General features: G+C 44.3%; 1 non-coding gene and 1 pseudogene across 1 annotated transcript; one reads left to right on the top strand and one right to left on the bottom strand.

Moving 5' to 3' along the window:
* Window positions 1–7072: 7072 nt before the first annotated feature.
* Window positions 7073–7180, bottom strand: LOC121475043. Its single transcript, XR_005983603.1, has one exon. It is a non-coding gene; the product is annotated as a U6 spliceosomal RNA (small nuclear RNA).
* Window positions 7181–54203: 47023 nt separating this feature from the next.
* LOC121485093 lies at window positions 54204–55437 on the top strand (annotated as a pseudogene).
* The last annotated feature ends 16652 nt before the right edge of the window (window positions 55438–72089 follow it).

Here is a 72089-nt window from a genome sequence, read left to right as displayed (position 1 = left end):
TGAACTTTCCCTGAAGCAGGTCATCAGACCCTTGCGTGGGAAATACCTTCCCTACTCCTGAAAGAACGTAACATCCTATCTCCAAGACTGAGTGACTCCAAGAAAGTCCAAAGAAAGAGGCCCTGTATCATGTGTCCCTGTTTGCTACACTTAGCTCATATTCCTGTGCATGCCTCATTTTCCCACCATTGTCCACCCTTCACCAAACCTACTATAAAAATACTAAATTGATGGTGGCTGGACGGAAAGTAGGTGGGGGGTGAAATAAGTGAAGGTAAGAGTACGCTTATAGTGATGACGAGCACTGAGTAATTTTTAAATGAATGGATGAATAACAAAAAATAATAAAATTTCATGTTTTCAAACTTTTTTCTTTTTAAAGATCTTAAGTAATCTGTACACCTAATGTGGGGCTCAAACTCACCACCCTGAGATCAAGAGTCCCATGCTCTATGGATGGCACCCCTCAGTCCTTATTTCCTTGGAAAGCTCTTTTAGCACATAAAACTTAAATTAAATAAATGTGTATGCATGTCTCTTGTTAGTCTGTCTTTTGTTACAGAGCTCCAAGCCTAGAACCTAGAAGGGTAAGAAGAAAATATTTGTTTTCCTCCTCTACAGCAAGCAAAAAAAAGAAATAAGGAAAAAGCCATGCCTCTTCTATTGTCCGGGAGCAAGACTATCCTGACCCCTTCAAGATCCTTCTAGCTTGAATAAAAATCAAATTGACATGAAATAGATTAACAGGAGAAAATCAAATTTAATAGCGTACATATCGGGGATCCAGACAGATGTGGAAATTCCTGAGACAATCAGGTGACATGAGATCGAGATGTCATCCTGAACTAAGGAGAAGGGGGTGGGGGTCTGGGATTGCAACCAGAAGGAATGCCATCCTCAGGGAGAAAGAGAAAGGGTCAAAAATAACTGTTTGCTGGGCTACTCAGAAACAGTAGGACAAAGAGAGGACTTCTCTGGTTTCTTCCCTGTCCACCACACCTAGTTCACACCATCATGTCATTATCCATGGTGACAGCTCTCTTCCTGGAGCGGGCCCTCTATCTAAATTCTTTTGGGCCATTGTGGGGTAAACGAAGAGCTCTTCCTGAATCTGCTGGGTTTTGATCACCTTTTTAACTCAAAATCACCTCCATACTAGAGGGTCCCATCCTAGGGCACCCTGCCCTGGGCCCCCAAACGACACAAACTCCAGCATTTTGCAAAAAAAGGCATTCTCCAAATGGTAGCCACCTATCGAGGTGGGTGCACTTGGGAGGAAGCTTGGGTGTTGCCACTCACATCATCTGTGCGCTTAGGTTAGCACACAGCAGGTGGTCTCTCTTCAGGCAATTTTCAAGTTGTCTTTTCCGATTTCTTACACTGTAAATGCACACACAACAAAGACGAGAAATGTCACACCGCAGGGGGAGGAAAAGAAGAGAGGGAGAGTCCCCTGTAACCCCATGGGGACAAAGTCTTCTTTCTGGTGGCCCTTCCCCTCCAATTACGCCTTCCAGCCCAGGCAAATTCCCCAGAGCATTTGCCCACAAGATCAGGGCCATCCTGCTCGGTTCCCCCTTCAGAGGCGAGGAGCCAGCCAGGCCATATTTAGCTCCTGTTGTTATTTCTTTCCCAGCCAACCCCATCATTCCCTGAAGCACTTGTGATGTGGTTCTTGGAACAGTCTTCAGCAGCTAGCACTGATCTGCCCCGAGCAAAATGCTTTGCCCATCTGTGCCAGGAGGATGTTTGCATTGTTTTCCATCAATCTTTCTCTCTGCAAGGAAATTGGAGAAGAAAGCATGTCTTATTACATTGTTGCCACTGTCCCACAACAAGAATCCTTTGGGGTGGTTCTTATTAAAGGAAAATCAAGCCTGAGTTAGAAAAGTCAAATTGCATTGCTTCTGGAGCCAGCCCAGATGGGCATAAGACCGTGAAGTGTGTGAGATGGATCTTGAGTTCTTTCTCCTTTCCCCCTGCAGAGCATCCCCAGGTCCTAGTCCTGTCCCCACGGACCCCCACAAGCAACCCCTACCTTTTGTCGCTGCCTCTGATTCTAGCACTTTTTTTCCCTTGCTTCCTCCTCCATTAAAATTAAAATTTGTCTATGCAATGTCCAGTTTTTAAATTACGCTAATGTAGCTCACATAGCAGTTATCTCATTGTCCCAAGTGATGTGACAACAAACTTGAATCCAAAAGAATGACTCAGATAATTTGGAGGTTCCTGTAGGCCACTCCTGAAGTACATATTTTGAAGGAGCAACTATACCGGGTCATCTCTTCCCAGCAAGAAAGAGACGGTAACTCTCCTTTCCTGATTCAAGAAATACTGAAAACTGATTCAAGAACTATCTGCTGATTTCATTTTATTAATACGAGACGATCCCTTCACACTGATTTGCATTATCTAAGGTTGAACTGTACCTAAAGATACCATGATTCATTTGAAAATGAAACAACTCCGGAGCAAGCATCTGGCCACATTTTCAGAGCGGTCTCTCAACCTTGACTGTGCTTGGCAGTCACCTCAGAATCTTGTAAAAATGCAGAGTTTTCATTGTTTAGGTCTGGGGAGGGGTCTGAGATCCCACTCTGGGGTGATGCCTATGCCACTTTTCCTGACCTGCACCCTGATTAATAACTGACTTAAACTATAAATGTGGCAGACTTTTCAGATTCTCCCAGGAAAGGCCTGTTCCACTGGTTTCTTCCTTCATTCATCTATCCTTCTTTCAACCTATATTTGTAATTCATTTATTTATTCAACGAATATCCACCCCACACATTCTGCTGCCATGGACTGTATAAGTCATTAAGGAAGAAAACAGTGGTCAAGGTTGGCATTATCCTCACAAGCACAAAGCTGTGAAAAATACAGAAAAAAAAACTAAGTGGGGGAAGAATAAGTGTTGTATTTACATCTAGCAATCAGAAATACATATAACAGCCATCAGATTAAGTATACTCAAAGAAAATTCCTGATTTTTAAATTCAGCTGCTTTTCTTTCACCTCTCAAGCCAATCTGCATGATCAGAAGATAGGATTTCATCGCTAGTACTTAGAGCAAACCTACTATGTGTGGTATATTTGCTGCTCCAGAGCCTGACCTCACACCTCTCAGAGCTCAGAACTATAGAAGAGGTCCCCCCAAAGAGGCAAAGCTGTTTTTAATTTTTTTTCCTGTGTGGGCAAATTAATCCATTCAAAAATCACCAGTCGCATGCCTACTATACACCAGACTGTGTCCAGCACTTGGACCTAGAGATAACATTACATAGTCATGGTGCTCAAAAAGGTCAGGTAGAGGTATTTAATTTGAACACAATCCAGCTGTTGAAGTCAGGTTATTTTCATATTTAATAACAGGGTAAAACAAATGGCTTCAGTGTCCCTAAATGGCATTTCGTGTCCAATATGGCATAGAGTCCATGGTCTGGGGAGACCTGAAGAGTAACTCAAGGATTATACACCATGACCAAATGGGATTTATCCCAGAAATGCAAAGTTAGTTCAACATATGAAAATCAATCACTGTAATACACTATTAGTAGAATCAAGAGGGGGAAAACACGATTATCACAATAATTGCAGAAAAAGCATTTGACAAAGCCCAACACCCTTTCATGATAAATATGCTCAACCATCTTAGAAGAGAATTTCTTCAACCTAATAATGGGCATCTAAGAAAACATCACAAGTGATATCACAATTAATGGTGAGACTGTGCTTTCCATCTAAGATCAAGAACAGGACAAGGTGTCTGCTCTTACTACTTCTATTTGACATTCTACGGGAGGTGCTAACCAGAGAAATTAGGCAATGAAAAGGAATAAAATTTATTTAGATTGTCTATAGAAAATATCAAAAAATACACACACACGGTTCTTATAGTTCTCATAAATAACTTCAGCAAGGTTGTAGGACACAAGATCAATATACAAAAATCAATCATACAATGTATACACTTACAATGAATAATCTAAAAATGAAATTAAGAAAAATGATTATTTTTACACTAGCATCAGAAAGAATAAGATACTTAGGAATAAATTTTGCAATAGAAATACAAGTTTCATGCAATGGAACCTACAAAACATCATTGAAAGACATTAAAGAAGACCTAAGTAAATTGAAAGACAGTCAATGTTCATGGATTGAAGACTTAATATTATCATTGTGGTAATACACCCTTAGGTGTTCTACAAATTCAGTGTAATCCTTACAAAAATCCTGGCTTTCTTGAAGAAATGGACAAACAGGTCCCAGAATTTTTCAAGAGACCCAGAAAAACCAGAACGATCTTGAAAAAGATACTGGTATAAGTACCACATATAGATCAATGGAATAAGATTGGCAGTTCAGAAATAAAATCATACATTTATAGTAAACTCACTTTTGACAAGGATGCCCTGAGGACTGAATGAGGGGAAAAAAATAGTCTTTTTAACAAATGGTGCTAGACAACTGGATATTCACGTGCAAAAATTGGATCCCTAGCCTCACATGAGTGAAGTAAGAGCTTTACCTCACACCAGAGACACGAATTAATTCAAAATGGATCAAAGACCTAAATTTAAAAGCTAAAATTATAAAACTCTTCAAGGAGAATCATAAGCATAAACCTTCATGGCCTTGGATTAAGCAGTGGTTTCTGAAATATGACACTAGAACATAAGCAACAAATTTTTAAAAATAGGTAAATTGGATTGCATTAAAATTCTAAACTTTTATGTTTCAAAAACTACCAAGAAAGTGAAAAGACATCCCATAAATTGAAAGAAAGTATTTCTAAATCACATATCTCGGATTTGTATCCAGAATATATAGAGAACTCTGACAACTCAACAATAAAAGGTAAACTGTCCAATATTAAAAAGGGCAAAGGATCTAAATAGACATTTAGATATATCCAAAGATATACAAATGACTGATAAGTATTTTAAAATATGCTTAATACCATGTGGGAGGCCTAGGTGGCTCCGTTGAGTCAACTGAGTCTGACTCTTTGATTTCAGTTCAGGTCATGATCTCAGAGTCATGAGATGGAGCTTTGTATAGGGCTCCACACTGGGTGTGAAGCTGGCTTAGGTTTCTCTCTCTCCCTCTCCCTCTGCGCCCCCCCTCTCCGGCCCCACACCACCCCTGCTCACATATGTGCACAAACTCTCTCTCTCAAAAAATTAAAATAAAATAAAATAAACATTGAACACCATGATTCATTAGGAAAATAGAATCAAGACTACAATGAGAGGGTGTGACCTTAGCAAAACAGCAGCAGCATAGAAATTTCTGTGTTCCTCTCCCCAGAGATGTCAATTTGAACAACTATCTGCACGGGAAAATACCTTCTAAAGATCTGTGGGTTCCAGGTGAGGGATTCTAGCACCTGGGTGAAGCATGAAGCACAGAAATAAAAGACACAATGAGGAGATAGGAAAGATAAATTTACATGACCCCCATCCCTTCTCCCGAGTCCAGGTAGCCGAGTGCAGAGACACCCATCCCCCATGAAAGGAGAGTGAATTGAGGACTCCAGAACCAGCTTGCCCCAGGCTGACCCCTCAGCCCTAGATGCTCCCCTACAGGCCCCCATAACCTCAGGCCCCCAGCTGACCCTGGCACTTGAGGAAGGGGGAATGGGAACTGACTGCTAATGGGTACAGGTTTTTTTTCTGGAGTGATGAAAATGTTCTGGAAATAGTAGTGGTGATGATTGTACTAAAACCTACTGAATGGTACACGGGAAAGGGGTACATTTACGGTGAGTGAATTTTGTCTTTAAAAAAAGTACCACTGGGAATCCCTGGGTGGCTCAGTGGTTTAAGGCCTGCCTTTGGCCCCGGGTGTGATCCTGGAGTCCCGGGATTGAGTCCCACATTGGGATCCCTATATAGAGCCTGCTTCTCCCTCTGCCTGTGTCTCTGCCTCTCTCTCTTTCTGTGTCTTTCATGAATAAATTAAAAAAAAAATCTTTAAAAAAATTTTTAAAAAATTTAAAAAGTACCACTAAAATAATTTTTTAAGATAAGCTTATTGCTGTAAGATGAATAAGTTTGGGGGGGGGGTGTCTAATGGACAGCATGGCGACCACAGTTAACAGCACTGTATTACAGACTGCTTGAAAGATGCTAGGAGAGTAGATCTTAAATGTTTTTACTACAAAACAAAAAATGGTAATTATGTGAAGTGATGGAAGTGTTAACTAACCTCACTGCGGTTAATAATTTTGCAGTATATGCATGTATCGAATCATCACCTTGTACAGCTTAAATTTGCACAATGTTACATGCCAATTACATCTCAAAAAGGCTGGAAGATCGATCCATCAATCCATCGATTTTTAAAAGTAGCTCAATCTTGGCACCTTGTAAGTTAGCCTTGACCAGACCCAGAGATAAAGAAGAAAATGCAGATTGACCAGTGCTGGTAATTCAGCTATCCCAAGTGCACTCATGAGCATAAAGCCTGATGGGGACTAATCCTTCAACACCCCTCTGTGGGGCTTCTCCTAATAAGCTCCAGTGGGAGAGGCTAAGGAAGCACAGTTACAAACAAAAGTCAACAGCCTTGGGCTCTGCTCCCTTGTCTCACAATCCTTTGGATAAGCAGCAAAATTCAGTGCCATTTTGTCCATTAAAAAAAAAAAAAGCCTCTAATTCAAAAAAAAATTAAAAACACCTTTTCTGCTTTCATTTCTCATTAAAATGCCACTTTTGAGTCATTTGGAAAGGGTCAGGCTGGATGTTGGCTTTAAAACCTTTGACAGCTACTATAATTGCCTAGAGGTCCAATAACAGTGATTGCTCTCACAAGTTTAATTTTGAAGTTTCTGCCAAGCCATTAGCAGGTAGCCAGGGTATGGAAATGAAAGGAAATTAGAGGCGACGAGAAAAACTAATCTCACCTACCTCTGGACTGTCACCTCTTCCCTGGGCCAGGACACATTTCTCTTCCAAGTCGCTGTTTCCTGGTATAGCGAGAGGAGTCCCTGGATTGGATTCCTAGTTCTGCTACTGACTAATCACATGGTTTCAGGCAAGTTATTAAACATTTTGGTATTCTTTTTTTTAATAGGAAACGCTTCATGAATTTAGTTGTCCTCCTTACACGGGGGCCAGGCTGATGTTCTCTGTTATCATTCCAGTTTTAGTACATGTGCTGCAGAGGTGAGCGCGGCACATTTTGGTATCCTTAAAAATGGGTACGTTGTTGTTTCTGCTGCTCTGCCCTCGGCCCAAGTGCCATCTTGACAAGATTCTTCCACAGATCATGTCTGTGGAGGGAGGCAAGGCAAAGAGATGTGTGCACAGGACACTTGCAGGAGCACTCTGCATGGACAATCACTGAGTTTAGGATTGGGCTGGGAAAGCTTCCTGGGCAGAGGTAGAAATGCATTAAAATAAGACATTGTAGGGACACCTGGGTGCCTTGGTGGTTGGTTGAGCATCTGCCTTTGGCTTAGGGCATGAATCCAAGGTACTGGAATCGAGTCCCACATTGGGCTCCTTGCATAGAGCTTGCCTCTCCTTCGCCTGTGTCTCTGCCTCTCTGTGTGTCTCTCATGAATAAATAAATAAAATCTTAAAAAAAAAAGTTGTATCCCCTTGATCTGGTCACTTTCAGGCAATATAAGAGAACACATCTAAAGATATTCTAAAGGCTGCTCTAAATAAGGTGGTTCAACCATCATGGTTGCAATTTCAACTCTTCCATGGCCATTTAATCACCCTTAGTCCTTTCTTTCGATCCTCACAACAAGCAATCCCAAGGTTATTACACTCTCCATTGTATAGATGAGAATACTGGGCCTGCAAAGTTTACATAAGTTACTCAAATTTCACTTGACTGGTTAGTGGCAGAGATGGGCTTTGAACCATAGTTTTCTGACCATAACACCCATTTTCTCTCTGCCTGACCAGTGGCTCCCAGAGGTGGTGATCACTAAGAGAGCCTCAGGTATAATGAGGGTCAACAGGTACAGGATCCACTGCTAACCTCCTACTATCCATCTATTTTTCCCTTAAGGGACTTTCTGAAATATCATTTTTAATAAGGGCAGGCCTGCGGCTCTGGTGTCTGGAATATTTTCACGTGACAGCAGAAAACCAAAATTTGTTGTCAGTTTTTTGTTTTTTAAAGATTTATTTAGGGATCCCTGGGTGGCGCAGCGGCTTAGCGCCTGCCTTTGGCTCAGGGTGCGATCCTGGAGACCCGGGATCGAATCCCACATCAGGCTCCCGGTGCATGGAGCCTGCTTCTCCCTCTGCCTGTGTCTCTGCCTCTCTCTCTCTCTGTGACTATCATAAATAAATAAAAATTAAAAAAAAAAAAAGATTTATTTATTTATTTATGAAAGACAGAGAGAGAGAGGTGCAGAGACACAGGCAGAGGGAGAAGCAGGCTCCATGCACCGGGAGCCCGACGTGGGACTCGATCCCGGGACTCCAGGATCGCTCCCTGGGCCAAAGGCAGGCACGAAACCGCTGAGCCACCCAGGGATCCCCTGTTGTCAGTTTTTTTTTTAATTGTGAACTGTGTACAAAAACCTTACAGAAATGAAAAGGATATATGTGTTCCTTGGCTGTTCCTTCATCAGAATATCATCTGAATTGAGCCCAGAAGGCAGCATAGTTCAATAGGCAAGTGCCTGAGTTTGGAACCAAGATCTGAGCTGGGGTCTTAGTTAGCTATCTGACCCTGAGCAACTTGTTTAACTCTCTTATGCCTTTGTTTATTCAGCTACGCAATGAGAATAATGCCCCCTTCAAAGGATTCTTAGAAAAATTAAACCAGCTAATGATGTAAGGTGGTTAATAGGTGCCAGCCACAGACTCAGTGTATAGTAAATTCCACTTTGTATTGTTCTATCTCACTCTCTTTAGAGGAGAAGGAAAAGAGGTGAAAGAAGCCAAAATCCAAATCCATTTAAACAATCTGTTCTAACTAAGGATGACAGTCAGGAATAGCTCTCCCATGTGATGTTCCATTTAGCACTGGAATGTTGCTTCTGCAGATCTGGATGTTTCCCATGAATTTGCTTTCCAAATCAACTTAGGAATGGCAGGACAGGGGCTCCTGGTTGGCTCAGTTGGTTGGGTGTCTGCCTTCGACTCAGGTCATGATCCCGGGGTCCTAGGATCAAGTCCCAAGTAGGGCTCTCTGCTCCCTGCGGGCCTGCTTCTCCCTCCTTGTCTGCCTGCCACTCCCCCTGCTTGTACACACTCTCTCTCTGTCAAATAAATAAATAAAATCTTCTTTAAAAAAAAGAAAAGAAATGACAAGACAAGACAAAATTCGTGCTACTTCAACATTAGAGATCTGAATGCTAATGCAAATCCAATGGCATCACTAATGATCACCTACTACATGTCAGTCACTGAGAGATAGACAGATAAGAGACAGGACGCAGTCTCCACCTTTGAAGGACCCGTGGTTCAATAGAGAGGGTTGGATAAGACCATAAATAGTCATAAAAATACTATAGGAGAAACCTTCTAAGAGAGAAGAAAACTGCTCTGGGAGTCCCAGAGAGGGAGAAGTTAACTCAATATTGATAAGGATTTCATGGAGAAGAAAAATTCACATGACTTTGAAAGAAAGGTAGGATTTCAACAAGTGAATGGAGCAGGAGAAGAAGTCGAGAGAACATTCTAGGTGGAAGGAAAAACACCAAGCAAGATAGGAAAGCAGAACACTGACGTCCTGACCGGGGAAACACTAAAGCCAGAGATCCGTATGCATCAGTCGTGGGAGAAACAGCAGGAGAGGTGAGTGGTGGCCACACGGTGGAAGCTTTCAGTTCTGGGTGTGGATGAAGACCAGAGATTCACTCAGTTTTAATATAAAAAGCCTATGAAGCATTTTTTTAAACATTCTTTTTTTTAAATTTTTTATTTATTTATGTATTCATGAGAGACACATAGAGAGAGAGAGAGGCAGAGGGAGAAGCAGGCTCCATGCAGGGAGCCCGATGTAGGACTCGACCCCAGGATTCCAGGATCACACCCTGGGCTGAAGGCAGATGCTTTAACCACTGAGCCACCCAGGCATCCCTGATGAAGCGTTTTGAACAGAAGGCAGTTATGATAGGAGTTTGATCAGAGTCACCTCTCTCGGGAGGTGATGAGGATTAATTGGGTCAAGTCAGTGAAGCCTCTAACAAAAGTCAACAGGTGCAAAACTAATTCCAATTTTCTTCTCCTTCCTCTAAGCACCCAGAAAATCCATCGTTTCTGAATCTGAGTGCCACAACCTGCAAAAAATGGGCCTTCAGTCAAGACTCTCCGCTGGCTGTGAATTTCTTCTTCCTTCCCAGAATCCAGCTAAAGAAGGGGTGGCCCCCTGACCCAGATCTAGAAAATCCCTAGGCAGAGGCCAAAGGATAAGCTCCTGTGACCTCCAGCTATTTCCTGCAGCCGAGGAGCGTAGGATGGCACAGTTTAAGTGCAGCTAACCTGGCACTCCCCGCTAAAAGCCTGCCTGCAGGAAAGCTGGCCCCCTCTCATCTTCGTTAATACGTCTCTTTAGCGGCTCATTTGGACTGACCGGCCTGTGTCACTTGGCATTCAGGAAGTGTGCCTCCCCTCACTACCCTCTCCACTGCACGGAGCCTGGAGGATGATTTGGGAGTTTTGTGGCCTTTCATTTTTTTCCCCTCTCCCCTTCTCCTGCTGCTGGGAGTCTTTTCTTCCTGATAAGAACCTTCTAGCAGCTTCATCAGAGCCATTGTTAAGAGAAGGCGACTCTTCTCACAATGAATAACTTCTCCTTTCTGCGGAAAAAGCAGTCCTTGAGAAAGGTCTCATTATTGCTCTGGTGCCATTATTCTGAATGTGGAGGCTCAGAGCCCCTCCCTCCGTCCCCACAGGGGCAGGAGGAGAGGGGGAGTAGGGGGTGCAGAAGGAAAGAAAAATCCTGTTTCTTGCCATTCACTTCTTTAAAAGGTGGCTGTGAAAATCTTCTCTTTCGCCACTAATGGGATTTGAAGGAGACACAACTTCTGCACTTGGTACCCTCACGCATTCTGGAAGAGTCCTTCGCAGACTCAGAGGTTAACTGCGCCTTTTCTGGGGTGCCTCCTCTCCTGCCAACTCAGGATGTTTCATCTCCTCAGAGATCAAAATGCACTGACCTCTGCTTCCCCTCCCCAAGCATTTCACAGTGGCCTAAAATCAAAAAACCATTCTTTCTGCCCTCTGTCCCTCTACGGAGGTTCCCTTTCCTTCTGTTGGCACATCTGCAGGCTAGCTTCCATCTGCACACTCAGAAAATCACGAATTAAGGGACCATTACAGTTAAGGCACTGGGACAGGCCCAGCCTTCTGAGTCTCACACCCTGCAGTCCCAGGGATCAAGGGCAGGGGCTTTCATTATAAAGGCCTAGGAGCCTTTCACCTCTTGGATCTGCCTGGGATGCCCTCCAGGTAACAGACACTCATCCAAGTCACGATTTAATGAAAGCTACTCACTGGGGAGCATTTAAGTCTAGGTATCCTAACCCAACTTCCCCCAACTTTCAAGACTAAACCCTAAGGAATAAGTTTCCTACCCAATCCTGAGGTGCCTCTTGGAAAAGGGAAAATGAAGTAAAGCATTTCAAACCAAAACTATAGAGAAATGAACAGATAGATACTCACGGATAAGGGGGGGGGGGGGTAAAATGTATCGCCCAGCAAAAAAAAAAGGTAAGATAGGGTCTCCATTCATAGAGGAGGGAAGAATAAAAGAGAGAGAGAGAGAGAGAGCTTTAGATTTATAACTGAATCACTTGATGGGCGAAGCACAAATACAGTAGATTTTGCTAATGTTGACCTCTAAAGTCAGGAATCCAAAGGACATTTATTATTTTAAATGTTAAAGGCATTGATTTTGGTAAATAACATAGAAAGGCAACATGTTTTTTTGTTTTGGGGGGTTTCAAAAAATATTTTATGTATTTATTCATGAGAGATGCACAGAGAGGCAGACACATAGGCAGAGGGAGAACAGGCTCCACTAGGGGAGCCCGATGTGGGACTTGATCCCAGGACCCCGGGATCATGCTGAAGGCAGGAGCTCAACCACTGAACCACCCAGGCATCCTGAAAGGCAACCTGGTTTTAATCAGGGCACCAAATCTCTTTTCTCCCTGCCTCCTTCACCCTCCAGAAGTGAGCAGAGACAACTCTCAACTGCCTGTGACAAGGGAAGGGGCCCTGAACCTTCTTGAGACTACAAGGCCTCCTCTGTAGAAGTGGTGCTTCGCCTGTGTAATCTCTCCTTTCTAACTGTTGAATTCAGTTAGTGGCATCTCTTCTCATACTGAGGGCCCCCTTCACTTGCTTCCTTATTCTGGGCTACATTTTAATAAGCTGGGGTCACTGCGTAAGTGACACTTTGGTTCAGCCTGTTGAAGGTTAATATCCAAAAGCTAAAGGAAGAACAGGGACATTCCCTTAGGCAAATGGGCCATGTCACAGGGGCTTCACAGAGATTCACAAAGAAGTTCCTTACGGATTCACTAGATATAAGTCAAACAGGAACAAACCTTAATGTCACCCCCTACTCTTCTAGCCCCTCATATAGGTTGGGAATGAGAAACTAGCTATCAGGAAAGACGTCTCCATAGCTTAGAAAGGTGGCTAAGGGGATAAATTCTCTACCTTGTTAAGACAATCCACTTCAAGGCTCCACTTCCTGGAGAGCATTCTCTACTGTATGGTTGAGGTGGAGTGGGGTTTCCAGAGCAAGGTTATGGGCCTTCAAGCCTTCCTTTAAGAAGGCTGTTGATTTCTCTTTTCTGTAATACTGATCCTGCCCAGAATGACAATGCTGCCAGGGACCACATGTCTTTGCCCCAATTGTAGAACACCAACGACTGCTACTATGTCCCTGGCACACGTAGGGATGATTTTCTGGAAGACATCTGCTGTGCCCTTTGGTGGCAGCTTTGTTCTTGCGCAAACCTTTGAGGGAAAAAGGTAATTGTACTGAAGGTCTAACCTCTAGATGTTTTCTTTATTGGACTCCCAGATGCAGAGGGTACTCTCAGAGGTCACTGCAGGGTGAGCCCTTAATGCTCCATATTTCAACGTATATACCCAGGAATTCAGGGCACCTAATAAAGACCTCATATTCCTCTTCATTTATTTTCCAGTGAAGACCAAGAGCACACATACACAATAAATATTCTAGAAGCTATCCTGGACGTACAAGTCTCCAGGATAGAGAGGTAAAATAAATGCTAATGGCACAGGTGGCAGAAACTGGTCATGGCTCACAACACTGTTTCTTCTCCCTACCAGTCTTCGTGTGGGCTTGGCCAGCGACTGAGTTCTAGCTCCTAGAATGCACAAAGAAATGGTGGACATAGGACCCCAAAAACTCCCATACTTAATCTTTTATTGCATTTTCTGTTTTGCATTTCCTAGCTGAGTGGAGAAGCATGTGTGGAAGTGTAACGAGGAACACCATCCACAGGAGCATGTACATTGTATGTACATTGGAGCATGACATGAGTGAGAAGCAAACTCTTACTGTAAAGCCACCGAGTTTGGGGGTTGGTTTATTACTGTAACAAGTATTACTTGGTCTAACAAGCACAACGACCCTCGTGTTTTCAGGAGAAACAGTGGTGCATATAATAAAAAGAAAGATAATACAGAGGGAAAGTCACAAATCTTTTTCATTAAAAAACAAGAACAAAAAACAAAAAACCCAAAACCTTGTCCTTGCCTAATGGTACAAAACATAAGCTAACCACACCAGAAATGATTGTTAGGCAAATGGTATTTTCATGATAACCATTATAAAACCGGTACACATGGCCCCCAGCTTACAATGGCTCAACTTACAATATTTCCACTTTGCGATGGTACAAAAGTGATATGTATTCAGTAGACACCACACTTCAAATTTTGAATTTTGATCTTTACTCTGAGCTAGCGATACGTGGTATGATGCTCTCTCCTGATGCTGAGCAGCGGCAACTCCCAGTCAGCTGTGCAATCATGAGGATAGAAAACCACTACGCTTAGAACCATTTTGAACACAAACAACCGTTCTGTACCCACACAGCCATTCTGTTTTTCCCTTTCAGTACAGTAGTCGATAAATTACATAAAATATTCAACATTTTTTTTTTGCGAAACAGGCTTTGTGTTGGATAATGTTGCCCAATTGCTGGCTAGGCTAAGCCAAGGTATGATGTCCAGTAAGCTAGGTATATTAAGTGCATTTCCAACTTATGATATTTTCACTTTACAAGAGGTTTATTGGGATGTAACCCCATCATAAATTGAAAAAGATTTGTGTGTATTTTTCTGAAGGAAAAACCATCTCCTGTGTGATAAAATTACATGTGCAAGGACATAACAAATCTTTCATGAATCCAAACTTACAGAAGAAAAGTTGAACAACACATCACACACATAAGCCATAGAGAAATTAGCAATGACATTGACCATTATTCTAGATTGCAAAAGAAGTACCTGAATTATATCAAGGGATAAACATTATTCAGCTGTCAGAATTTCCCTGTAACCATCTCATCAGTAAGATTCTGCCCTTTGTCCAGTGGCGACAACAAGGAAAAGCTGCTTGACCATCTGGCAGGGATGCTCTGGTGGCCGTGCCTTCCCTGGGTGGGTACAGGCTGGAGGACATCTGAGGTCTCTTTAAACTCTGAAAGTTTGTGTCCTAGGAAAGGAGCCAAATCTCCAAATTCCTTAAGATTTACATAATTACCAAACCTTCAGTTTTACAAATACCATTTTGGGGCTTCCTGGAATGATTTTGTGACTTATTTTGTGAACATTCTCATCTAAATGAGTCAGGCGAAAACAACAACAACAGCAACACACATGTTCGCACGAGATGAGGTTCTTCTTAACTATTTCCTTGATGCTCCTCTGGAAAATAAAATTGTACTGACTTTGCATTACCTGGGCTATTATAAACTCAGGAATGAAAGAAAGGAGGCTGGGAGACCCGTAGACTCTTTCATCCTAAAAGAGCTATCAGCATTTCAAAAGCAGGAAGCTCTTTCTGCAACTTCCTGAGATGTATCTGGGAGGGGAAAATGCATCTGAAATAAAGTAAATGGTTAAGAACTAGTGTTAATTGAAGATCAATCAGAAGTTAACCTACATTACATCTGAAATTATAGTGCTAATTGATGGAAAGCTTGGATTCAATTTAAAAGCAGATGGTTCACATGCAAATTTTCACAACTCAAGTAATATAAAAGATTTAGATACCCTGCCTTATCTGCCTACCCCTTCAAGATCCAGGAATGGACACCCTTCAAGGACTCACATGTGAAAGAAGGAAATGTCCTCTTTCATTTTATTGGCTTAATCTCAATGGACACCTCTGTTGGGGCATGAAGGCCGGGTAGGGGCAGGGCCTGGGCAGGGAGTAGATACATACAAATCATCAAACGTAAATTGCCACCAAGCTTTCTGTTTAACTGCTGTAGCACACCAAATCTCTGCTCCCAGAGAGGGGACATTTGCAGGCTGGTCGCATTCATCACCAGGAAAAGCCCTGGATTTTATGCTGTTGTTGTGTTTGGTGGCTTGTTTTAATTAGGGACCGGGAAATTGATCAGTTTTAGCCTACAGAGCACGGATTCGGGCTTAGGTTCTTATTCCTTTCGCTGCCATTTTCAGAATTAATTTCTACAATTCTTCAGCTGCATCAGCACTGTGACCCTGAGCTTACAGGAACCCAAAACAGCCGGTTGAGTTGGTCAATGCAAACAAGCAAATTTATAAAATGAAGTCAAGAAAATCACCATTTCCACCAAAAAGTTTATCTAAATGTAATACAAGGGGCTTAAAGCCTACCCCTTTAATGAGAAGCAAACAGCTGTGAAGAGAATTCACTCCAGAGGCATCTTATCTATGGCAACATTTAAGATAAGACCAATGTTTTTAAAATGTCACTATCTCAAAAACCTAAAGAGCCTATGGCACCATTTCCACATGTGTCCTTTTACCAGCAAATGAATTTAGCATTTTGTAAACACTGGCCTGTATTTCTTTTTTTGTTGTTTTTCTTTTCTTTTTTTTTTTTCTTTTCCTTTTTTGCCTGTATTTCTGCTCACCACCCCAACACACAGACACACGGCACAGGACAAAGCCACTAGTTTCTAGAAGCAGAGATCGCACTCTTTCCTTAACAGATACATCCATCGTTTAATGGGATCCATCATTTTGGAAGCAAATAAATCCTTCAGTTCTTCAAATGGTATCAAGTGTAAACGCTGACTCGCATTTCAGAAAACACCCACACATCCGTGGCCTGGAATTGAAAGCAAGGAAAAGGAGAAGGAAAAGAAGGCTTTACAAGGAAAAGGTCTTACCAGAAGGAGAAAGGAGGGCTCCGTACTGATTGGCCAATAAGAAATAACACCCACACCACCATAAAGCACAGCCGAACACCTTGTTGCAAGGTCTCTCTAACTCCGAAACACTCGAATGAACCTGGAGTAAGTTAGCAGTGCCTCGGTCACCCCTGGCACACTAGGGAGAGCAGTGGACGAGGACTAAGGGATATGGGTGAGCATCGGCAGCCACATGGGCCATCGGCCAAGCTCATCTCCCGACCTGTTTCCTCATCTGCAGAATAAGGGCATTCATCTGGATCGGAGTTGCCCAAAACGACTTCATCAGAATTCGAGTTCCACGGGTGAGAGTCTAAGGTGAAAAAAACAAAAATGGTAAATTAAATGATTTTACAGTCAAGGAAATTAGGGCAACACTGAGTCAAACAAAGTCAAACAGGCGTCTTCACTGCAGGCCCTTTCTGCCTTCCTGGCACTGGCTGGTACACCACACTGCGATTTTCTTCCTGGCACAGGGTGGTGTCCCGTTTCTTTATTATGCATCCCCCACTCCCATCCTCCAGTGGGAATGTTCTGTTACAAGCACAAATTTTCCTTTTCAACAACTCCAATTCAGAGTCCACACCCGGGACCGTTTTGTTACGCGGCGTATCGGATCTCGTCGCGCTGGCTGTCCTGATCGACCTCTCATAAGTCCGCCTGACTCTCATGGAGGAGATCCTTTCTAACTCCCAGTTTACAGATGAGAAAGATGAAGTTCAGAGTGGCTAAGTGACGAGCCAGACAGTCAATACCGGGCAGAGCTAAGATGGAAGGCCAAGACCTTTTAGATTAGAATCCATTCGTTTAGCTTGTTTGCTGTGTTGCCCCCTCAAATATCCGTAAGAGCCACTGAGAGTTGAAATCGCCTTGATTCCCTGTGTCCTCACCGGTCCTAACATAGCGGGAGGCACACAGATGTTCGCTGGCTGAGGGACCACTCGCCTTTATTTCTCTCCCTCTCTCCCTCTCTCTCTCAATGCAGCTCTTACAGGTAGCTCGTGCGAACTTCCTTTCAGCCTCTTGTATTGATTTTTTAGGAAATCCACAAAGTCCCCAGATAAGACAGAATACACAGGAAGACAAACATCAGACACAAAATAGCTAAAGGACATTTGCTTTTAGAATAGTCTAGGGTGGCTTCATTTGGCCAGATAAATGTTTTCACTTTAATGGGAAGCAAAGACTCTAGCTACGTACAGACGCCCACGTCTTCAAACAATCGCCCGTCCACCTCTAGAAAACCAAAGGCCAAACAGGGAGCCAGAGCCAGTTGGCAGCCACAAGGAGGTGAGATCTGGGCACCACTGGGCTTCAGTGGCCACTCACGTTCCCTGGGAGTTGAGGACCTTCGGGCACAAGGCACCTGCGCCCTGGTCGCCACCTGTGGGACAGCAAGCAGGTGGGCCCCATGTGCACCTCACGGAGCCATCCCCGGGGTGGGCATTGCCCCCAGCTGCCTGCGTGTTTCTAACACTCTCTTCAAGAGGCAGCAGCAATTCACTGCACCCTGGAGATCAGCAACTGGGGACAGGGTGCCTGGAGAGCCCCCCGCGGAGAGCCACCGTTGCTCCCTGCCACCAATTACAAATGGAAGCAGGACACTCAGATCAGTTAGGGGTTTTTACTTAACGGTGCCCGTTTGCTTAGGCAGCGTGAGGGAGAAGGGCCAGGTGTGGGCTCCCAAAGCATCTCGCCTTGATATTTCATTTAAAAATGAACATGATGGTAATGTCCTTCACTCCCTAAAAAAAAAGGGCCTGGCAGCTCCTGAAAGCCAGTCTCATGTACAGCCTTACGCTCTCCTACCTTCCCTCCTCCACGAGCCTCTAGATGAATGAAGCCAGCTCCTGCCTCTGCCTGGCCCAAGCCATTTCTGACTCCTTCCTCCTCCTGGGGGCTGTAGAGGTGCTGCTGGGCACAGCTTTCCACTCTGGCTGGCGTCGAGAAACGCTTCAGAGGCCTTTGTATATGAATCTCCAGACCTCGGTGCAAAGCCTCGGAATCCGAAAGTGGAGGCAAGGAAAGGGGAGAGTGGTGGGGCAGAGACAGGGGGAGGGGGTGGTCCTCGAACTTGTCTTTTGGTTTTGTTGATTTGCTTTGGTTTGTTAATGATTTTAATATGACCCATCGAAATCTGCCAGCGTCTGTGCACCGCTGCTACAGAAGAAACTTGGGATCTGCAATTGGGATGAGCCTTGGGATGAGCAATCAAACTAGGTGACCTTTATTTTATTTTATTTTATTTTATTTTATTTTATTTAAGATTTTACTTATTTAGTCATGAGAGATGCACACAGAGAGGCAGAGACACAGGCAGAGGGAGAAGCAGGCCTCATGCAGGGAGCCCCATGTGGGACTCGATCCCAGGACCCTGGGATCATGCCCTGAGCCGAAGGCAGATGCTCAACCACTGAGCCACCCAGGCGTCCCAACTAGGAGACCTTTAAAGTTCTTTTCTACACTAAGGTTCTGATATTCGGTGGTTGGGATAAGAACATCCAAAGTCCATAGGGTGCAAAGAGTGATGCAAACAGGTTTTGGGGCTGGGTTGGCTTACTACGTGATCGCCGTCAAACTGCTTAACCTCCATTTCTCCCCATTTTCTGTAAAAGGGGGGCAGTAACCCTACTGACCTCATCTGATGACTCTGCGACTTGCGTGGCATTGTGCCTGTAGAGGGCCTGATACTGAGCTAAGTACTCAATGCCTGGTAGTTCTTACCAGTGACTTCAAATCCATTAATACATCACTTAAATGCTTCATTTGAAAGTTTTTGTTCGGGTTGGGTTTGGTTTTTAGTTTAAGCAAGTGCTGTATCTATTGGTTTTTGCAGTTTCCTTCCAGCGATCGCCCAGACCCTTTCTTGGAACAAGCTCACATAAGCTGCGCTTGCCGGGTCCAGGGAAGGAAGCGAAGGCAGTGCCTGGCCGGCGGTGGCCAGAGGTCCAGGGCGTCCTGAAGTCCAACGACTCCCCTGAGTAAACCCAGGGACTCCTGTCCTCCAAAGCTGCAGGTGCAACAGAGGCCGGCTGCAATCCGGCAAAGTCTCCTGGAGCTCGGAGCCCAGGGAGGGGAGGATTTTACATTCGCTGTGCAGCCTCCTAGGCATGCTCCGCTCCCCGCTTCCACCTTTTGCATGTTTACTCATCGGAGCCTGGAAGGGAACAGTGGAAGCAATCTGCTGTTATGATGATAATTGTTTATGCTTCTTAATATTATCATCATCATCCGGATCATTTCTGTTGTTATTCTTACTTAATGTCTAAAAGACCCACAGGGCTCTCGAGGCTTACACGGTGGAGATGCCAGTTAAAGCTGCCGCAGCGCCCGAGGTCAGGCTCCTGGGCTCAGGCTCTCACTCGTGCACCGTCAGCGTCCACCACCAGCTCCTCGTCCACCTGCCAGCCCATCCCAGAGACAATCTGGAAGTCATTTCCTGGGGACTTCGGGGACTTGCAAATGTACCCTCCTGCCACTAGATGGCAGGCACCACGATGTGCGTTTTCCAAGAAAGGTCTTAAAACGGCAGTCGTCAAGCCTCCCCTTCTGTCTCCAAGCCTTTCTTCCCTCTAATAAAAATCCGTAAATCTCAAGCTCATTTCTGATTTAGAGCCCAACTTGCTCCATGTCTGCGAGTACCCCGAGTGGGCTCTGCCCTTGGGGGGTTCACAGTCGCAGGCCTCATAATGGCAAACCCGTGTGCCTGTGATTTTCAAGCTTTGCAAAGCACCGTAGGGTTGGCAAGGCTCTTTTGCATGCAGCATCTTACTTGCCAAGCGCATGTCTACACAGAGTGAGCCGGGCCGTAATGCAACTTCATTATACGGATCCACAATGCACGTGCAGTGTCCCGCTGATGCATTTGCATGCACTTTATAAGGAAACAGTTGCTACGCAAGTTCCTGCGATGAATGGCAGTATTTTAAGGTGCTCAGCAAGAGACAGGCATCACTTGAGCTCCGTCTCTCTGGGACGTGAAGCTGTCCCACCGTGGGGAGGCTGGCAGCTGAAAGGCCAAGTTTACCAGGCTAGGGACCTCGGGTGCAGCATTTCCCGGTTTGGCCTCGTAATGCCATGCGATGGGGCGATGGGGAGAGGTGGGGGGAGGCGCTGAGGTTTGTCTGCCGTCTCCACACAGAAAGGAACCAGCCACAGCTTGTCATTTGCATACAGCCAGCATGAGTTAAGTCACCCTTGCTCTTCAGGAATAAATTAGTTCATTCAAGAAGAGAACAAATCCTCTGTGTGTGTGTGTGCATGTGTGTGTTGGGGGGGCGGTGGTGGCTGTTATTCTAAGGGGATGAGAGTGGGTAAGACAATGGAAATCTACTCTTATGAGATTATTTTCATCTGCTCAGTTTTATAACTTGGCCTGAAAAGGTCTGATTCCTTTTATTAACAGATGAAGGTTTTCCTCCCAGTCTGAAGTTCAGAGTCGCACTGACTCTGCATAGGCAGGTAATGATATACCGCAGAACTCATTGTTTTCTGGTGTGAACTACACATGCCACACATTTGTTTCATGAAATCAGCATAAAATGCAAAAACCTTTCAGCTCGGGGAGTGAGTTTGTCCATCAAAGTAATATTCCTATTAGTGCGGCTATTTAGCTGTGGATAATAATAAAAAAAATCATTGTATTCCAATAATTAAATACAGCAGGTGACTGTAATGGCTTCCACATTAGAAATGCTGCTATTTACATATTGCATATATTTTGTTATAGGGCTGGAGGGAAATGAATTTTGCATAGTTTTCAGAAAACCCTAGCTGCTGGTGGAGGTTACAGAAAGCTGTAGCTGTTTCCCTAGACTGATCCTTAATCAAGTTGCCTCCTCTCCAAGCAGCCGCTGAGCTGACCCTGTTCAGTCGCCCTGGGTCACCCACTGTCCTGAGCCTCCCAGCGCTGGCCTCTGGGACCTTTGGCAACGTGGCTTGCTACTTGCGAATGCCAGTTGCGTAGCAGGTGCAACTTCCGTGATGGAATTTGCAGGATGGACAGAGCAAAACCTCACCGGTTTCATTTCATCTGTGCCCCGAGCAGACTTTATAAACCAATAAAGACTGAATGTCTAAGGACTTAAAAGAAATGTGCTGTGTTATCATCATCAATTTATGAAACTCCCACAAGGAAGCAGACATGATACAAAACATACAAATTGTACAGTTGCCGCCTCCGGAAGTTTAAACGGCAAAAGAGCAAAATGTTGAAATTGGGTATGACTTTCTCCCTCACCTCCTCTCTCCTCCTTCCCTCCTTTTTTTTTTTTCTTTTCTTTTTCTCTTTTGCTTCCGTGTTGGAAGACTCCCTCTGGCAACTGGAGCTTGGAGAAGGCTCTGGATGTAATAGCTGGGAAGACAGCGAGGTGCCAACCACTTCTAAACATGGGGTGGGGGCTACGGCGGCAAGGGACAGTCTTGGTGTGCGTGTGTTTGTGTGTGTGTGTTGAAGAAAAGAGTTAAATGGGGACAAGTGACAAAGAAAAGGGACAGAGGTCCTCACTGTGTTGGTGTCCCTCTATTGGTGTGTCCTATTCTCTTCTATCATTGCCTTTTCTAGGCATTACTGGCCGCAGGGACTTTTTAGTACCGACGCCCCTGCTTGTGTGTGGGACCCCAAGGCCCGTGGTCACTGTACAAACACCCTCTGGATTTCCCATGTGGCGGGCATCATGGAGGTGGGGCAGACCAGGACATGTTCCTGCCCTTGAGGAGGTCATAGTCTTGTGCAGAACACGCTTGTCTGACCCCCATACAGGGGAGCACGTTCGGAGGAGGCTGGATGAAGGGCTGTGGGAATGAATACATCTGCCCTGTCCTTGCAGGACAGCTTCAGAGGAGAGAGGCCGTCCTTCTTACAAGGATCCTGGGGCCAGAGGACCGTGCCTGGTGCAGGAGTAGGAAGCTGCACACTCTGTGGTGATGATAAATCCTGGTGGAGAACATTGGGAGGTGGACTTGTGAAGTGGGTTGGGGTCTTCCTTTTAAATAGACCACAATGAGCCAAATCTTTTTGATCTCAGGCAACAATCATCTGATTGGCGATGGGCCTTGGGAGGGAGAAGGTTAGTTTGGGTTTGTTTGTAAGGGAAATTAGTATGGAGGTACTAAAGTATCATAGGGAACTCAAGAATGAGGATGTAGCTAGGCCTCAGAAGCAACAGGAAGTAGGGACTTGGAGATCTTCAAAAATCCAGTTATCTCCCCACGGTCAGTTTCTAGCTCTCTCTCTCTCTCTCTCTCTCTCTCTCTCTCATTCCATATGTGGTGTGTATATTTGTTGCCTAAAGGCCTCCCCTGATTTTCTTATCCATTAACATGAAAAGCCTGGTGCCAAGAACACCGGCTTTTCCATCTTACCAGCCAGGAACCCCAAAAAGATGAACTTCTTTTTTTTTCGATTTCCATGTCAATATTCCCAGGGAAGAATGTAGATTGACTCCGGTCACGTCAGGCACCCGCTGTGGAGCAGTCAGTCTGCTTAGGTCATGAGCTATGACGATGTTCAAACCAGGTTGGGTTCAGAAACCAATCTCTCAACCAACTCCCGAGTAACCCAGGGCAGGAGGCCTGGGTTGTTTCAACACGCTGCCTCCCCTGCAGCCCATGGCTGGAGACAGGGATAAATTCTTGGGGTGGGGGGAAGAGTGGCATCAGGCAGACAGTTCCATAGGCTCCCAACCTGCTATGACTCTGTTCTCAAACAACAGAAATAGTGCCAGCTTCGAGGAGGCACACCATGGTCTGACCCGGTCTGTTCCCAAAGACATAGGCCACAACTCTGTTTGGGATTCGTGATAGCATCTAATAACTTCATTGCCAGGAAGTGCTTCTTTTTATCTAACTCGCTGTACTCTAAATTGCCCGGAGACAACGTAAAATATTCACCTCATGACCACAGACTCGAAGAGAGCTACTAAGTGTTCTTGTAATCTGTCCCCTATAATCAAGAGACGGTCAATAACAAGCATCCTGCTAGGTTATAGGGTTTTCACAGAGAGTAAGATCCAATCTATGCTCACAAGGAGTCTAAAGTCTGGTATCTAGGAAGACAGCAGAGAAAAATCAACCCCCCGACCCCCATGACCAATCAGCATGAGACTGTTTGGCTGTGTCCATTTGCCCTCAGCGCAAGACCCAGCTGTGTGGGAAGAACGGGATCACACACCTGCATCTCCACCTCATCCTCCAGGGGCTTTGGATGAAAAAACGTGGTCAGCCGGAATGGAGAGCCCCTGCCCACCCACAGATGTTTAGTCCTGTCACCGGGGGAGCTCTGTTCAGCTCAGAGCCTGTAGGACCCTGTTGAGGGGGAAGGCAGAGGGCTGCAGGTGAAACAGGGCCCAGTAGTCTCCCCGATGTCTCCTTGTTGCCCAGAGGAGGATGGTCTCCTGGACCTGCATTGCCCTCCACTGACCCGCAGCACTTCCAGCAAAGGCAAACCGCCTGAAAACCAGGACACTGTGGGAAGGGAAGAAGCAGGTAATCCCCCCTGGAATTAAGGGGCCAGGTGACTTAGAAGAGCCCTATAGGCCAAATCCACGGAAAACCAGCGCCACGCAAAGAAACCCCTGAGCATCTAGATGGGACTAGGATGCACATGTGTGGCACACACATGAGGTTATGTGACTCGGTGATCCTGACATCCCTGGGGTCCACACCTGGGGACAGAAATCTCAGCAACCCAAACCTCAACTGGAACCCTAAACTCTTAGATGAGTAGAGAACAAAATCCTGCCCCAGGAAAGGGAGAGGGATGGGGGGCGGGAGTTGGCCTGACTCCTCAGCGCCAACTGGAATCTGAAAGCTCTGCTTGAGTGGAGGCCCCCCCAGTGTCCCCAGCACCAGCCTGGCCAGGGCTGGGTGGGGGTGGCCGCACCTGTCCTCGCTCAACGTGAGCTCGGCGCGCCCTCTCGTGGCCACTGCGTCCCCGGCACGTCTCAGGAGCCACTGGCCACCACATACAAATGGACTTCGCGTAGTTAAGCTGTCAGGACTAATGTATTTATTTGACTCTCTGCTGTTAAAATGATTTCTCTACAGCACTGCAGTTATTTACGACTATTGTCAGTACAAGGCGATGAGAAGGCAACAGCAGAACCAAACAACAGCTGAAGGAAAGGTTCTGCTAGGAGGGCTAGGGGCCTTGGGCACAGCCTTTCCCGGGGCAGAAGAGGCTCTGGGGTTAGGTGAGCTGCAGCGGGGGGCTTCTGAGCATACTCACTACTCATCCATAATGCAGAACACACTGTCCTCAGCCCTCCGCCAGCCACCGGCCGCCGAGCAACCAGCAGGGGAGCTCTGGCCCGGGGAGGGCAGCCCCAGCCCTCTTCTGCAGGAAATATTTTCTTCAAAACCCATCGAATGGGTCCAGTCCATTTCAGACGTTCTAGGGTCGGGACCAACTCTTCCTTATTCAGATAAGGGTGAATCCTTAGACAGTTGGATGGCGCGTCGTTTCTCATCTCCTACTTTCTAGGGTTGTGCTTTCCAGATGTCTTCCCCAAATTCTCAGCATCCCCACCACCTGGGAACTTGTCAGGAATGCAAATTCTCAAGTCCCACCCCTGAACGAGAGAGTGAAAATGGGGGGGGGGGGGGGAGAAGGAGCCCCTCTGTGTTTTCACAAGGCCTCCAGGCAGTTGTGGTGAATGTTCAAGGTGGAGAACCATTGGCCTGGTCATTTAACCACCGGCATAAACCCTGCAGTGGGGTTACAGAGGTCAGTGTCCCAACGCTCCTGTAACCCCGCCCCCCGCCGTCCCTCCTCCTCACCCTTCTTGGAAAGGCCCCTGGACTCCAGTTTGTAAACACATGTGGTGCTCCGCGGCAGGATAGGGTAGTAGTTAGTGACCCAGGCCTTGCAGTCTCTGCTCTCATTCAGCTTTGTGACCTTAGAGAAATTAATCTTTATAAAATAAACATACTACTTACTGATAGACTTACACGGTTATTATAAGGATGGGATGAGTTAGGCAAGGGTAACTGGGTGATGGGCACTAAGGAGGGCACTTGATGGGATGAGCACTGGGGGTTGTACTATATGCTGGCAAATCGAACCTAAATAAAAACAAATGTAAAAAAAAAAAAAAAGGATGGAATGAGTTAAAATGGTAAAGTTCTTGGAAGAGTGGCTGGCATATGGTAAGTGTTCATAAATGCGAACTATTGCTACGTTTTGTAATATCGGCTTTCACGTCCATCTGCCCTGGCATCACTCAGGGTTGTGGTTTGTGGATAGATCACTTGTTGTCAGAAGACCTGTGTTTATATATGGCCTTTGCTGCTTATAAGCTACAGCCCTTGGAGCAAACCACTTAGGTTCTCTATGCCTCAAATTTCTCATCTAAAAATCAATACCTACCTCAAGTTTTCATATAAATTATCCTATTTACTCCTCGCACATGCCTTTGTGCGAGGGAGAACAGGTCTGTCACTCTGCCCATTGTACAAATAAAACAAGCAGGACTCAGAGAGGTCAAGTCAGGTGCCCAAGGTCACACAGGGAGTGGGAGATGGAATCAAGATAGGAATCCGTTTCCTCTGGCTCTAGACTAATGAACTTGTATGAGATCATGCATGTGAGAGGACTATACATACGGCACTTATTATTGCTGTTTTGGAAGAGCAATCAGAAGAAGAAGCGTCCTAGTTTCTGAATGTGAATCCAGGAAATTAAAATAACAAACCATAAAGTCTTTCTGGATTGAAAAAGAAAAGAAAAGAAAAAGACATCAATACCCAAAAAGCCATAAAACAAAAAAACAGAGCCCAGCCTTCTTGTACCAAGATTGAGGCTAAATCGCAGAATTAAATGGAGAAGCGACACCAACATTTTCCTCCCTTCTCGGGAGATGTGTCTGTGTTCATGAAAGGTGTGGGATTGACAGCGGGAGCTGGCGGTCTATTTACCCGGGGACAGGCGAGGCTGTCTGTTTAGCATTTATATAGTGCTTGTCTCTTCCGTGCGAGTGAGGAACACAGGAGAAGGGTCAACACGGGAGAAGGACGGAGGGACGGGGGCATCCTGTGACGACTGGAGGGTCCCTGGAACCCGCTCATCGCACCCCGAGTGAGGGTGACACCCAGGCCTCAGAGGCACCTGCTGGTTTGCCTGCTTAGCTCTCAGCAGGGGATTCCCGCCCCCCCTGAGCCCAGGAGGGGCTCCAGGAGGGGAGAGTCTCAAAATGCTCCTACTGGGAGGAAAGCTGTCTTCCCCAGGGGTGACGGAGAGGAACCTCCTGCAGCCCTCGCCCTGCTAGGCCACCTTCAACATTGCTTCTACCCCCAATCATTTTCCCCAGAAAACTTCCACCAGCCCCCCTTCTTGCCCGAACCCATCCTTGTCTCTCCGCCTGGTGTCCAGCCCTGCTCCTCCCTTCCGGTCTCAGTTCCCTGGGCCCTGGATTGCAGTCTCCCCGTCAGTTATGCTGGGATGGGGTGACCAGACTGGGACATGTAGGAGTGAAGACCTAGCTCCCGATTCCCCTTCTGTTCCTAGGAACTGGGAGCTCTGAGCCAGTCCCTTGACTTTGCCACAGCTGGGGTTCACCTGCCGAATGGCACAGGGCTCCTTTGAAGATGGAAATTTGTGAAACAACCAGAATGTTTCCAAGAGCTGTTTTTTGTTTTAAAAAAAAAAAAAAAATTTCCAGGGGTCTAAGGAATCTATCTGCCCGGGGTGGATGGGGCAATCTTTTTAACAGAAGGGAATGCAAAGAAAGATCGAGTCAAGAGTCAGCATCAGAAGCAGGAATCTGCATCTTGACAAGTGAGGTTATTTATTGTCTTGGGGTGTGATTTTTTAAAAATTTCTTAAGGTCCTTTTTTGTCTACATGAATACAGCCCAGGAGACCCACATCAGGAGCCCTTTGGTCCAAGATGGCCAAGCCCTGAGACTCTGCTCTACGGGGTCAAGGTTATTTCACTAAAGATCCAAGAAATGGTGAGAAAAAGAAGGCAGAGAGAGGTAGGGTAGGACAGGGGAGCTTTGGCTGGGAAGGGGTACGTGTGTGCGCTCATGGTTTTGCTCATGTGCCTGCAGGGGTTCTGGCCCCGGAACATGCCCCCCTGGGCTGCCCTGTGGCCACAACCACATCAGCGCAGACCTGGTAATGCATCGTGGGGAGGCACAAACTCTCCCTGAGGCTTAGCTTTCCTGGGCCCCCTTGACTTTCGGTGACATGGGTGGGACCCAGAAGCACCCCATCCTCAGCGTGCCAGTGTGGTAGGAAAGGCAGCTGAGCTGAAAGCCCACTATGGGGCTCGCTGTCACAAGGGGAGCCTAGGGTATGATATTAGGATTTATATAAGACATACGTATTTGGTCTTCCTCCTGGTTTCATGCTCCTGGCTCCCAAAACTGTTGGAATTTCATGTCTTCTATTATGTTACTGAGGCCACTTTGGGAGAGCCCCTGGGTCACCCAAGGAGGGGGGCTGGTTGTCCCCTGTGATCAGAGGGTTGGAACAGTCAGACATGCAGGGAGGGGAAGGGGCTGGGGGTTGAATCAATCACCAGTAAGCAATGATTTTGTCAATCCTGACCTTATAGTGAGGCCTCCACAAAACCCCAAAAGGACAGGGTTCAAAGAGCATCCAGGTTGGCGACCAACCTGGAGCCTGGGGAAGACTGAGCAATTGTCCCCACATTCTGAGCATTACCCTCCAGGGAATGTTTAAATTAACAAAATGAAGCATGTTTGGATCACAGTAGATTAAGCAGTAATCTCTCTGTCACCAGGTGGAGAGCTGGGGCTTGTGAAAGAAGAGCAGATAAGACAAAACCACGTTGGCGGCGTCTACGCGGCCGAGATAAGGGATCCCCTATTCATCAGCGGCTCTGCCTTCCACGCAGACACCGTGTATGCGTTCAGATCCACCCCTCTGCTGCGAGGTTGTGCTGCACCCACCCGGGCAGCCTTCACCCTGCCCACTCCATCCGCCCACCCACAGTGTCCTAATCCCCTCACTTCTCCTCTAGGAGCCGTCTCCAAGTCCTCCAGCCTTCCTCGGTGGCCCCCTCAAGTATTCCTTCCTTCCCCTGTAGGTCCATTTGTGAAGCTCTTGTGCATCGGACACTTAGGGATATAAATATGGCCTAGGCACAAGGTGTTTGCAGATGAGGGGACATGTCCCCAAACCCTTACCACGTCCAGAGCCTTGGATCATTTGAGTTTACATCCGTACGGTTGCTCTGGCTTCACACAAAGTCAATCCTTAATAAACATTGGTGGAATGAACAAAGGACAACTTGATCTTGGAGGCTGTCCCCATTTGGTGTCCCAGGTGGGCCTGTGCAACCCACGTCCACCAGCCCAGGGGGAGGCTCAGCCTCCGAATGGCTCCTCAGGTTCCAGTGGCCGCGACCAAGGACTTCTCTCGCTTCCCAGGGTCACAGCAGATGCTGTTGCACGGGGAGCGACTGCAGCATAAAATAACAGGTTCAGTGGCTTGGAACCTCTACCTTTCAGCTGGAGATTTTTTTTTTTTTTTTTTTTTTTTGGTTGCTTCTCAGCTCAGGGGACTGATAAAGAGAAAGACACAGTTCACATGCTTCCTCCCTGCTCTTTGTAAATAAGTCCACCAATGAGTCATTAGACCTGTTGGCTTATCCTTTGGGGAAACAAGCATCTCTTCCTTTCTCTTCTTCCTCCTTATCCTGTTGTCACCACATAGGACCAGTCTTTATCCTCAGGAGCATCCTCGGGGGTCCCCAGGCTCCGGTTCAGATAAAAGTCACCCCACCTGGACGTACACTCTTGCTTCCAGCTCACTGACGTTCCCAATCCCTTTCCTCCCAATGGACACAGCAGTGCCCCCCCTGCAGAAACGTGGAATAAGTAGTTATTGAACAATTAGGCCCATTTTACCCTTTGTGTCATATGTCGGGCCTAAATTACCCGTGAACCCAGCCGCCTCTAGCCTCACAGCTTCAGAGCAAACCCCTCTATCCAGGGCCTCGGACACCTCATCGCATCGGGCTGAGGCCAGGATGTCTCTGAGCTTGGGCAGGGTGAGCGTCACACATCGCGCAGGACAGCCACGCTTGTGTGCCCACCTCCTAACCGGCACAGCTCCAGGTACACAGCAGGGGCTCAACAAATACTGGTCCTTGTGGTTGACGTTCCCTCTCTTGCTAATTCCTGAGGCCAACTCCTAGTGCATTTTCCAAGTACCTCACTCCCCTAAGTGCCGGGCTCGGGGCGTCTGGGGGATGGACACAGGCAGAGGGCTAAGGTCGCTAGACTGTTTGGAAAGACTCTCTTCCATCTACCCCGACCTGATCGAATTCTCCCTTCCATTTCTGGCAGGGAGGACAGAGGGAAGGATGGGGAAGGGAAGGGGGAGCGTGCTGGGGAACTCTCATCTTCCTACTGACACAGGTAGGACATTTCCTGGCATCGTCACATCAATATGCATGGCAGGACGTGAGTGTTCAACAGAAAATGCCATCGCTGTGATGAACAGCTTGCAGCCACGGCCAGCTCAGGGCACGTGGGCCGGCCAGTGGTGTGAAAGAGGGGGCTGGATAGGAAAGGAAATGACCCCACCCTGGGACCTCATTATTATGTGGAACAACATAAACCTCCCCCAATGGCAGTGACCTAAGAATATTCCCAACAAAAGGCTTAAACTCCACTCACGCTGTTGGCATTTGGATGTTTTTCCCAATTCTAGAGAGTTAGGGTTCATATAAAAATCACATTCTTTTAGCATCGTTCCCGGTCACAGGCAGGGACAAACATCTCATAACACGTCTCCCTTCCGGGGAATTTTCTTTAACAGAGACCATGCTTGATACATCCAAGAAAGGAATCTGTTATGGTGGGAGTTCAGGCTTCAGTCAGGCCGACTGAGGAGGCAGCGAGTCCCTCTAAGCCCTAAACCTTCCGTCACCTTCTTCCCTGCCCGGCAGCAGGAGCATCTGTGGCTCGAGGATCAGGGCAACCCCCAGAGCTCCGGTCTGTGCCTCGCTGGATGTTTTTTTATTGTTATTTTTTCCCTCCCCATCTAAAGATTTATTTATTTATTTTGGGGTGGGGGCGCAGAGGGAAGGGGGAGAGAGGGAGTCTTAAGCAGGCTCCGCGCTGAGCATGCGGCCCAGTGTGAGGCTTGATCTCACACCCCTGGGACGTTCAACCGACTGCACCACTGGCAGTTTTTATTCCTCATTTGTGTACTTTCCTAGATTATCACACGCAAGGTTGGATGAGTCACGGAATCCCCGACTTAGCGGGAGCTCTCGATACCAACAGGCATAGCGGTGGCACAGCCGTGGGAGTAACAGTAATCCCAGCTACTGCATTTGCAGATCAACCAGGTGCTCCCTGCGTGAGACTCCAAGCATCTGTTGCCCACTTAATCCCCATATATCCAGCAGAGAAGCATCGGTCTCAACGTACAGATGAGGAAGCTGAGGCTCAAAGAGGCTGAGGCACGGGTACAAGGTCCTATCAGCAGGGAAGGAGGGCACCAGCACCGTGAGCTGTCTGTTGTCTGCAAATCCGGGGGGTCCTCATGGCCCTTTGTGGCCAGAAGGGTCCTTTCCGGGAGGGGGGTGAGGTCAGGAGAGAATTGAAAGGCTCCTCTTTGCAACCTGCAGCCTCTCTCACATTCCTCCCCTCCCAGCAGCAGGGCCTGGAGCCCACATACGGACTCTTCCCACCACGGGAACACTGGCTAAGACCACTTTTTGTTAAAGTGCATGTGTATTTTTGGAAATGTTCTAGAGCATAAGTACATAAAAGGCTGGGTCAGACAGTGCCTGGGGCTGTGGGTGGGGAGGAGACCCAGCACTCCAAAGAAAGCTGGAGCCGCAGCTTCAAAAAGGGTTTGATATTTCTTTTTCCCCTGATTTTGATCTTAAAAATGTCTGGAGCCCCAGACAGCCACCGGCAGCTTTGGCCAGTGGGGGCTCCAACCCCCACGACCTCACTGCCTTACTGCAAAGGCTTCTAGTTAACAGAACTCTTTTGTGTGATGGAAAGCCAGTGAGCATGAGAGACAGAAAAACACTGGGGTTGACAGAGACAGCTGGTTGCTGTGGCAAGGCTTCAGAATCGTCAACGCAACGGCGCAGTGGAGACAGCGAGAAATGCTAAGGCGCTCGCTCCGTGTGATCCGGGAAGCGTGCTCCTTTTGCAGGCCCTGACACCTAAGGGATTCCAGTGTGATGCCTGAGCCCGTTTTCTTCCTTCTGCACCGAGAAAACAGACGATCCAGCCTCTCGTCTCCTGATTTCTCAATCGCACCATCTTTGACCAGTGACAAGATGGCATTGATGACTTCCCAGAGGAGTCTGGCTTCTCTAGGGTGACTTTGGTTTTGCTTTGTGTTTTTTGTTTTTTTTTCCCCCCTGTTGCATGCTTCCTCTTTTCTGAGTAGTTTTTCATGAGTGGAGACAACAGACGTCGACATCGTGGTTATCCAGCCACCATTCGATCACGCCGTTCACGTCTGAGTGAAGGCCCAATGACACGAGTAAAGCCACACGTGTGATGCCGTTGGGCGCCCATGCCAAGGAGAGCACTCGACTCGGGGGGCCTCAAAGAGCTGCGCAGCCAGCCGTGCTGTGGGATTTCCGGGGTACTGGGTGGGGCGTACTTCTTCCCCTGGATCTCTCCTTCCCTCTGCCTCTCCCACTCCTCTACGCAAAATACTTCTGTTCTTCCCAGGTTCAAGTCCCGACACCAACATCAACTTCAACATCCACTGTAGGGATTGGCATCCAGCTCCTGCAGCCCCAAGAAACAGCTGCCCTAAAGATCCTGATCTTGCTGCTTCGTTCCTTCTCTCTCTAAACTGTCCACACACACACACACACACACACACACACACACACACATGCACGTGTGTGCATGCTCACGCCAGCCCTCAATCATATCCACTCTTCTCTGGCACAAGGTTGACTAAATATCTAAGATATGCCCTGACCTTTCACCACCAGCTAAATGTCTTCAGATGTTGCCACTTTGATTATAATCCCTGCCATCTCTTCCTATTATCTCAAACGCCAACCCCATGAGACACATTAAATACATAATGCATTTTGACTTGCATCTGGGCTATGCTGTCTGGTGTGGGGAGGTTACAGCAGAAGCATATGCCTCCTTCTTAAAATTCAATTATTCAAATCCAATTTCTTCTCTTGCTCCCAGTCCTCACCAGCATGCAGTCTGGGACCTTCCATCAGATCACTCAGACTGCCAGCGCGGGAGCCAGGAGTTATTGGCTTCTGTCCAATTCCATTCAGCGGCCCTTCTTTGTTGTTGTTGTTGTTGTTGTTGTTGTTGTTGTTGTTGTTGTTGTTACAACACACTGTGCTGGGCACTGGGGGCCCAGCGGTGTAAGAGATAGAGTAGAGACTCTTAAGATGTTCCTATCCCACGCCTGGGTAGCTCAGCAGTTGAGCATCTTCCTTGGGCTCAGGGCATGATCCCAGGGTCCTGGGATGGAGTCCAGCATAAGGACCCCCGCAGGGAGCCTGCTTCTCCCTCTGCCTGTGTCTCTGCCTCTTTCTGTGTGTCTCTCATGAATAAATAAATAAAATCTTCAAAAAGAAAAAAAAAGTTCCAATCCCAATAGATAGAGGGACTTACATGCATTTAACCCAATGGCACACGACAAGGGGAATTTTAGCATAAAAGATAAAGCAATATAAAACTGCGAGAGAGAAAGCAATTAATTTATTTCTTCTGCAGGAGGAAGGGATCAGTCAGATAAGATCTCTTATCCTTAACATGGTTGATGACACCCTCTATGCTCACAGGAACTAGAGATTAGAGTCAACACAGGTAGTATTAGGGCGCCAAGCGTTATTCTGAACTCTAGGGCAAGGGAGGGGTTGGGGGGGTGGGTAAGGTAAGGACAGAAAAAGAAACCAGTGGCCACAAGTAGCTGCCCTCCTTTCTCAGAACCACTGCTCAGCCCATGCTTCGCCTCCTTCTTGTGTGTCCATGTACATCTCCCCCTTCACCATCTGAAACCCCAATAATCCTTCCAAGCTCCAGTTCCTCCTTTTGCCGATTCCCCACCCCTTGCAGAACTAAGTGCTTTGCCCCCGTCTCTTTGCTTTTGTGTTTGCCATTTGCTCCCGTAGCATTTTGGGGCTCACTTCTCAAGGCACTCATCAGTGACTGCCTAATGTTGTAGCATGTGTGTGTCTTGAGAGCAGAAAGCCTGTCGTATTCATATTTGTGCCCTTGCAGTGAAGTCACAGGTGCTTAGTACATCACGGACACTAAATAGATGCTCTTTGTGTTGAAAAGTCGGTGGCAAACATAAACCCCAGTAGAAAATACTGGTAATGAGATACTAGGCAGAGTTTTGGGCAAATGATAATGAGGAGTATTTACCACCTTTCTGAGCTATAGAAATCATTATCCAACCGAGTGCTCAAAATCCTCTTGGATACCTTAAAGGGACCTCACACTGAACTCATTAATATCTCCCCGAGCACACCAAATCTCCATTGTCCCTGTGTCCATGAAGGGTACCATGGTCCCTGGGCTTCTACGAGGCAGAAAGCTGGGGTAACTTGTAGTACCTCTCCCCCTCGTGCATCGTGTTACATTCCTTGGTTTTATTTCCCAAGTGTCTCTTCATCTCTATCTGTAAAGCCACTACCCTGTTCCAAGGGGCCATTAGCTCTCTCCTGGAATACTGTGACAGCCTGCACTGGGCTCCTCCCTCTCCCTCAGCCCCCTCCAACCCACCAAGGGTCCAAGTGTCCTCATGCCACCCTCCTTCAATTATTTCCCATTGCTCCAAGGTCAAGACTGAAATGTCCCTAGATTTCAAGGCTTCACCTGGTCTTGTCCAGCAGCAAGCAAACTTTTCCTTTTTATAGAGGAGTAGCAGTAAATATTTGAGACTTTGTAGACCATGTGATATCTGTGGAAACGACTCAACTCTGCTGTTGTAACAAGTAAGCAGCCCAGAGACAATATGGAAAAGCAAAAACAAAAATAAAGCAAGCATACCTGTGTTCCAAAAAAACTTTATTTACAAAAACAAACAGTAGGTGGGATTTGGATTTGGCCGCAGGCCATAGTTCGCTGACCCCTGGCCTTGTCCAAACTGGCCACTCCAGCTTCATCTCTCTCCACTCTCCCCTCCGCTCTCTGCACTGACCTGATCCAAGACATCGCCGCACGCTCTCCTCCCACGGCACTTTGCTCGGTCTGGCCCTCCTCTGTCTGCAATGCTCCTGATCTCTTTCCCCTTCCTTCTTTACCAACGTTTACCCATTTTCTTCCAATCTCAGCAAGATGTCACTTCTTCAGGGGGACTCTTCCTGATTTTCCAGCTAAGTCAAGTCCCCAGCTAAGTAGTTCAAAAAGGTCTTCCTTTTCCTTCATAGGCTCTTCACAGTTTGTAAATATGTATGTATTCATGTGATTATTTAACACCTGACCCCTCCCCCTTGGCTGGAAGTTTCATGAAGGCAAGTCTCGTCTTGTTCACCATTAGCCCCAATATGCTCCTAATACAGTGCCTGGCACATGGTTGGCTTTGTTGATGAAGGCATAAACTGGTGAATAAATGCCAAAGACGAATGCATGGATACAAACCATGATTGAAGAACTGACTGAGGTTGCCATATTAAGATGAGAATGATAAATTCTTACAAACTTTCTGAAGAGCAATGTGTCACAATATCTCAAATCCTTTAAAAAGTGTACACATATCATCCGACTCAGTAATCCCACTTCTTGGAATTTACTTAAGGACATAACCACGGTTGTATATAAATATTTATGTACAAAAATTTTCATCATACTATGAGAATCAACTAATTATGAACACACTGAAAACTATATAAACATCTAAAAAATAATAGGAGATAAGTTGAATATACTTATCAATGGAAACTACTTCTGTGCAGCTGTTAGTAATAATCTTTTAAAATTCTATTTAATGACTTGAAAAGTGATCACAATATATGGTTTGGTCAGGGCTGGCTACATAATTTGCATAGCCCAGTAGAAAACGAAAATGTAGGGTTGATAAGCAGGATAAAAGTAACTTTCCTTTCTTCAATGGTCTCTCAATTGACTTGGCAAGCCATTTCTTGCTATTTAGTATAGTTCTAAGTAAAGAAAAATTAAAATTTTAAATTATTACATGAATTTTACCATTCATCTTTCTATTGTACAGTGCAATGTTAAAATGCAAATAATAAAACCATTTAGCTCGACAGCAGAATTACCAAAATTATACAATTCATATTTTAGTTCGTACGCACATGTATTTCTTTCTTGCCAAAAGTGTGGAAACGCTGCACAAAATGAACCCAACTGTTTTTATTTCACTTCTTGCTACATGCACCATCCACCAACATTCTCTACTTTTAGCTAACTGATGAGTAAAGAAGAACTGAAATAAAAAAGAATGGGGGGCACCTGGGTGGCTCAGTGGTTGAGTAGATGTCTGCCTTTGACTCAGGTCATGATCCTGGGGTCCTGGGATCCAGGCCTGCATCAGGCTCCCTGCAGAGAGCCTGCTTCTCCCTGTGCCTGTGTCTCTGCCTCACTCTCTCTGTGTCTCTCATGGATAAATAAATAAATAAAATCTTAAAAAAAAAAAAAAAAAAGAACGAGGGGTTGCCCTATTTTTGCTCTTTTCTTCAATGTCATCATTTTTGGCACAAGTAACTGGCTAATGGAGGGAAGGAGCATGAGTGGGGAAGGATACACAAGGTCTCTTGGGCCATTTGTGTTTCTTAGAACACCATTGTCTTCTTCCCTCATGAGAAGCAAGCTCTGGTTCAGAATGAAAGCACAACCTCTCACACCCATCAGCATTCTTATTTGCTCAGTTGGAATTAACACTCCTACCTAGTACTTGCTTTCTTTTCTTTTCTTTTCTTTTTTTTTTTTTTTTCTTTAGTACTTGCTTTCAGTATCAAGAAAGACCCATGATGCATCATGGATCTGTGACAACCCTGTGCTCATTCATGGAGTACCGTGACCGCTACGTGCCGTCGAGGAGCAAGAACGGAGAGTCGCCCATACTGCACGGATCTCCTGTGCTCCGAGTATGTCCCAGGGACCTCACTTACAAAACACAGGTTCAAAGCTAAAATTATTAAGAATTTCATGATGGCAACAGCAGAACATGAAACCGATGATGGGCTACACACTCATGAAGTCAGCCCTGCACTGAGTGGCATTTGATCTCACTTTTGCTTTGAAAACCACACACACACACACACACACACACACACATGTACACACACACACACACACATTCAGGTGTGCTCACACACATACACTCACATGAATGCATGGACATTTTTCAAGGATTGAAAAGACGTACGCCGAAGTAGCAATATTAGCTACCTGTAGGTTTGATGAATGATTTCTATTTTTTTTTTGCTTGGTGTTCTGCTATGTTTTCTACAGAAAACATGTCATATATTCGTAATAATAAAAAAAACTGTATGTTTATGAGATTGCTGTTTAGGAAGTCAACCCTTTATGCAGCCACAGTGAGAAGAATGTCAGATGGGCGAACAGGCCCTCCTCAATGCACATTCTCAAGGCAGCAGCCAATTTCATTTCACCACTTGGAAGCATTCTTTTTCCCATTCCCACCAGGAGGGGGAGAGGGTGCCAGATGGCAGAAAGGCTTTGTAGTCCCTTTAAGATAGCTTCATCTATTGTTGGTACAGTTTAAGCACTCAAAATTGTGTCACCTTCTAGTCTTTGCCAATAATGTCATCATTTGATATGGAAACGATGCATACTATTAAAATGGTAATTTGATTTTTAAATATGCTTCGCCAGCCAGCTTGCTCCGACTGAAGTATTTATCTCGCTTTTCCAAACCCTTTCTTCTCGAGCCATAGTACGAGAGCAGCAAGAATTAAGTTCAAGTGGGTGCTATATCTTTCCTATCCTTCTTCCCCCCCGCCCCTCGATGGATGGGATGGGTTTGGCAAGTATCCCTAGCCTAGAGGATGTCGGAAAGTGAACTCTGGTTGCTCAAATTTCACTACCTGGAATACCGTCTTACTCATAATTTCTATCAAACACACCTCACACGGCCTGGAATAGAGTAGGTGCTCAGGAAATATCTGTTGAACGAATAAATTGTCATGTCGCTGCATTGAATGAAGGGAGTGATTTACTTAGTATTTTTCATTAAAAGTTATCCCTTAGCCCCAGCTGGCAGAACTGACTCTAAGTAGGGAGGAAATAGAAAGCAGTGGTAGGGTTTTTAACAACAGGGCCAAATGCTTAGTTCAAAAATTTTCTACCGAGGTGCCTAGAATTACAAAGAGATTCATTCCTTTGGGTTAAGTCATCTATTTTTCAAAGTAAACAAGCAGCACTTTAATTTTTTTCCCAGATTTATTGAGATATAATTGACATATAATTTTGTGGGAGTTTAAGATAAAAGAGGCAATATGCTGATTTGATACAGTTGTATACTGCAAAATGATTACCACTGTAATGTTGGCTAACACCTCCATCCCATCACAGAATTACCATTTATTTTGTGTGTGTGTGGTGAGAACATTTAAGATCAACCTTCTTGGCAGCTTTTAAGTATATAATACAGTACTATTAATATAGTCACCATGCTGTACATTGGATCCCAGAATTTATTTGTCTTATGACTTTAAGTCGTACCCTTTAACCACATCTCCCTATTTCCCCCATCCCTAGCCCCTAGCAATCACCAATTTTACTGTTTTATGAGTTCCACTTTTTTAGACTCCACATATACATGAAATCACACAATGATTTTCTTTCTTTGACTTATTTCACATAGCATAATGCCCTCAAGGTTTATCCATGATGTCACAAAAGGCAGGATTTCCTTCTTCTATATGACTGAATGATATTCCATTGTCTCTACATATCACATCTTTACCCATTCACCCATTAATGGACACCTAGGTTGTTTCCATATCTTGGCTACTTTAAATAACGATGACTGAATATGGGGATGCATATCTTTTCAAATTAGCTTTTTCCTTTTTTCAGATGAAGACCTAGGTGTGGAATTGTTGGATCACATGGTAGCTCTAGTTTTATTTTTTTTTTTTTTGAGGAAACTCTGTGCTGTTTTCCAAGGTGGTTATACCAGTTTACATACCTACCAATAGGGCATAAGCATTCCCTTTTCTCCACATTTGAGTCCAGTAATTTGGATTAAATAATTTCTGAAGCCTCCACAAGAGAGGATAACATATTAACCTTGTATTCTTCAGTATAATTTAGCCTATCAGTTAACTGGCATTCACCTAGGAAAGTAGAGAACTGGTGTTTGGATGGGAAGAAGGGATCGGGCATCCAATATGGTGCCACAAAGGAGTGTCCAGGATAGCAGGAACGTAGCATGAGTGCATTGGGGCTAGGAAAGAGAACAGGGTAGAGGGTGCCCAGGTGGCTGAGTTGGTCAAGTGTCTGACTCTTGGTTTCAGCTCAAGTCATGATCTCCTGGGTCATGGAATCAAACCTCATGTGGGCTCTGTGCTCAGTGGGCAGTCTGCTGGAGATTCTCTCTCTCCCTCTCTCCTTGCCCCTCTCCCTGCTTGTGCTCTCTCTGTCTCTCAAATAAGTAAATAAGTCTTTAAAAAAAGAAAGAGAGGCACCTGGGTGGTAGAAATTGGTTAAACGTCTGACTCTTGGTTTCAGCTCAGGTCATGATCTCAGGGTCCTAGGGTTGAACCCCAATTCTGGTTCCCTGCTCTGCAGGGAGTCTGGTTGTCTCCTTCTGCCCCCCCCCCCCACTCATGCTTTTTCTCTTTCTCTCTCTCTCTAAAATAAATACATAAATCTTAAAAGAGAGAGGGAGAGAAAGAGAGAAATGGGGAAGTGAATAGGGACCCCACAAGGGAAGAAAAAAGAAAGAAAAGGAGATCGAACAAATTTAAATAAGTTTCACCTATTTCAAATTTTCCTTTGGATGCACTCTCCTTTCATTCTTTTTTTTTTTTTTTAACATCACTTAAAAAAAGAAAAAAGATTTCATTTTTAAAGGAGACTCAAACACCTAACATGAGACTCAAACTTACAACCCTGAAATCAAAAGTATTATACTCTATGAACTGAGTCAGCCAGGTGCTCCCTCTTCTTTCTATTAACTGTTTTTCAGTGATGCCCTGGCACTGTAAGGTCACTCACCTAGATCCTAGCCTCTTAGGTGAATGTGTCCCCATTCACTCTATGCTTAGTGTCTGGCAGGGTTGGGGGACGGGGTTGATAATGGGATGGTTAAAGAAATCAAACCTTTGCAAAGATTTAACCCCACCATTAAAATGGAGGCTTGGTAACTGAACCAGGCATCCGAAAAAAGAATTAAGTTCCAGGTCTGACTCCAGTGATTTCTAGAAGGAAACAAGAAGGAGAATGGGACAAAATGGAACAGAACCAAATGAAATGGATTGAACTTGGAAGGAATGTTGAATTTTTATCCGGGGAATATATAACTTCAGCCATGTAAGAATTAAGTATCCCTAAGAATAAATCTTAGAGAAGAATCAAACACTTAAAATAAAAAGATGAATAAGCTGTCTGCAACATTTAGGTTCAGGAAAATCAAAGTTATTAATAGGGGCTGGCCATGTAGACATTAAATAACGTTCCTCTCATTCATTTTGTGTTTGTTTAATGCAGAAATTGGCTGGGCAGCATTACTAAGACTTCATGATAAAGAGATGTTTGAATTCCAAGAAACAAGTCACCCGACCTCTTCAAGTCCATGTCCCTGCCAAGCCTAGTTCAGCATCCAGAGTCATTAGAGATGGAAAAAGAAAATGAGAAGAATAAAAACAAGATATAATTTTCTCCCCTGTTGAATCATGAAAAGGTTGCTTTACCCTTCCCACACTGTGAGCCTTCAGGGAGGAGTAAGAAATTTCCAACCTGCTTACCCAAATCATTATCAGAGTAGATTAGAGCTAGGCACCTTGCATGCAAATAGACCGGCTTGACAAAAAAATAAATTGGAATTTAGATAACAACAAATAAACTGAATGGGCGGCTAATTTCTTGCCTTGCCCTTGCACCAATGGAGCCGAACCTCAGACAGGATTATTGAGCTGCTCGGTGCCACTCTGTCCTGCAGGACTCGCCTCTCTCACCTCTCCTCCACACACAAATGCACCTGCCGCAGCACACGTGCACTATCTACTTCAAGCTAATGGTTATCATCAACCCACAGATGTCACATCATCAAATGGCTCTGTCCACGTCTCCAGGCTCCAGCTGGGCACCACAGGTTCCCAGCCAGAACAAGCCATCTTCTCACCAGTGCACCCCTCAGGAAACACCCCTGGGCATTTACTTTCTGGGTGCATTACTCCAGCCAAGTTCCCCAACCCCTTACATCTCCCCACCTCTCACCAACTCCTTGTCTCTATCTCCGAAGGCCACTTGTAGCAAAATTTTCAAGTCAGGGAAGTTCATCTCTAAGTTGTTCCACTTATCATACCTGCCACTTCCCTATTCCTGTCGGTCCTTTCAGTGCCCTCAACCCTTTTTCCAGTCAAAACCTGTTTCTAGAAAGGACTCGCTTATCACTTATTCTTTGGCATGATTATATTTTTATCTAAGATATCTAGGCTTTAAGCTCAATGAGAAGTCTTCCCTTGGTACTCCAGTAAGGACCTTTCGAGTATTTGTGAGCAGTCGGGGAGGAGAGTAGTGTTTCTCAGAGCATGGTCTGTGTCACCTAGCACACTGACTTAGTATGGAGTCTGCTGGACTGCTTCTTCCCCAAAAAACTACCAAATAAGACCTGTCGGGGAGTCCAGAAATCTCCTTTAACAACGTGCCCTGATGGTTGTGAAGCCCAACAGTGTGTATGAACATCTGATCCTAGGACAACTGACATGAAGTGCTATGCTTGCCCAGCAATTAGCCTCCTTGGTGATCATCTAGGCCTCCCTCCATTTCCCAGATCTGGAATCAGCTCAGAGCCACAGTGTGGTTTACCGAAGATCGCGCTAAAGGGGTAGCAGAAGAGAGAACATTGTAAAACCCGCTTCCTGACTCGCAACTAGGATGTGACCCCATAACTTCAGAATGTGTTTAGGAAAGAATGACATAAGCCAGGAGCCCTCTCATCTAAAATGACTATTGAAACTGCCTAAAAAAACAGAACATCTTCCAGACGTTCTTCAAATTATAGATCAGCACAGGTCCAAGTGCTCAGTAAAAGATTTCTTAACCCTGACGTGGAGACTTCAGGAAGACACTGACTTCCCACTCAGTGCTGAGAGGTTCAGGAGCCCCCCCTCTTACGGTCCTATACCTGTGGTTAAGTAAATCACATCAGACCGAAATCTCTGAGCCTCCTGATTTCAGAAATTCCTATACCTTCAATTGCATAAGCATATTTGGTCAGGACAGCGAAGAAGAGCTTCCAGAATATAATCAATACTGGGAAAAGAGGCAACATAAGCTGCCTCAGGGAAGTAGAGATCATAGACCTTGATGGCTCTGGACTGAGCCTTTCCAAGCTGGAAGAAGCCAGGAAGAACTAGAGAAATAGAGGAAGATTTTGGGAACAAAGATCATGGCAGTAATGACTTGACCAAGGTCATGGTCATGATGACTTGTGACAAGAATGAACTACTTTAAATACCAGGATTCTAGTCTTTCCTGATAAGAAGGGTTCACTCATAAACAGCTGGTCCAAGGGAGCCTGGGTGGTTCAGTTGGTTAGGCCTCCAACTCTTGATTTAGGCTCAGGTCATGATCCTGGGGTCCTGCAATCCCCATGATGAGCCCTGCATTAGGCTCCCTCCAAGTTCAGCAGAGGGAGTCTGCTTGAGGATTCTCTGCCTCTCTTCTACGCTTCCTCCCCACACCCTGACGCTTGTGCTCACTCTCTCTATCAAATAAATTAATTAATATTTTTAAAAACAAAAACAAAAACACCAGGTCCAATGCCCTTTCTGAGGTTAGAATCTCCTGCCTTTTCCAACACCCCACACAGGAATTTCCAGTGACTACATGACTACTCAAGGCGATACGTCTTATGTTTGGATCTTCCCACTTTTGAGGTTTCCGTAGAACCGAAAGCAGACTTGATCCACCCAAGGAAAAGAGAAAACAAGAACAAAAGAACAGCAACAGAATTGATATAAAGCCTACAGGAAAAGAGGTAAGAAAAGGAAAGACCCTTTGCTTACTAATGGGAGATCAGATCATAGAGCAGGTTTGCAAGTTGGGTCTTGTTTTCTGTCACATGCGGAGAGTGTTTTCCACCCCAAAAGATTTTACTCCTTGCTAATCCTAACCATTCCCCAGAGGGCAATTTCCGTTGACTAAAGAAGTTTCCTCAGGTGTAATGAACTGTAAAAGAGATGAATAGACTCTTCCTCACTTATAAAACCATCACAGACAGAAAGCAATTGAAGCATCTTGCTTTTCGTGTTTCCTTTAACCCAGAGAAAGTGGAGCAGATGGTCTCCAATGTCTACTAGGCTTGGAGGTCCAATTCAGGAGTAGTGGGCTTCACGGTAGCAGTAAGCATTGAGACAGAGAGGATGACCACCTCACCACTGTGCTTCCTGCATGTGAGAGATTCTCACAAAGCTCAGTAACTCTTGAAAAAGGCCTCCGAATCGTTAAACCACCTCTCATTGCAAGGATAAGTGTTTTGTGAGATAGTATTAACTTTCCTGGTCTGCCATGGCCCATTTGTGAATGAGTTAGAAACTCCAGGTAGGACTCGGTGACCTCTGGAAGTTGTCGATTGGAGCGTGGATTCCACAGATATTTCTTCAAACGTGAAAAAGGGCTTGTTTCTTTTTAAAGATTTGAGCCAATCTCCCACGGCTGGCCTCAGAGCATGCACGAGGCTCTGGACCTTTCATCTGGGCCAGGCTGGTGCCGGCAAGAAGAACATTCATCTTTTGTAGACAGATTATAAGAATACATTATCTCTCATGGCCCTAACATATCTGTATGGGAATAGGTACACAAAACACTTGATTTAGAAAGGATTAGGGTATTTATAGCAGGTCTTTCTGAGCCTGGGAAACAGAACCCTACCCTCTGAACAAATGGAAACTAAAAAATCATTATTAGGCTAACAATGTATTCAGAGACAGATTCTCCTCTCCATGTTTAAATTATTTCATAAAATAAAAACAACTCCCACCCTTACACCATTGCCCCGTATTGATTCTAACAGACAATTAGCTGTGTTTCCCCCAACACCAAACATCTAGAAGAAGGGTGAAAAATTCAGTCAAACATCTGCATGCCAGTCTACAATGTTGCCAAAAATCTGGATATTTAGAATGATTTGGATAGCCAGCTGTATTTTTCCTTTCTTCTTCCTCTAAACTCCCTGAAATGACACTAGTGAAAGTACATTAAAACTATCTGTATGCACCCTAAAAATCTAAAGCGTAGTCATTACCGAGGCCTCCTTGCTCTAAAAACATGATATGAATCCTTTTAGAAGCATTTTGAGTAAGAACTACCTTCTTGACTATAAATCAATAATACCATATATTTCTCCGCCACCACCGCTCCCTCTCGGAATGTTACAGAAGAAGCTCAGGAAAACAAGAGAGAATAACAATAAATGATATTACAATGTTGCTTTGAAATGAGAATTGGTAGTATGGGGCAGGGGGGAAGCAGATGGGAAAGAAATGTATCCGGAGAGGATGATTTTTGTTTAAATAAGTTCATAATATGTGAAATGCACAATGGAAGCTGACAGGGGAGGTGGAGGATCATTGTTTGAATAGCATCAATATAAACACAGATGCAAAAGAAATTGGCTTGGGAGATAGAAAAGCCTAGTCTGAATAATGTTGTATACCAATAAAAACCATAAAAACGGGGGAGGGGGGGAATATAGAGAGGAGGTGATTATTTCCGTGATGCTTGAAGATGTACATTTCCACAGATATCAAGGGGAAAGGAAAATATGCCTTAGCTATCCCGTAGTTGGCTATTTTCACTACAGTTCATAATTCTTTCAGGTTTCCCCAAATCATGACTTGTCTGTCTACTTGACTGTGTGCTAAGCAGACCTCTGCCTTACGACGCAAGAGGCTGTATATGGGTCAGTCCTGGGAAATATAAAATACGGAGACGTGAAATGTGCACTGGCTCAAGCCAACTCCCGGCCCTTGCTGACATTCGCGCTACCTAATGAGAATCATAAAAGGTTTAGGGCCGGCAGAGGGCCCAGGAGCTGTCCTTGCTCACCCTCACCTGACCATCCCCTCCTGTGGTGCCTCGGGGAGCCTCTCCCTTCCCGGGGCCTCTGTTCCTTCACTACTCGCCAGGTTACCTTATCCTGGGCTGGGAGAAAAATATTTGTCGATTATAAGGCAATATTTATCAAGTCTATCAGTAGAAAGAGCAACTACTCCCCACTGGCCCTTCTGAGGATTGCACTAGCCTGTCTGAAAAGCTTTTGATTATAACCGTTACGAGTGGCCATGGATTGTCGTAATAAGAGCCAGTTTATACTGAGCACAATGTGTCTGGTGGGCATTGCATAAAGTGCATCCCCCACGTCATCCCATCTGGTTCTCACAATGACCCATGAAGCAGGCTGTTTACCTCCATTTCACAGGTAGGGAAAATGAGGCTAAGAGACACTTAATAAGCAGGACGAAGTGACATAGCTATTAAGGAGAGCCAGATGCAGGTTTCCCGAAGTTCATAGCTGGCTGCCTTAACTCAATAGTGATGATTGATCTTACAAGCATGACATTATTTGAGGGATGTGAGCAAAGTTCGCCCTGACCCCAGTCTCCGTTTCAGAGGTGCCTGAAATGTCATCATTAATAATTCAACACTTTGTATTAAGCACCTCTCTTTTCTTGCAGGACTCTTTTTGCAATATCTTTATTAAAAAAAAAAAAGTGCATCCATCTATTTTCCTCCATGACAATTAAGACCCAGAAAAACCCAGGAGATGGAGGGAGCAAAAGATGCATAAAAATGGAGGAGGAGGGAAGAGCAGGCCCCCAAAACAACCACTAGTTACTTCACCAGGTTTTCATGGGTACGTCTCGAGACGAGGAAGGAAAATGGTAAGACAGATATTTCCATTCGACATAAAGCCCTCCTACATAGAAGACATGGGTATGGCCAACCTCAAAAAGCCAAGGAGTGTCCTTCCTTGGAGACTTTCGAGGCAAGACCTCTCTTGGTTGAGTTGAAGGCCATGTTGCCAGGAGACTGAAGATGGACAAGATGACCTTCAGATGGGGCTGCCCATGCTGGTCCCCACTGCGCTGGTGCTGAGCTGATTGACAGCCCCTTCAGAGCTTTGTGAGATAGATCCATCCTGTTTCAGCTTGTTTCTGTTATTATGGACAGAAGCAGCAGCTCCTCTCCGTGAGAAGGGCCGGTGTGAAAAACCAATTCCCTTGTGATAAGAGCGGGGAGAAAGAATAAGCAGGAAAGAAGGGGGAAAGCTCTTCGTTGTTGATAACTGAAAGGGGCAGATGTTTCATAAAAAATGACAAGCAATAGTCTTTTCAATAAGGTGATAATGCTTCTGGTTGATCTGATGTGTGGCTGTTCAGGCAGTGTTGTCTGAAGAGAGGCAACTGCGTTAAGAGGCTCACGACGTGCTCGGGTGAGGGAGTTTGCTTCTTCCAAATCAAAATATTATTTTCTTTCACCGATTGCAATTTGTAGCTCATTGAACAATGATGGAATTTTATTTTAAATCATTTTTTTTTTTGGTTCTTTGAAAATTCTTAGAATGTGCAACTCTCAGCCCCAAGCCCCCAAGCATGGAGCCTTATTTATTTATTTTTTTTAAGTGAAGCCAGAGACTTGGGATAAAAAGCAAATCAGAGGAACATTTTTTCTCTATGGGAAACTAGCCTGAGACTGAAAATCCCTTTGAGGGATCCCCACATCCATCCCTCTGACTAACCGTGTAACTGGCTGAACCCCAATCTCATGGAACCCTCAGAAACTTCACAATGCTTCCCTGACTCTATGTCATGGGTTCAAGCTGGTCCTCTTGGGCATGAACACCGGTGACTCCCTACACTCCAATGTTCCCCATCTTGGCTCTGACAAGACAGAGGTGTAGCAGAGTAACACTTTGAGATGTTACTGGCATATTATTTTCTCTATTCCCTTATGAGTGAGCACTCCCCATCTTGCTATTGACAGGGGGGCCACCTTTACCTCCAGAGCCAGGAAACAAAGATGCCATATTGTCAACCTCCAAGATAAAAAAAAAATCCCAAGATTTCTAGTGTAAGATGGAAAGTGTAAGAAATGGAGTGCTCACAAGTAGAACTGCTCACTCCACTGCATATATAGGAGGTGGGAGAAGAACTGAAAAGCCTCTCGAAAGCAGAGCTGGGGTCCATCTTTGCATCATGCCCACCACCCCTAGATAATTTGGAAGAGGGGAGTAGGACAAGATCCAGATTTTCTGGGGTCAATGAGAGATCAATCTTTTACTGGTCCCACCTGGAGTTAGTCTTCAGCATCCCCTCAGTGATTCTTGTCCCTTTGAGTGTGGGAAAAATAAAGCAGACCAGCTGTAGGGGCAAAAGTAGGGTCGAGTGAGGGTCCCTGACTGCCACATAGTGTTTCCATCATCAAAAAAATGACACACAACTAAGTGATCCCCAAGCTCACGAGAAAGGCTAGGAAGGACTGAAGAATGGTGGATGGATACCCAGGAACAAGGATGGGAAGAGGAACCTTCATGAACCTGGGTAGCTGGAGGCTACAGTAAACCCAAAATCCTTCAGTGAATAAGACTAGTGTAGACTGAACACCTTGCAGTGGGACCTGTATGAAAGGGGCTTCCTCGAGGACCCCACATTCTCATCCTATACGGAAGGATGACAGCCGAGACCCAAACAGGTGAAACCTGGGAAATTGTCAGCCCCTGTCCAGATGACATCACGGTGGCACACCTTATAAAACCCCCTCCTCCCAGTTAAAAATCGGTGCCAAGGACGAGGGAGAGGGAAGAAGCTGAAAGGGAGAGTTTTGCTTTGCTTTGCTTTGCTTTTCAAACCTAGACCGTGGGAGAATTATAACCCTATTTGCCAGAGAAGATACTACGTAGGACTGAGCTTACTTGAAAGGGACCAGATTAGGGGCTCCTGGGTGGCTCAGTCGGTGAAGCGCCTGCCTTCGGCTCAGGTCCTGGGATCGAGGCCTGCATCCAGCTCCCTGCTCAGCGGGGACCCTGCTTCTCCCTCTCCCCACATGTGCTCTCTTGTCTCTCTCAAATAAAAAATAAATAAATAAATAAATAAATAAATAAATAAATAAATAAATAAAATCTTTTAAAAAAGAGTGACTACATTAGGTTTGTGAATCAGGTGGAATAAGGATTCCGATTTAGGGAATTGAATTGTCTTTCAGGAAAGGGAAGAAATGTATTTTTGTTCACCTGAGCCTGTGTCCGTGAAAATCCCTAACAAATAGTCTCTATTCCACGGAGATACTCACATTACATATTGTTAAGAAACAATGTCAATCAGGATGTGCCAACAGAATCACACGAGCTGCTGTCATTAGGGCTTACGCGCCGCCCTTCCTGGAGCATTAAGGGATTCTGAGTTGCTCAAAACTCTCTTGCACTCTGAGCAACGATTGCCATAGGAGATGAAGTTTTAGCCTCGGCCTGGCTTGCTGCAAGGCACCATCTCATTAGGACTCTTTCCCCAATTAATTATGCAAATGGGTTATTGATTATTAATTAGGACATTTAGTGATGTTATTAAGAACTTGGAAGATAAATCTTTTTGACTTGTATTTAACTAGTAGATTATATAAGCAATAAAGAATACGTGGGCAATAGCTGTATAATTACATTTTATGAATAGCAGAAACCTGTAAGGGATGTGGAGAGATTTAATTGACGTTTAACAAGATAACTACAGCGAATTAATTAGGAATTATCTGCTAAAATATGAATTAACTTCTAATAATATTTTAACCAGCTACTCTATGATGCTGGTGTCTTCTTATTGTTGCTAAAATACCTAAATAAAATATCCCGCTAGTTAAGATGATAGCGCTAATTTGTCTTCCAAATAATCAATCAAGTTTTATTGAGATTTATTGTGTATCCAGGACATAGCAGAGAATGAAAGGGAATAGGCGAGTAGTTCCCGCTGTCACGAAATTCACGGCAGAGCTGGAAGGAAAGGACTCGGCACAAGGGACTGGTAGGAGGAGGAACATTAAGTGGGATTTCAAGGCTGACCCACTGCACCTCTTTAAACCTCAGTTTTCTCACCCCTAAAATGGGAATGAGACTACGGAGCTCCAAGTTTGTTGTGCAAATGCCTCTCAGGGGCTGGTGCTTGAGAATCTCTGGAGGAACCACAGCTCCCATCGTAATCTTACTGCGTGACTCTGACAAGAAAATGCCACCAGTGGAAGCAATTCACGCACGTGCATAAGGACGTGTCCTCCAGTTGTTCGGTAAACAGCGTTTGTAAACCTCAACCCTGGAACAATCTAGCGCCTATCCAAAGGGCAGCAGTCAAATAAACAGTGATGGATTCATACTACAGAGAAGTAGCCACCATTAACCAGAGCGAGGCTCATCCAGGTGGGCTCACAGGGATAGATCTCCAGGAATTTTACAAAATATAAATAAATGTAAGATGCCATTTATGTGAAAAATGGCCACATGCAGCGAAAATGCCACGTATTCTCTACGGGCACATATATGTGTATAAAAACATCGAAAAACATCTGGAAATACACACCTCAACCACTGCACCATTCTGCCTCTGGACAAGGGAGAGTCGTCTAAGGGGGCCTAAGTGTTGTCTACGAAATTTTGTCTTTAAAGGCTATGGAGATGGTATCACTTGAGTAATTAAATTTTAAATTAGACAAAAATGGGATCAGAATGTAGATGAGGCATCCGAGGGGCTTGGTGGGCTACAGAGGGGATGGGCAGCAGGCAGGATGCGGAACGTGGAAGGCAGAAAATACTGGCCAGTCGTGCACCCGGGCTTCTGGAATGCTCCTCACACACATCACAGGGAGGCCCTGGAGGATGGGGAGAGGCTAGAAATGAAGGGGGAAAGGAGTGAGTAAGCACACAGGGGGCATCACCTGCAAGCCAGGCCGAGGGGTGTGTCCCTGAGTGGGGGGGAGACCCTGAGAAGCATGTGTGGGGTCTGGAGCAGGAGAGAGGTGAGGTTCAAGGGGCATTTGACCAGAACTATTTGAGCTGCACAGTGAGGAACAGGGAGCCCCCCAGGAGGCCATTGAAGGCACCCAGGTGTGCAGTGTTAAACACCCCAACAGCACAAACCAAAGATAAGGGCAAATCTGACAGACGTTTGGAAGCAGGCCATGGTAGCAACTGATGAAGCAGGGAAGGTGCACCAGAGGGGATTTCAGACTGTGGAGCCCATCAGCCCAGAGGTCCCCGGGAGTGGGGGGCACCCCAGACAGAAACCTGGTTTGGGGCGGGGGGGGTGGCGGCCAGCGGCCACTTTAATGGTTAAAACAAAAGTGTTTGATTTTAAAATGTAGAAATCTAGATGATGGTTGGCCTGCTAGGCTGCACGAGGGTGATAGTCTAGTTTCCTCCTGAGAGGTGTCAGCCAAAGTCACAAGATGCCACAAACTCCCCCATGACAGGCATGAAATGAGAGTGGAGGGTCAAGAATTAGGGGAAGAGAGGATATGGGGAGGGCAGAGAGGAACCATCTCTGGCTCAGAAGTTCAACATTCACATTTGCAGCTCCTCAGTCAGGTGGTAGTTGCCAGGTTTGGGTAACTACCTCTAAAAGAATATTACACCCACACCAAGAGACCGTTCCTCAGGGGTCATCTTTTAAACTAAGGGAGGCCCCCAAAGCTGGCCTGTATATCAAGAAGGCAAAGCTGTATACAGTCCATCCTAAGGATGTTCTTTCCTGGAAATCTGCCTTCCACTCTCCTTTCTTGTTCAAATACACTGAGAGCTGTGCCGGAGAAGTCACTACTGTTTCTGCGGCTAAGCTTCTCCTAGGAGGCTCTCTGTCGTCCCCCTAGGAAATATTTATTGACCGAATGACCGAATCTTTGCATTGGTCTGCTGTCCAGTTGCTCTCGCTGACTCAAAACAGAACTAATAGAAGACAGGCAGATACAGATATTGAAATAAAAGATTCGAATTTAGAATGTAGCATTCTAGGTGATGCTTGCACATCGGCCCATATAGGTATGTATATGCCTATATGGATGCATGTAGTGTCTCTTATATTTATTATAAGGAATTGGCTCACGTGGTTATGCCATCATGGGGGCCAAGTCCCAAGATCTTCAGTGGGCAAGCTCAAAACCCACAAGAGTGGGCTCAGTAGTCAATACTCAATAGTATAGAGTTGACCCGTAAGTGACGCAGTTTGAACTGCACGGGTTCACATACATATGGATTTTTTTTTCCCAATAAATACAGTATCCTACTGTAAATGCATTTTCTCCTCCTGATAATTCTCTTAGTAACATTTTCTTTTCTGTAGCTTACTTTGTTGTGAGACTATAGTCTATAACATACAAGATGCGTGTTGACTGTTAAAATTTGGGTTGACAAAATGTGTCTCCTGGTAAACAGTAGGCTATTAATAGTTAAGTTTCGGGGAATCAAAAGTCATACATGAGTTTTCACCTGTGTAGGAAGCCAGTGTCCCCTGTGTTATTCAAGGGTCAACTGTAGTTCCAGTCTGAAGCCAGCAGGCTTAAGCTCTGGGGGGATCCTATGTTTCAGCTTGAGTTTGAAGAGACGGAAAAACCTATGTTGCAGCTCTAGAGTGGTCAGGCAGGAGGAGCTTTCTCCTACTTGCAAGAGATCAGCCTTTTTTGTTCTTTTCAGGTCTTCTCATCTGAATGCTTCAGATGAGGCCCATCTGCACTGGGGAAAGCCATCTGTTTTACTCAGTCCACCAATTCAAAGGTTAACCTTGCCCCAGAAACATCCTACCCAGAATAAGACTCAACCAAATGCCTGGACACCCTGTGGCCCAATCAGATTGACACATACCAGCATCACATGCACAGTGTTCCCGACAAATGCTTTGATGAACAGGGGCTATGAATCTTCCTTCCGGTCTCATTCTTCTGAATTTTCCTTCTTGGAGAGGAAGGTGACCATGGGAAGACAGAGAGGGAACCATGCCATCTTCATTTGACATCCTGGCCCCAGAAGAGATCCAGCAGAGACTATCTTATCCTCCTTCGGGCCTGTGCCTGAAAAAGTCCTATATTGAATGGGTGCCTGGAGTGGAGTAGATGGTCAAGACTTTTCTAACTCTCAGATTCTAAGTCCCTGGTCTTTCTGGACTCCTTTATTTTATGACGATGAAGGATGAAGGGAGCTACATACCTCAGTGAGGGTGAGACATAGTTTGAGCCATTCAACTTCTTCCCCGAATTAATAGGGTATTTCCTTTAGGGTCCAGGAGAGTGTAGTACATAAGATCACAGCCCCGTGTCCTCAGTCAGAGAGGAGGTCAAATGTCAGCTCTGCCAACCACCAAGTATGTGACCTGGGGCAAATCAGTTCCTTATCTTTTGTAAGACTCCAGGGATTGCTGCAAAGATAAATCAGTAAGTTAATGTATAAACAGCACTTCTGGGCGTGCCTGCCACGTGGTCAGCATCCAGTAAGTGGTTATCCTTAGGGTTAGGACAGAAAGCAAACCCATTTCACCCACCTCTTTGCATCCATCCAGTCCTCTGGCCAGGAGGTCGTTTGTCGCCACCTCGTGGGCATTGGTCACACTACGTCACCCACCCAAAGGCAATAGACACCAGCGCGCACAAACTCAGCCTGAACGTGAAGGAAAAGTCAGAGAAAACTTAGGTGCCAGTGAAACGACCACCTTCACCTCCTGAAGGTTGGCTTTTAGCCCCCTGCTGCTGGGCCGCAAGAACTGCCCCCACAAGAAAGCACCGGTGCAGGTGCACAGAGACGCATGGGGTTTTTTGGTTACAAATTGGAAAGTTCATTTCATTATTCTCTTAAGAGTCTATTCATAAGATTAGTAAAACATACAGAAAGGTGGGCCGAGAGATAAGCATGTGTTCTGATTAAATAGAGCTCAGGCCAGGGGAGTGTGGAAAGAAAAACTTGAGTGACTCTGATTGTCGGGAGCCCCACACAAGGGTTTTCAATAAAATCCAGGCTAAGCTGCCTTAGGCACCGTGTGTTGAACTCACCCCTGCTTCCTTTTCCTCCGTCTCCAAAATCCCACAGAGACATCTTTGGGGGGAGGGTGGGGAGGAGGAAAAAAAAAAAAGATGGTTAGACAGTCTCTTTCCATTTCCCCAAGTGTCAAAGTAAAGTCCAACAGGAAGCAATTAACAGATGTCTGCCCAGCAGAGAGTGTGGGAGTTCCAGGCAGAAAGGAGAGCAAGCATCTCTTAGCATATCACAGGGTGGCCCCATTTACTCCCCATTACCCAGCTAAAAATAACCTCTCCATTTTTTCAGCTTTCTGTCTTTATTAGCATCAGTCCCAACAAGTTAGCTCTTTCCCTCTTGAAAGCTTCCTTAAACAAGCGGCAGAAGAGCAAACTAAATTCAGACTCTGTCCGGGGGCAGATTCCCCAGGGAAATTTCAGCCTCTCTTTGGAATTGGAGGTACAGGGGAGCTACTACCAAATATCCCCAGCTGTGGACTCCAGACCCCACCAGTTTCCACCATCCTGGAGCGAAGACTACAACCCGACTGTCCCTTAGGGGACGAGATTCTGTGTGGTTTTATGGCAAGATCTTATTTGTGACATTAAATGAGCAAATCATAAAGCATCTAAAATGATTCATTTCTCACTGGGGCTGTCAGCGAGCTGTCACCAGCTGACAGTTCTGTCATAAGTGTCATTTATAATGTCACAAGTCTATTTCCCATCAATGTCATTAAACAATTATACTTGGTTTAGAAGAAAGAAAGGGGGGAGGGCAGAGGGGCTCATGGAAAGCCATGTGTGATGCTTAAGCAATTATATACTTTGCCATTCTTGGGTGGTAATCCCTGCCAACAATTAAATCTTACTTGATTTGTTCATTTAGGCAAATTATCAATTATTTGGAGGCGTCAGGCCGGGTAATTTTTCCTCTCTGCTGGCAGCAGCCACCATGCCCCTCCAGGATGGATAGCAACAGGATGGAGACGCAGCTTTGATAATTAGGCCACTGAGCACCATGGCCCGCAGCTCTGCTCCCCCTCCCTGTGTCCTCACTGGTGTGTGTCCTTTGTCAGGGCTTGGTCTATGGGTGAGACCACCAGTCCTGGGAGCTGTGTAAATAAAGATCACTCTTCCAATAAATACGGGCTTTTTTTCCCTCTCCTTGCAAAATTTTGGTAAATGGGACCAAAATTATGCTTTGCAGCTATGAGATTATGTAGCTATGCCCTCCTGTCCTCTCTTCCATTTATTTTCCACAGTACGTGGGCCACCGTGTTAAACTCCCACTCAGGTCCTCAGGCATCTACTGTGTGTCTGTGAGAGTGGGGTCTGCCTCAGTGACTACGTTCACTAGAATGGCCATACAGATGATCCTTTCTGATTACTGTGTGAAACAGCAGAAACCCATGAGCGAGCCTATGGAGCAGGGAGGGGCGGTGAGGTTATGAGACCAGAGCGTGAAAGGATGAAAAGGAGAAAGACCGAAGGGCACCCTGAAATTCCATAAAGGGATTCCCTCCTGGAATGGGGTGTCTGGGGTCTGGCCTGGCAATGGCAAGTTCCTTTTAAGAGCAACCAGAGGGAACTTTCCAGAACGCTCGAGATGCGGAGGATTGGCAGCTGCCCAAGCTGAGCCCAGCAACGCGCTCCTTCCTGTTCCCCCACACCAGCCTCGGCCCTCTCACCGGCTGTAGAAAATGGTGAAAGAAACCACTTATTATGATGTTTTGGGGGTCAAACTCAATGCCACCCAGGAGGAATTGGAAAAGGCTTACAGGAAACTGGCCTTGAAGTACCACCCTGATAAGAATCCAAATGAAGGAGAGAAGTTTAAACAGATTTCTCAAGCTTATGAAGTGCTCTCTGATGCAAAGAAAAGGGAATTCTATGACAAAGGAGGAGAACAGGCAATTAAAGAAGGTGGAACTGGGGGTGTTTTTGGCTCCCCCATGGACATCTTTGATGTGTTTTTTGGAAGACGAGGAAGGATGCAGAGAGAAAGGAGAGGTAAAAATGTTGTACATCAGCTCTCAGTAACCTTAGAAGATTTATTTAATGGTGCAACAAGAAAACTAGCTCTGCAAAAAAAATGTGATTTGAGATTAATGTGAAGGCCGAGGTGGTAAGAAAGGAGCAGTCGAATGTTGACCCAATTGCCGAGGTACTGAAATGCAAATAAGAATTCATCAGATAGGACCTGGAATGGTTCAGCAAATTCAGTCTGTGTGCATGGAGTGCCAGGGCCATGGGGAACGGATCAGTCCTAAAGAGAGATGTAAAAGCTGCAGCAAAAGGAAGATAGTTGGAGAGAAGAAGATTCTAGAAGCGCGTATTGACAAAGGCATGAAAGATGGCCAGAAGATAACATTCCATGGTGAGGGAGATCAAGAACCAGGACTGGAACCAGGAGATACTATCACTGTTCTAGATCAGAAGGACCGTGCTGTTTTGACTCGACGAGGCGAAGATCTCTTCATGTGTATGGATATGCAGCTGCTTGAAGCCTGGTGTGGCTTTCAAAAGCCAATATCTACTCTTGACAACCGAACCATCGTCATCACCTCTCATCCACGTCAGATCGTCAAACATGGGGATACCAAGTGTGTGCTAAACGAAGGCATGCCAATTAATCACAGACCATGCGAGAAGAGTCACCTAATCATCGAATTTAAGGTAAACTTCCCTGAGAAGGGCTTTCTCTCTCCTGATAAACTTTCCTTGCTGGAAAAACTCCTACCTGAGAGGAAGGAAGTAGAAGAGACTGATGAAATGGACCAGGTGGAACTGGTGGACTTCGATCCCAATCAGGAAAGACGGCGCCATTACAATGGGGAAGCACATGAAGGTGAGGAACATCATCCTGGGGCGGGGGGGTGTTCAGTGTCAGACCTTGTAATGGGGCCAGCGAGTAACACTGCTGCTGGCATTTGATGTGCAGTAGTGAATGAGCGAAGGACTATAATCATAGCTCCCTACTTGCTATTGTTTTTGTTTCAATATTCAACTTGTAGTAGTGTTTTAAAAGTTAAAAATAAATAAATAAATATGAGCAACCAGAAGTAGGCCAGAAAGGCCCTGAATGAGTTTGTACCAAATGTGGTCTGGGCAGTTGTCACAGAAGCCTAGAGTCCCCATATAGATCTGACCTATTTCTAGATTCTAGCACCTGGTGCATGACAGCTCTTGGTTCAAAGTTTTATGATTTTGGCTTCTTTAGAGCATCTGGGGTGGACATCTGTTTTGTTTTGCTTGTTGGCTTGTTTCCTGCCAGCCCTTTCCTCTTAGGTAAAGAAGACCCCTATTTTCTCAGCAGGACCATTCCTTGCCCCCTCCTGGACTGTGTACGTCAGCTGGAGCTGACCAACAACTTATCGGTGAGAGCATCCTGTCTCCCAGGTCACAGTAATTAGTCCAGACAGGAAAGATGAGCAAAATTGATCCAAGGAGAGCCTATCCTCAATCTCTCCTGGTATTGACAAGATGGAGTTTGAGTCTGGAAATGCTGGGGGGGCTCTCCTGTCACTATGAGGGGAAAATGTGCCTGACAATGAAGGCAGCTCAGAGAAGGGCAGAGAGACACACCAGGTGTGATGGGGCATCTGGTCCAGTGTGCCCGAAGCTAGTGTACCCTTGGACATTTTAACTGGATTGACCAATACACTTCCTTTTCACCGAAGCTTGGACACAGTAGATTTCTATTACCTGCAACCAAGAGAATCCTAATTGATCCAGTTTGGTTTCTCCAGTTTTTCCCTTTTGTGTTGACAACCAGTTTGTCCGTGAGCCTATTTCTATCTCCTGTTACTGACGTGAAGGTTTCCATTTTTGTTCCTTGGTTGTAGCTTCACTGGGTTGGATAAACTGCCCAAATCCTCTTGGCAGTTTATCCAACTCCACCAATTGACCCAATGGCAGAAGAAGCTTCAACGAGCAGGACTGACGTCCAGTTGGCTGTCTGAAACCCCATCCTGGCATTTAGAAACTCTCTCATGGCTGGCTGGATCAAAGCCAGCTCTTTGAATGTAACTCTAAGTGTGGCCTAGACACATGTAAGGATCACTCAAATGTCCCTTTCCAATCTTAGCATAATTAAATGAGGAGAAGATGAAGGAGGAAAGGAAGTGGGGGAGCAGGGGGCATGGCCTCAGTTACCCCCTGAAGCATTGCTCAGCTTGAATTGCCTGTGCTCTTAAGTTCCCCATCTTCTCAAACGTTCTCTCCCTGCTTAGCCCCGTGCATTGAACGTCAGCTTCCGACCCTGCACACTTCTCTCCTTCTCCTGCTATCTAGCCTCATGTCGCTCCCTTTGTTACCCCTGCCACCGCCACACTGCCTCCGGCTCCAGAGAGTGCCCAGCCCTTAGCAGAGAATATTTATAAAATTGTCCATTGCTATTTAACAGAGGGAGGATTGCTACATGGGCAAATGGAAAGATACACACCCAGCAGTGGAGAGGGTTATTCATCACACCTGGCATGGCATTGGGACAGGGTCTATTGGCTGCCAAAGAGAAGTCTGGCAAAAAATGGAAAATTGAGTCCATCAGGGGCCAGCTTTGTCCACAACACCACTCCTGCCAATGATGTCCTGCTGAATTGACAGGCTTTCTGGATGAATCAATTGGTTCTTTTGTCATCTGGTTGACTCAGAAACAGTTCCCCTTGAGCTCTTTAGTTTGCAAAAGATAAATACACACTGACCTGAAAGAACAGTAGCGTAGGATAAATGTGTGATGTCTAGTTGCGTTTTGCAAGCAGAATCAAATTTGGAAGGAGTCAGAGAAAGAAAGATGGGGGTGGAGAGAAAGAAGATGGAAAAGGAGGGGTAGAGAGAGAGTGAGAGAGGATGGCATCTGACCCAGCTCCACCTGGACCACCCAGCTGTGCTATGCGGGGAGTCCAGGCTTGCCATGCTCCAGCATCTGGTTGGGGCCCAGGTGTTTCTGGAACACTGAAGTGATTCCGTGGATGCTATCAGAACTAATGCCAAGAAAAGAAATATAAATTACATTTAAAAGAAATCTACCTTTTATCTTTTAACCTTAGGCCTTCCCCAGCCATGCAGAAAAATCAATCTTGGCTAATCCACTGACCAAGAAAAAGAAAAAGGGAAAAGAACAGACGAGAACCTTGCATTAAACAGCTGCTTGATGCTTAAAGAGGTATCAGAGGGACGTTGATTGGAGAGCTCACCAGCAAGAGGGGTCCAGGTTCAAAAGGCTGAAAGTAGGAACTCTTATTGGTATTCCATGACTGGTCATTAGCCAGGAAGACAAAGGACACAGTTAAGTCACATTTTAGCTTAAGATTCTAAATCAGCAGCAAAGCATGGCTTTGCTGAGGCCCTGCTTTCTTAATATCTCTTTGTTGAGAGCTAGAAAAAAAAAAAAAAGCAACGAGTCCTATCCTGGGTAGAGTATAGCCAACTATATGACCATTACATAAGCATTAGCTAGAGAAATCAAGACAGAGTTATTGCTGGCTGTGATGCAATAAAGAGTGTATCTGGTCTTTGTCCCCAGTTCTGGGCACAGAACTTGGAAAGCCCTTGGAATTTCTAGAGTGGTAGGAGTATTTTTATTTACAAGGAACCCTTTTGATATATCTGAGTTTATGCTAAGGAGGTGATTTCATGGCGGGCCCTTAGATACTTTTAGGAGAGACGCTGACCCCTGCAGAAAGACAATGTATGTGATTACACAATTGGAACCTAGAGGCTCACCCCCAAATGCCAGGGAGAGAAGAGGGACAGGAGGTTGAGTTCAACCACATGGTCATTGGTCCGACCAACATGCTTACTTAACGCAACTCCATGTAAAACTCTGGACACTGAGCCCCGGGTGAGCGTCCCGGTTGAGAGCAGAAGCTCCTGCAGCAGGACCCTCCTAGACCTTACTCTGTGTATCTCTGCATCTGGTTGTTCATTTGCATCCTTTAGAATAACATGATGACTAGAAGTGTAGCACTTTTCTGAGTTCTGGGAGTCACTCTGGAGAATTACCAAACCAGAGGAGACTATGGGAAACTCTAGAATTGTAGTCAGCTGGACAGAAGTGTGGGCAATCTAGGAACTTAAGGCTGGCATCTGAACCTAGGGCAATCCTGTTGGGGACCTTCCCCTTTATTTAGCTCCTGGAGTCTGAGCCTAACTTCAGGTATTTTAGTGTCATCATTGAGTTTAATCTTAGGACACTCAGTTGCTGTCAGAAAATTGGCATCAGGACACCCTCTTCGAGTATTCCCCAGTAAAGAAGCCACAGAAGGGTCCTTTCAGGATAAGACATATGGTCTCTGAGACTGTCATCACCTTACATTTTCATAGCAGTAGGAAACCTGGTGGAACATTCTCTTGGGCTCAAAGTTCACAGACTTCGGGGACTGGAAACCGCAGAAGATGGAATCCGTGCTGCCATCTGCAGCAGGATGGATCCCCAAACATCTCAGAAGCTTTGCAATCATCTCTTGATGGGACACCTAATACCCTCCCCCACAAGCCTGTTCAACAGTCACCTCATCCCCTACTTTTAGCCAGAACACGTATCAGATATATTTTATTTCTTTGTCTGTGTCTCCCAGTAGAACGTGAACTCTCTGAGGGCGTGAGCTTTGTGTGTTCACTGGTATGCCTCCGGGGTCTAGAACAATGGCTGACATATGGTAGGTGCTTAATTCATGAACAAGGGTCCCTGCTTAACAGAAGCCTATGCTAGTAGGATGCTTTTAGTGGCATCATACAGGAAAGGCAAACCTACTTTGTCTACCCGGGTAATCATGGGTGTGTTGTATGCTCGCTTGTCTCTCCTGCCCCACTTTCTACCAGTTGAAATTCTGCTTTCCTCCCAGGGCTCCAGTTCTGGTCTCACCTCTTCAGTAAAACTTTCCCTGACAACCCCAGCCCTTACTGATCTATCTTTTCTCTAGTCTCTGGAAAAGCTAAGAATGTATCCCACACAGTTACATGCTGCCCTATTGTCTTTTTGGACTCGTCTTCATACAACGAGAAGTAAGCTCCCTGAGGAGCGGAACACAGTCTCACATATATGTGACCCAAATCACTCACAGAACTTAGGTCAGCACCTGACACATAGTAGGTATTCCAAAAACATTCGTGCATTAGACTTGTTGCAAGATCTTGAAACTTCTAAATTCAATAGAGTCAGGAGTCCTATGGTCCCTATCTGTGCACCCACAGCACCCTATTTAAAAACCTTTCTAAAAAAAAAAAAAAAAAAAAAAAAAAACCCTTTCTAAAAAACAAAACAAAAAAACTTTCTAATTACCAGTATGCGAATCTGACTGTCAAATCCTCAATGTCCAACCCTCAAAATCTGACCCTGGCTTTTCAGCTCCGTGTCTCCAGGACCGAACACAGTGCCCCAAACACAATAGGAATCTAGTTTTGATTTTTATTAATCACACAAACTGAAGTAACAAAATGCATCTATCACATTTCCATGGCCTCACTTTTCCTAGCACGTGTGAGGTCCTGAGTAGGTCCCCAATAACTACCTCCCGACGCTTGTCTTCACTTGCCTGGTTAGACAGAGTAGAACATTCTCTTTTGCTGAATCTTTCTACCCATCACTCCACAAATGCCATGCTGAACTGGGGGTTTGCTGGGGTCTCAGGGAGAGAAGATGGGGGTTGCCTCCCAGACATGATGGAAAGGCAAAATGTGAGTGTAGTGACCAATGGGGAAAACAACAAATCTTTCTTACAGTTCTCCTTTTTTTTTTTTCTAAAAGAACAGCATAACATGAGTTATTTTAACCATTTTTAAGCGTACAGTTCTGTGGCATTAGGTACATTCACTTCGTTCTACAGCCGTCACTACCATCCACCTCCAGAACTTTCTCATCTTCCCAAATGAGAATACTGTCCCCACTATTTCTCCCTTCTCGGCCCCTACAACCACCTTTCTACTTTCTCACTTCATGAATTTGACTAGTCCAGGGACCTCCGTTAAGTGGAATTATGCAATATTTGCCATTTTGGGACTGGCTTATATAATATCTTTGAGGTTCATCCATGTTGTAGCCTCTGTCAGAATTTTTATTGTCATGTTTAAGGCTGAATAATATTCCATTCTATGTGTATACCACATTTTATTTCCTCATTCATCCATCCATGGTCACTTGGGTTGTTTCCACCTTTTGGTTATTGTGAGTAATACCCTGTGCAAGTGGGTGTACAAATGTCTGTTTGAATTCCTGCTTTCAGTTCTTTCAGGTATGTGCCAAGAGGTGAAATTGCAGAACCAGATGGTGATTTGATGTTAGTTTTTTGAGGAACTATCATACTGTTTTCCACAGTGACTGCATCATTTTTCTTATCACCTCAAAATTTATCTATTTATTTATTTATTTATTTATTTATTTATTTATTTATTTATGTTTGAAATTGTTGATATATTGACATGGTACAAAACACAACACCAATGACAAAGTATTTACTTTTTACTCCTGTCTCCATGACACTTACTTCCCCATCTACAGGCAGCCAATGTTACTACTTACACTGCTCTATCACAGCACCCCCAAGTCACCCCTATAACCTGAGCAAGTTTAATACCCAGGCTGAGGCTAGTTTCCTAAAAGAAAGGTTTTTAAACTGTCTGCAGTCTGCTCAGAGAAGGAGTTAATGGAACACAAAACTCTGAAATGCACTGTACATAATGAATAACAAATACCCTTTTAAGATGAGTATTATTAAAGCATCAACATGGTATTATCCAAAACGTATGAAGTGTCTTCTCTCTTTCTCTCTCTCTCTCTTTTTTTTTTTTTTTTTGGCCCTTACTAATACATTGAAAGCATTACCTAATGCCCACTCCAAAAGATTAGATCCCTTTGAAAGAAAAGAGTCAACATGCATAACACATCCCAGCACCATCCTGCATCTTTTCCATTTGGGTTCGCAGTCAGACATTCCCTGGTTTAAGAAAAAGAGCATTTGCAAAATGGCTCTTGGGGCTTAATTGGTATTTCTTTCTTTTTGCCTGCCAGTATAATCCAGGAGAGGAGACTGCAAAGCAATTTAAGAACATTAGCATTGTTCCTAAATACCCACATCCAAGGTTAGTGAATACAACTGGTAAAGCCCAAAGAGCACCTAGGGAGATTAAGGGAGGTTTTGAAGCAGAACGCATGATTCTAATGAACTTGGGCTCTGCCTCATGGAAGAAGAATCTATCTAAATACATTAGAGCCAACGGAGCAGACAGGAGGGAAGCAGCTACCTAAGTATAAGAGATGCTGTTCTCAGTAAATCGTGAAATGCTGCAAACAGATTCGGGTGGGTTTGAGGCCCCGAGCCGCTACAGGGTGCTAATTATGATTGCCATACTGTGGCTGAGTGGGCTATTCCCCCAGTAGGGTGTCAAGAGCCACACCAGCTGTCCTGGTGAATGTCCTCCTGGTGTCCCTCACGGGGGTGGCCTCTGCTTGGTTTCCTCCTCCTCTCACTATGCAGATGAATTAATTTGTTTGGAGGTTGAAGAAGGGCTTTTGGAAAGAAAGGAGTGTCTGATAGATTAGTAGAGATACGAGCAATTGTCCAGGTGTTTTTTTTTTCTTACTTCAATACTACTAGTAGTGGGGATGCCTGGGGGCTCAGGTGGGTAGCATGACCTAAATGAACAGCTGTAGAGAGCCAATATGACCACATCTCAACATTATGCACCCAAAATGCACAAGAAATAAAATTATAGATTTTAAACAAACCTCATTTTTGAGTCTGAGATTGCAAAGTACGTGCCTTATGAAACATTGATTTTCCTACTGAGGTTCTGGGTAAAGGGGAGAGCAAGGCATTTGACACCTAGCTACCCAGAGGAGTCAAACGTTATGGGTTAAGGGCAAAGTCCTCCGCATAGCTGTCCTCACTTGAGACACCAGCCACAGGGTGGCTGAGGTCCCCAGGTCTCCCTCACTTCTGATCAACTGGCTACAAATTCAGGGGTTCCCGCTCTCCCCTAGGCTTCCATAATATGTTACAAGGACACACAGAAGTCAGGAAAGCACTAGTTTTAGAATTATAATTGCATTATGGCAACAGGCTACAGATCAGAAACAACTGAAGGGAAGACATGTACAGCAATGTCTGGAAGGGTCCTAAACACCAATCTTCCTTTATTTTCTTCTGTGGAGTCAGGATGCATCATCCTTCCTGACACATCAATGTGTGGCAGTGTGCAGAGTACACCACCAAGGAAGCTCACTCAGACTTCTTCTGTGTCCATAAATATTATTGGGACTTCATGATGTAGGGATGACTGATTAAATCATCAACCATGTGACTCCATTTCTAGCCTCCCCTCCCCTCCCTGAAGGTTGGTCTGATATCAAAGTGGCTCAAAGCCCTAAACCTCACATCAGTGATTGGTCTTTCTGGCATGGCCAGCCACCATCCTGGATCTTCTCCTTCACGTAAACTACCTCGTAAACAAAACCTATCAGGTCCCACCTTGAATAGCATAGACACTCCTCTTACTTGGGAAACTCCAAGGTTTAGAGCCTACCTCCCAGGACGTGGGGACAAAGGCCAACCAAATTCTTTGTTATCCAGGGCTAAGGTGGATAGTGGGCAGGGAAGTGGGAGAGGAACAAGCCACAGTGGGAGACTATGAGCAAAACCTGAGTCCCAGTTAGATTTCATTATACCACCTTGAGCAAGCCACTTAATCATCATGGGCCTTAGATCACATGCTCTTCACTCATAACAATAATTATTGATACCATTTAATAAGCACTTACTATGCACCAGAACCTGTGCCAAGAATTTTGCCTATTTAATCACATTTATTCTTCATAATGAACTTGCAAATTTTGTCATTTTATTATCCCCGTTTTGTAAAAGGTGGAGAGGTGCCTGAGATCTCAGAAGGTTAAATAACTTGTTCAAATAAGTGGAGGAGGGCAGCGTGGGTGACTCAGCGGTTTAGCACCGCCTTCGGCCCAGGGCGTGATCCTGGAGACCTGGGATCAAGTCCCACATCAGGCTCCCTGCATGGAGCCTGCTTCTCCCTCTGCCTGTGTCTCTGCCTCTCTCTCTCTCTCTCTGTATGTGTCTCTCATGAATAAATAAATAAAATCTTTATAAAAAAAATAAAATAAATAAGTGGAGGAGCTGGCCCACAAACACAAGCAGGAGTCCCAGGCTCCCATTCTTAAATTTCTAATCTATACCATTCAACCCTTTCCTTGGCTCGCAGGCATATTGAGAAAATGCATGAGGCTGATATGAATTATTATAATCTGAAAGGAAGGAACCTTATAATTCAAGCTTATAAGATTACCATTATTATTATATCACTGATTATAACTATCGGCAGTATTATTTTATTTTTATACTTCATATGAATCTGTCTACTTATTACGAAAATGCTTTCTCCTTACCATATGAGTTTTATCACAAAGAATGCTTTTGGAAGGAAGGCGGGTCTTCCAATTGCTTTAAACCAAATTCTCATGTAGTTTCCCAAACATTTGCTAAGTATAACACCTTCTATATGCCAGTGTACTTGCAACATGGAAGGGACAAAAAGATGAATAAGACAGACATGTAGGCTCTGCCTGTACCGAGAATGACACAACATTCACTGTACCGAGAATGACACAACAGGTAGACTATGTCAAGTGACCCGAAAGACACAGAATGCCCTCTGCTGGTTCAAAGGAAAGAGAGCACATAAGCTTCAAGGGATCAAGAAGAATTTCAAGGAATCAAGCTTCAAGGATTCAAGCAAGAAAGAGAGGGGAAGGAAGAAAGGAAGAAAACGGAATTTTGAGGGCTCTGGATGAGGAAGAAAATGGAGTCTCATAAGAAGGGAGTCGGTAGTGGGGTGCCTGGGGGCTCAGTTGGGTACCATCTGCCTTTGGTTCAGGTCATGATCTCTGGGGGCCTGGGATTAAGTTTCATGCCAGGCTCCATGCTCAGCAAAACAGTCTGCTTCTCCCTTTTCTCTGCTGCTTCCCACCACTCATTCATTCTCTCTCTTTCTTTCTCCCTGTCTGTCTCTCTTTCTCAAATAAATATATCATTTTTTAAAAACCTAAAAAAAAAACAAAAAAAAGTAGAAGAAGGAAGTCTGGTAGCAAAATCAGGCAGTTCAATTCAGAATGTTCTCAGGGATTAATGAGTACCTAGTTTAGTGGTAATATATTACTGTAGGATGAGCACAGAATGCAAAATAAAAATTATGGCTTTATCACATGTTAGCTTTTGATGTTGGGCAAAGCTCAAGGTCCTCCAGCATGGCTTTATCCATTAAAAAATAAACAAAATGACAGTAAATAATGCCCAGCTCTTAAGGCTTTTGTTAGGGTAAAAAAAAGAAGTATATTAAAAACATTCTGGAAACTAAACAACATTAAACAAGTTTTAGATTTTATCATTTCTTTTTTTCTTGGTTTGTCTGGATTATGGGCCTTAGTAGTACTGTGATATATGATAGACAATATCAATAAAAAGGACATAATAGAGCCATACCAGGCAAGGGTGAGGAGACCAAGCTTTGTCCAGTTCTAAGAAGTTAGCTCTTGTCTTACTTTCTGTTGCTTTGGGTTGATTTGGTTTGTTGAAGGTCATTTTAATAGCATTAATGCCTATTATTTCAGGAATAGCACACATTAGCTCCAAGGAAAAGAAAAATTATTCAGTCGGGATAAGCATGGGATGTAGTAGTCAAGACTTTTTTTTTCTTTTTATTTATTTTTTCTTTTTTTTAGGGTTATTTGAGCAGGTTTACCTTTCCAATGGTAACACTTCAGAGGAGAATGGACGAAAAGCCTGGACATTAATCTGGATTTCACATGACCCCGTGTAGAACCCACAGTAGGATGTTCTGGAAGATCCCTCCCAGTCTGAGAAGTTAGGGGCCTCCTGCCAGCAGCTCTGTGGGTCTGGGAAGTTCTCTTTCTGCCTCTCCACTCACCTTATATAGTTTTAGGAAGTTGAGGCTGGAAGAAATGGGATTCCTCATTTGGCCATAGTTGGAAGAGTAGAGAGAAACAGCTACCACTTTAAAGTATCCAATACATGGCTGTACAATTAACTTTATATTAAGAAGGGATTCTAAAGCAGTTGAGCTTAACTAAGTCTGACTGTAAAAAATTAATCAAATCAATTTAATTAACTCATATAATTAATCTAGGTGTGCTTTGATAGCATGGAGCTAGAACCTAAATACTTTTCTTTTTTTAACGCCAGGATTAACTATTTTAAGCTGCCTTATTATAAATTCTCAAATGTACAAAATAGTAGAGAGGATAGTAAAATCAATCTTGACATAGTCTTCACTCGTATGCAACAATCATTAAGGTTTTACCGTACTTGCTATATCTATCATCCTTTTTTCTTATCATTTTTGATGGAATAGCTTTCCACTTATTTATATCACTTTTGTACCTTTCAGATATGCATAAAAGATTTCTAAAAGGAAGTTTTGCACATTTTAGTAAGTTGATGCCTCGGTATATTTTTCTTTTTCGTTGTTGCTATAAATGGATATCTCTTTTATTAAACTTCTAGTTTAATAAAACAGTTACTGTTAAAAAAAAAAACAGTTACTGTTTGTTTATGACATGATTGTTGAGTTCCATCAGTTGATTTTATATCCTGCTCTTTTCCTGAAGTCTATTATTGGTTATAATAGGGTTTTTCATTGGTTCTCTTGAGTTTTCCAAATATATATCTTCATTATTACTTTTAGAAATTCTACAATTTTGTTTTGTGTTTTCCCTTTCACCCAAGAGTCTTTACTAGAGAACTTTGAGAATTTTTAAATTATTTCTGGTTTAATTACATACTTTGGTCAAAAAAGTCTGGCTTATTATTTTTATTTTCTAAAATTAACTGAAGTTTTTCTGTTTTAATACATGCTCAGTGCTTGTAAATGACCCAAATGCACTTGAGAAGACAATGTATTCTTTATTATTGGTTTACAGTTAAATATACTGTTATATGAACTACCTTATTAATTTTTTTAGGTCTTGTATATTCTTAATAATTTTTAATCCCCTTGGCTTGAAGGAGATGTGATAATAATTTTAAGTTATTACTGTCTGTCCATTCCTTCTTTTATCTCCTGTAGTTTTGATTTATCAATGTTGCAATTTTACTTCCTGCATAGATATTAGTAATTATTGTATCTTTACTATGAATTGTACTCCTTAAATTCATAAAATGGCTTTCATATTTTACAATGTTTGTTGGCATGAAATCTATATTTCTGATATTAAGATCATGTCATCGGCTTTCTTTTTACTTCCAGTCAACGGGTGTATCTTTATAGTTTGATTCTTAACTTTCTGATTCACTTATTTTTCTTAGTATGTTTTGTAGGGCAACATGGATTTTGCTTTGCTAAGATCAGAAAAAATGTTTTTTTTCTTTTAAGAGATGAGTAAAACCGGGATGCTGGGGTTGCTCAGTTGTTAAGCATCTGCCTTCAGCTCAGGCCATGATCCCAGGGTCCTGGAATCGAGCACCATATTGGGCTCCCTGCTCAGCGGGGAGTCTGCTTCTCCCTCTCCCTCTGCTGCTCCCCCTGTTCATGCTCTCTCTCTCTCTCTCTCACTCTTAGTTGAATGCTTTTGTCTTCCTGTTACTTTCCGTGATCTGATTCCTTTGGAGCCACCATCCTCTCCTCTCACTTGTCCAGTGTTACTGCCCTGCTCAATTCACCTACTTCTAGCAGTTTCCCCCTCAGAGTGAGATGCTGTACTTCTGGAAAAGGATATTGGCTGGACACTTTGGAATTCATCAAGAGTTTGCTCTACTCCAGCATGACTGGGTCCCTTGGCAATGCAACATGGAGGTGTTTGCTCTCATCTGCAATTCATAGCATATTAGAACTTCCAGCTCACAGTTATTCTCAGGCCTGTTCAGAGTTTGACTCCAGGTAAACGCCTTCTCTTCTTGAGGGTGAATTCAACATGAGGGTGAATATTCATAGGTGACTTGGGGTTCCATAGCTTGTAGCAGACACGTGAGATTTCCTTGGAGCCACTCTTACCTTTCCTCATCTCGTTCCCCTCCCACCTTCTGAATAGTCAGGTATTCCTGCCCCCTCCCGGTAGTCCTTAGGTGCCATTGCTGTATGCAGTTTGGATCCCACTTACTCTAAAGTTTAGGGGGTTTCTTATCACTTAGTATTTTTAAATATATAACTCCTATGTATTTCCTCACACTATCCTAATTTTCAGGAGGAGTTTTGGAAAAGTTCAGAAACTACCTTGATCTTACCAGGACCAGAACTTGGAGATCAATTTCTTTAAAAAAGAAAAAAGATTAAAAAAGATTTTATTTATTCATTTGTAAGAGACACACACAGAGAGAGAGAGAGAGAGAGAGAGAGAGGCAGAGACACAGGCAGAGGGAGAAGTAGGCTTCCTGAGGGGAGCCCGATGTGGGATTCAATCCCAGGACCCTGGGATCACAACCTGAGCCAAAGGTGGACGCTCAACCACTGAGCCACCCAGGTGCCCCAGAGATCAATTATTTTTTGATAGAAAGTGGAAGAATTAAGCTCTCCCAATTCCTTCACAAAATCTTATAATCATAGAATGTGAGTTCCCTTTAAAAAAAAAATCACAATATCTCATTTAATGAGAATGACAATTGAGACCCAGAGAGTAAAAATGACTTCGTTGAAGCCATTTTAGGAAGTAACAGAGCCACATGTGAAATGCAGCTTTCAGAGAATCTTGGTGTTAGAAGGGAACTCAAGGGTGCCATGGTCCATCTTCCTACCAATGCAGAAAGCACCAGAAAAGATGCGGTCAACATCCTCCAAATACCCTAAAACATGGGGGAAAACATTGCCTAATCAACCTATTTCACCTTATGGTGAACACAGACATAGATCTTTTCACTTTTTTCTATTTTGAAAAGTGTGAGTTGAGACAGACAAGGATGAATTGCTACAGGTCCTATTGCTTTTGTTCCCTGTTTCTTCTCATTTTAGAAGCTGGCTTGGAAGTAGCTCTCGGTTGATTCACAGTCTGAGCTAGAAACGATCTTTCCGTCCATCCAGTCTAATGTGATTCATTAGCCTGCTTAAACCTGCCCGGCTGCTGATTCAATCACCGATTGTTCAGGAGTTCTTCCTAATGTGAGATGATGCACAGGAGAATATACGTGGATTGTACAAGATCACATAAATTTAAGAGATTGTTAGAATTTCTCTTACAGAGTAGAATTTCCTTCCCCATAACTTCCAAACACTGGTCTTGGTTCTACGCTTTGAAGCTTATGCAAAATGTCTCATCATTTCTGTACTTTACAATCCTTGAAATATTGGAGGACAGCTATTGGGCTCCTTCCTCACATCTAAGGCTTGTGTTTTTTCACCATCATAAACACACCCAGTACCTAGTCCTCTTGTGGCGTGGTCTCCAGTCCTCCCAGCAATTTACTTAACCTCCTCTGATTGAGCATACTGAGCGTGTCAATGTTTCTCTCGAAATGCCAGCAATAAACAGAGGGAGATTAAACCCTCTTTGTCTGGGCATCACGTTCCTATCAGCTCAGCCTAAGACTACATTAGTCCCTTTGGTATCTCTTGTTATGCTGGATGCACACTGAGCATGCAGTCAACTAATAGCACCTAATCTTTTCTCGTGAGCTTCTATAGCAGAGCTCCTACTTCTCCAGCGTGGGCAGCTGATATTTTTGGTCCCAGATGCAGTACAACAGCTTGGTAAGGACCAACACCAGTTCTATCAGAACTCCAGTGGTGTATTGAACCTGGGGACTTTGACTCTTTCAAGGTGTCAAGGTTCTCTGGTAGGCTCCATACCTCTCTTGGGATTTAATTCTTCCTGAGTTGTATTTGTTCTATTTCTTTCAGTGTGAAGGTCATGTTTCTAGATACAGAAGACAAAAAGCAAAAACAAAAACACTAGAGATCGAACGGTCCTCTTTCTCACTTTTGGTAATGGTTTCTTGTCACTTTCCAGCACTCCTTTGGCACCACTGCTGATTGCTTTTACCACTCTCTGTAGCACTATAGCACCTAGTGCCCAAGCAGTGGTACATCCTGCCCTTGTTCTGTTTGCTCTGAAGACAGAGGAGAGAGAGGGAGGTAGACGCGGAAGGAAAGAAGGAAGGAAGAAGGAAGGAAGGAGACAGAGAGAGGAGCGAAAGAAAAAGAAAATAATTAGGGAGACACAAATCTGGATGACCTATATTAATCCTATTTAAGGGGCCTACCTGCTGTCAGCATAGCTTGACCTACATTCTGCTCCCATTTATAATCCAGGACAATATCTTTTTGTTCTTCTAACACCCTACATCTCTTTACCTATGAAATATGGATATTTTAAAAAATAATAAAAAATAATTAAAAATATGGATATTTAGTGATACCAGCATTTCCTTTGACCTTAGAATATTCATAATAATACAACTATTTTATTTATCACTGCTCCATTGTATAGACCTTATCAATTAGGGCTGTACATTAAAAGATATTTATATGGCTGTAATGGTTCTATCTCTAGGCTAAGAAGTCAAAGCCTCAACCCCAATGTGAGTTCTGCCCAGTTATATCAAGGGACAGCCCAACCACTAGTGAGAGCCTTGAAAACAAACATATCTCAAAACTTTCCAAGAGAAGGATAATAAGTTCATTTTTAAGTTTTCTTAACATTTCTTTTGATAATGCCTAAGTACTTTGTGATAGGGTGTGTTTTTGTGCTATTAGGGGAGAGGGGAGGTTGTGAGGTGGAAAAGTAAATAGGGCTGAGAGACAGGAACAATGATATAACATACAAAGCCCCATTAAATTGTTTCAGGAGCTGGAATTCGTACCCCAGAGTCTCCAGTTCCAGAACTGTGATTATGGTGAATGCCATGAAGTCAATAAACATTACCAAGAGAGAGGTACGTATTTGTAGTTTTTGTTTACTATTTATATTTATATTTACTATTGGATGAGCATGAATATAAACATAAATATTCTTAGCATATGTGAATACATCCACTTACTCACATGCCAGTTTAAGAGATAGAACATTTCCATTACTCATGAAGCCACCTTTGCACCCATTACCAACCTCGTCCATTCCCCTATTCTCTTAGAGATCACTGCCCCGTATCTTCTGTTTATCAGTCTCTTGCTTTTACTTTTTAATATTTTTAAGTTACTTTTCTAATATATCCTTTAGTTTTGCATGTTTTTCGACCTTTTTTAATAGAATCCCATTGTACGTCTCTGGACCTTGCTTTTTTGTTGTTCAGTTTCATTTTCCTGAGATTTCCTGAGTTTCATTTTCCTGAGATTTGCTTCTGTTGCTGTATCTTGCCTTGCCTTGTTTGCACTGGTGTATAGTATTCCATTTGGTCTACAATATATCCATTCTGTGGCTGATAAATATTTGAACTGCTTTTAATACTTTGCTATTACAAAGACTACTAGAATGAACGTTCTTATACTTGTCTCCTGATGGTATGTGCCAGAGTTTTTCCTAGGTATACAGCAGGGAAGAGAGATGCTAAGTTAAAAATCATGTGTGTTTTCAAGTACACGAGATAACACTATTTCTTCAAAATACTAGTGTCAATATTCATTTTTTTCATGCTGTGTATAAGAGTTCTAATTGATCCACTTTCCTGTCAAATTTGATTTGGTTGGACTTTTAAATTCTTTGTCAATCTATAAAATGTGAAATATTTCATCGTTTCAGGTTTCAGTGAGTATGTTCCTACCAAAGAGGTTGATTTTTTTTTTTTAATTGAGTGCTTCTGGGAAGTGATTGCCCATTTTTCTATTGGATTCTTAATCTTTGTCGTCTTATAATTTATTCATTTTTTTATGGATGTTGTGTTATTCTTGAGATATTCCTTGTAGATTCTAGATACTGATCTTTTGGTACTTACATGTGTTAGAAATATCCTCACTAAATTCATACCTTGTCTTTTTACCTTTCTTTATGCTGTCTTTTGTCTTAATCTAGTTTCACTGGATGGTGTGTCTATGTGTAATATATTTTCCAAGTCTATGCCTAGTCATTTATTTACATAACAGTTTATTTTCATGAGTAGATATTTTAAATTTTGAGATCTGATTTATCTGTTACTTTCTTTTATAATTGCTATTTCACTGCTTAAGAAAAACTTTTAACCCTAGGTTGTAAAGACATATTTCTACTTTTTTTTTTTTTGGAAAGCTTTATAGTTTTAGCTTTTAATTTTGGATCTATAAGTGAATTGCTTTCTCTGGTAAGGGTTTGAGGTTCATTTTTTTCCCCACATAGATATTCAGGTGTCTTAGCACAGTTGCTGAAAAAAACCTTTCTTTTCCCATTGAATTGCTTTGGTGTCTTTGTCAAAAATCAATTTACTCTGTAATTGTGGGTATATTTTTTGTTTTTGTTTTGTTTTTTCTTTTTAGAGAAAGAGAGAAAGCAGGAGTAGGGGGAGAGGGAGAGAGAGAGAATCTTCAGCAGACTCCACATCCACTGCTGACATGGGGCTGATCTCACAACCCTGAGATCATGACCTGAGCCGAAATCAAGAGTCAGACACTTAACCAACTGAGCCATCCAGGTGCCTAATATTTTTGAATTTTCTGTTCTGTCT

Source organism: Vulpes lagopus, chromosome 1 (genome assembly GCF_018345385.1).
Source record: "Vulpes lagopus strain Blue_001 chromosome 1, ASM1834538v1, whole genome shotgun sequence".
Classification (NCBI taxonomy): domain Eukaryota; kingdom Metazoa; phylum Chordata; class Mammalia; order Carnivora; family Canidae; genus Vulpes; species Vulpes lagopus.
This window is presented reverse-complemented; position numbering and strand designations above follow the sequence as displayed.